The following is a 61320-nucleotide window of genomic DNA, read 5'->3' on the forward strand; positions in this document are numbered from 1 at the left end:
GTCAGCCTAGACCTCCACAGCTGACCCTCACTGCTGTATGCGTGCTCAGGGATAGCCTCTCCAGCTGTACACTTACATGCTGCTGGCCTGACGCCCATTACCAGCTTCCATTGCCATGTGCACACTTGTGGCAAGATCCTGCAGCCACATAAGTGCACACCAATAGCTAAGGCCCCCACAGCTGCTTGTGGTCCCAGATTTGGTCCTATCTCCTGTCACCAGCCTGCACCACTGGGGTGATTTACAGCTAGCCCCTCCAGCTGTGCACCTGCATGCCCCCGGCCTGACTCCTGACGCTAGCCTCCACTGCAGTGCACCCATGGCAAGACCAGCAGCCGTGGTAATACATGCCAGCAGCCCAGGCCCCTGCAGTTGCCAATGTACCTGCAGTTAGCCCCAGCCCTGGCTGCTTGTCCTCACCCCAACTAAATATGTGTGTGTTTGCAGCCAGCCCCTGCCACTGTACAGGCATCTGCAGCTGGCTCCTGCAGCCAAATGTTTGCACACTACCAGCTCTGGCCACCACAAGGGCCTGCCCTGATCCCTGACTCCCACCACTGAGGACCCCAACAGCTCTTGCAGCCTCTGTGGACCCCCCTCAGTGCTTGCCAAGGACCATGCAGTTGTTGATGCTGTGGAACCCAGTGGCCTGAGATGATGAGTCACAATGCCCCCCTGGACCCACAGCCACCAGACACCCCTACACCTTGTATCCTGCACTACTAGACCCAGGGTCACAGCATGTTCCAGTGTGCCCTCACCTATAGAGGAAGGTCTTCCTTACTAAAGTCAGTTCATAAAGTCTGACAGAGGTGACTGCTTCTTTAAATGTGCAGACACCTACGTAAGGCTACAGGGATCATGAAGAGTGAGGGAAACATGACACCACCAAAGGAATACGGTAAACTTCTAGTAACTGACTCCAAAGAAATAGAAATACAGGAATTGTCCCATAAAGAATTCAAAATAATTGTTCTAAAGGTATTCAGAGAGCTACAAGAGAACACCAATAAATAATTTAATGAAATCGGGAAAACAATACAAGAAATGAGAAGTTCAACAAAGAGATAGAAAATGTAAAAAAGAACCAGAATTTGAAATTTTAGAGCTGAAGAATACAATGACTGAACTAAAGAATTCAATAGAGAGCTTCAACAGCCGACTAAACTGAGCAGAAGAAAGAATCAATGAGCTCAAGGACAGATCACTTGAAATTATCCAGTAAGAGGAACAAAAAGAAAAAAGAATAAAAATGAATAAAGAAAGCTTATAGGACTTATGGGACACTACTAAGAAGGAAAATCTACAGCATTGGAATCCCAAAAAAGAAGAGAGAGAGAAAGGGGCAGAAAGCTTATTTAAAAAAATAATGGCTGAGAACTTCCCAAACCCGAGGAGAGATTTGGATATCCAAGTTCATTAAGCTAACAGGTCACCCCAAAATTTCATTCCAGAATGATCTTCTTTAAGACACATTATAATAAAATTGTGTAAAATCAAAGAGAGAATTTTTAAAGCAGCAAGAGAAAAATTTCTCTCATACAAGAGAACCCCCATAATACTATCAGCAGATTTCTCAGCAGAAACTTTGCAGGCCAGGAGAGAATGGGATGATATATTCAAAATGCTAAAAGAAAAATCTGCCAACCAAGAATACTTTGCCTAGCAAATTGTTCTTCAGAAATGAAGGAAAGATAAAGACTTTCCATAGAAAACAATAGCTGAGGAAGTTTATCACTGCTGGATTTGCATTACAAGAAATGCTGAAAGGTGTTCTTCAAGCTGAAATGAAAGGCCACTAATTAGTAAAATGAAAATATATAAAAATATACAAAACATTGGTAAAGGTAAGTATATAGTCAGATTCAGAATACTCTAATACTGTGATATGGTGGTGTATCAATCACTTAACTCTACTACGAAGATTAAAGGACAGAAGTATTAAAAATAGCTATAATTACAATAATTTGTTAATGAATACACAATATAAAAAGATATAAATTGTGACATCAAAAACATAAAAGGGGGAAGTTAAAGGTAGAGTTTTGTATGCAATTGAAGATAAGTTATTATTAGCTTAGAATAGACTGTTATATCCATAGCATATTTCAAGTAAGCCTCAGGGTAACCACAAAACAAAAACCTATAGTAGATACACACAACATAATGTGAAGGGACTCAAAGTATACCACCATGGAAAATCATGAGTTCACAAGGAAGGAAGAAAAAGAGGAAGAAAGGAACTACCAAACAGCCAGAAAAAAATGGGCATAGTAAATTCTTACCTGTCAATAATTACTTTAAATGTAAATGGATTAAATTCTTCAGTCAAAAGGCACAGAGTGGCTGAATGGATAAATACACAAGACCCAGTGATATGCTGGCTACAAGAGACTCACTTCAGCTTCAAGGATACACATAAGCTCAAAGTGAATTGACGGAAAAAGATATCTCATGCAAATGGAAACCAAAAGAGAGCAGAGGCAGCTATACTTATATCAGACAAAATACACTTTAAGCCAAAACCAGTAAGTAGACACAAAGAAGGTCTTTATATAGTGATGAAGGGGTCAACTCATCAAAAGGATATAACAATTGTAAATATATATGCACCCAGCATTAAAGTCCCTAAATATATTAAACAAATACTAACAGATCTGAACAGAGTAATAGACAACAATACAATAATAGTAGGGGACTTCATTACCCCACTTTCAACAACAGATTGATCATCCAGAGGAAAAACAAATGCCAATTCTTCTCAAACTCTTCCAAAAAATTGAAGAAGATGGAACACTCCTAAACTGATTTTATGAGGCCAGCATCACCCTGATATCAAAGCCAGATGAAGATACTACAAGAAAAGAAAATGACAGGCCAATATGCCTGATGAATATAGATTCAAAAATTTTCAATGATTTGAATTCTCAAACCAAATTCAACAGCATGTTAAAAGGATCATACCACATGATCAAGTGGGATTTATCCCTGGAATGCAAGAATAGATCAACATACACAAATCAATAAATGTGATACACCACATTAATAGAAAGAAAGACAAAAATCATATGATCATCTCAATAGATGCAGAAAAAGCCTTTGACAAAATTCAACATGCTTTCATGACAAAAACTCTCAACAAATTAGGTATAGAAGGAACATATCTCAACATATTTATGACCATATATAACTAACCTGCAGCCAAGATCATACTCAATGGTGAAGGGTTGAAAGTTTTCCCACTAAGATCAGGAACAAGAGGGTGCCAACTCTAACCACACCTATTCAACATAGTACTGGAAGTACTAACCAGAGCAATTAGGCAAGAAAAAGAAATAAAAGGCATCCAGATTGTAAAGGAAGAAGTAAAATCATGTCTATTTGCTGATGACATGATCTTGTATATACAAAATCCTAAAGACTTTACCAAAAGACTGTTAGACCTAATAAATGAGTTCAGTGAAGTTTCAGGATATAAAATCAATATACAAAAATCAGTTGCACTTCTATACACTAACAATGAACTATCTGAAAAAGAAATAAAGAACACAATCCCATTTATGATACCATCAAAAACAATAAAATACTTAGGAATAAATTTACGCAAAGAAGTGAAAGATCTATACACCAAAAACTATATGACATTGATGAAAGAAATTTAAGAAGACATAAATAAACGGAAAGATATCCTATGTTCATGGATCAGAGGGTTAATATTGTTAAAATTTCCATACTACTCAAAGCCATCTATAGATTAAATGCAATCCCTATCAAAGTTCTAATAGCATTTTTCACAGAAATAGGAAAAACAATCCTAAAATTTGTATGGAAACACAAAAGACTTCAAATAGCCAAAGCAATCTTGAGAAAGAACAAAACTGGAGGCATCACACTTCCTGACTTCAAACTATATTACAAATCTATAATAATCAAAACAGTATGGTATTGGCATAAAAACAGACCCATAGGCCAATGGAACAGAACTGAGAGCCCAGAAGTAAACCTACCCGTATACAGTCAACTAATATTTGGCAAGGAAGCCAAGAATACTAAATGGGAAAGGATAGTCTCTCCAATAAATGGTGTTGGGAAAACTGAATATCCACATACAAAAGAATGAAATTGGACCCCTATCTTACACCACTCACAAAAATGAACTCAAAATTGAGGACTTAAATGTAAGATCAGAAACCATAAAACTCCTAGAAGAAAACATAGGGGAAAGCTCCTTGACCTTGGTCTTGACAATGATTTTTTGAGTATGACACCAAAAGCACAAGCAACAAAAGCAAAAATCAACAAGTGGGACTGCATCAAACTAAAAAGCTTCTGCACAGCAAGAGAAACAATCAACAAAATGAAAAAGCAACCTATGGAATGGGAGAAAATATTTGCAAACCATATATCAAATAAGGGGTTAATATCTAAAACATATAAGGAACTCATACAACTCAATAGCAAAAAAACACAAATAATCCATTAAAAAGTGTATTTGATAGACTGAATAAACAGTTTTCCAAAGAAGACATACAAATAGCTAAAAGGTACTCAACATCACTAATCATCAGGGAAATGCAAATCAAAACCACAATGAGATGTCACTTTACACCTGTTAGAAAGGCTATTATCAAAAAGACAACTAAAGCTGAAAAGGATGTGGAGAAAATGGAACCCTGGTACATTGTTGGTGGGAACATAAATTGGGTCAGCCACTAAGGAAAACAGTATGGGAGTTTCTCAAACAATGAAAAATAGAACTACCATTCGATCCAGCAGTCCAACTTCTGGGTATATATCTGAAGAAGACGAAATCAGGATCTCCAAGAGATACCTGCACTCCCATGTTCATTGCAGCATTATTCACAATGGCCAAGACTTGGAAACAACCTAAGTGTCCATCAATGTATTAATAGATAAAGAAAATGTGAGATGTGTGTGTGTGTGTATGAGAGAAAGAGAGAGAGAGAGAGATTACATACATACAATTCAGCCATTAAAAAAGAAAATCCTGGGGCTGGCCCAGTGGAGTAGTGGTTAAGTTCATGCACTTCAGCAGCCTGGGGTTCACAGGTTCCAATTCTGGGCGTGGACCTATGCACCACTCGTCAAGCCATGCTGTGGTGGCATCCCATATACAGAATAGAGGAAGATGGGCACAGATGTTAGCTCAGGGCCAATCTTCCTCAACAAAAAGAGGAAGATTAGCAATGGATGTTAGCTCGGGGCCAATCTTCCTCACAAAAAAAGAAAAGAAAAGAAAAGAAAATCCTGGGTCCAGCCCTGTGGCCGAGTGGTTCAAGTTCTGAATGCTCTACTTCGGCAGCCAGGGTTTGCAGGTTCAGATCTTGGGCATGGACCTGCTCTGCTCACCAGCCATGCTGTGGCAGTGCCCCACATAGAAAATAGGGGAAGATTGATATAGATGTCAGCTCAGTGCTAATCTTCCTCAAGAAGAAAAAGAGCAGGATTGGCAACAGATGTTAGCTCAGGGTCAGGGTGAATCTTCCTCAGCAAAAAAAAAAAAAAAGGTAATTATGTGAAGTAAAGGATGTGTTAAGCAACCTTACTGTGGTAAAGATTTCACAATATAAATATATATCAAATAATCACACTGTACACCTTAAACTTACACAATGTTATATGTCAATTTTATCTCAATAAAGCTGGGGGGGAAGGTCAAATGCCTTCAGAGGCTGGGCAGACAAGAGGTAACAGGGAGTGGTGAGAAAAACAGCCACCCTCTTTAAAGGCATTCAAATTATCATTATTTTTCAAATCACCATGCCAGTCAAACAAAACCTGTCTAAAAGTTAAATTCTGCCTCCAGGGGCCGGCAGTTTAGGATGAGTATAAACTGTAAAATATTATACAAAAATTAATGCTTCAATATCAAAGCATACAAAGAGAAGGCCTTTTCATAACATCTCTGAAATGGAGGTTCAACGTTTCCAAAAGCCTTTGGCTTCCAACGGTTGCTATAATTAGGGTAACCATATAACATATCATCCAAACTGGACACTTTTCAAAATGAAAGGAGGTGCTATTAATTACAGCAGGACAAAGGGGAAACCGAGAACTGTCCCAGGCAAACCAGAATGTATGATCACTCTGATTATAATCATAAAATCACCCACAATCCCTGTTTGACCTAAGATTAAGATCAGATAAAAATCGATGGTATGCTTCTTGGTGGGAACAGATGTCAGATACTGGAGGGGAGGTAAGGGTGGAAGGTGGGACCCAAATGAAATGAGAAGGAAGAAGGGATTTTCCACCCTTAACCCAAGAGGAAAGGAGAAAAGGTTATGAGGCAGATGTGCTGAGCTACAGAAGGGCGTGTAGGCGATGCTGGTTGATATTTTCCTAGTCAGGACAGAAGCTGCAGGGAAAGGCAATTCAGGGATCAGAGAAGCACCAAGAAGCAGGAAGAAACACAGATAGACCAAATGAAGAATGAGCATCAAGACACCAGACTATTGAAGACATACAGGGGAAAAAATCCAAAAGAGGACAGACTGCTACAGGTGCTGTGGGGAAGTAAAAGATCACCAGGGTCAAGAACAATGTACAAAAACAGAGAATGACCTTCCAGAAAGGAAGCTCCTTGCTTCTCCCACTCTACTAGGAATCCCCTTGTGAGAGGAATGGTTGCTTCTCCTGATAACTGGAAATTCCCCAAGGTGAGTGATTATATCTTCCACATTTCCACAAAACTCTTCAAAGTGTGGAGCCAAAGAACCCGAGATAGAGAATTACCCGCTCCCTTCCTTTCCATATGCTCTCCCAAGGTTTGGGCACTGCATACAAGAGATGCCTAGAGCATTGCTGGTGAACTAGTTGTGATCTTTCGGGAAGCGTCTCCCAGCCCCTCCACTCCCTACCTGAACCTCTGTAAGAGGACTTTGGTACCCTGACCCTTCTGATCTGCTTAACTGCCTTATCAACATATCCTTAACTAGTCCAAGGTTCAGGATGACTTATCCCATTTTTTAAGCAGCATATGTCCATTCACAATATCCATTTGTTCTCAAGAGGTAGTGAGGTAGGATTGCCCATCTGTTTTCCTCTCTTTATAATAGTCTCTACATTCTAATTTTTACCCTTTTCTATTATTCATTTATTTTCTCTCTCTCTTATTTTCCTCCCTTCCTGCTTCTCTACTTGGTAGAATCTTTGACCTCCACCTCCTCTGTTTCCTTCTCCCTTCCTAGAACCAGTGTCCGCAGAAGACTTCTAGACTTTCTACAGACCTGAAGCAGCCCTCTGCCCCATCATGGCCAGTCAACAGATTACCGATAAACTGAAGGAGGAAGTGATCTGCCCCATCTGCATTGATGTTCTGCAGGACCCTGTCACCATTGACTGTGGGCACAATTTCTGCCTCAGATGCATCAGCCAGAGTGGGAAAGCATCAGACAACGTTCTCAAATGTCCCTTCTGCAACAAACTTGTGAGGAGGGACATGTTCAGGCCCAACTGGCTGTTGATGAATCTGGTGGAAAAAATCCAAGCTATGGATCCCTCTGAGACACAGCCAGAAAGGGAAGAGCTGAGATGTCTGAGACACGGGGAGAAGTTCCACTACTTCTGTGAGCACGATGGGAAGTTCCTCTGCATGGTGTGTCGTGAATCCAAGAACCACAAATTGCACAACATAACTTTGATAGAAGAAGCTGCCCAGAGTTATCAGGTAGGCATTGGGGGTCCCTTCCCTGTCCCTGCATCAGATCATGAGTTCAGTGAGGACTTGAAAACTGTTACCTCCTCCCTCTGGGTTGGCTCCTCATTGGCCCCCTCCTTGCACTTGAGTAGGCAGTTCAAGGTCAGGCACAGTGGGTTCAAAGGCCTGAGTTTGGAGAACTGCTGCCTGTTGAAATCAAGGCATAATGAAGAATGGAAAGAACATGGAATTTTGAGTCAGAAGGTTTGGGCTCAAATTCAGACTCCTGAGTTCACTGTATTACCCCTCAAGGAATCACTTTACCTCTCTCAGCCTCGGGTGCCTCACCTTTCAAATGGGCAAACAGAATGTACCTGTTAAGAGTTGCTGTATCACAAATGAGGGAAAGTTTGTGGGAGTTCCTTGATAATCCCAAAACACCACCCAAATATTAGTCGTGATTTATTAGTTATAATTTATGCAACATTCCTCGCTTGTAGGTCACTTAGGCTCCAGATTTCTCCCTCCTCCATCATGCCCCCACTCCCTAGATTGAAGAGCAGAGGGGGCTTTAATAATGATTACACCAGGACTCACCCTGATGAGCCTCACCCCCCATCCTGAGAGATCAGGACAGTGTTATGAGGCTGGGAGAACTCTAGGCACAGCTTGCCAAAGCAACTCTCTCTCCATAGGGGCAGCTTCAATCAAAGGTCGAGGTCCTACAGCAAAAGGAGAAGATGATAGTACAACTGAAAGAACAAGGTGAACAGAAGATCAACGTCTTCATGGTAAGAAAAACCTCAGGTGTGGGTCTCTCTGACCCATGAGCTTGGAAGCCAGAAACATCTCTGCAAAAGCTTCTAGAACCTCTTATTACACTGACCACTCAGAAAGAGACCCATAACAAAGAAACAGAGGCCCAGAGCAGGATGGAGTATAGGAGGGGCAGACCGAGAGGGATGGAAAGGATGGTGGCATCGTGGGTCAGGGGTGTGTTCATGCCTTCCCCTCCACTACAGCTCTTGGCTTGCCGTGTGGTAGGAGCACCTTCCATGTCCAGCTTTGTGTTACTGGTGTAGGTTGGTGCTTTGGTCTCCCCCACCTGGGGACAGGTAGTGTAAGGAAAACCAGCCCTGGTATTAGAATCAGAAATACCAGTTTGAAAACTTAGCTCTGCCCCTCATAGTCCCTTACTAACTAGAGATTGATTCCCCAGTCAGAAAATGAAGACATTGCAAACCCACCCAATATCTTCACCTATCTTTTTGTGGTGTCAAAGGAAAAATCTATGTGAAAGATTATAAACTGAAAATCCTTCTGGAAATGTATTAAATACTTAGGTATTAAGTATTAGATACTTAGGTCCTTGAAGGCAAAAATGATAAATCATAAATAAATAACCCAAAACTAAAACTGAGCACATAGTAAGTTCTCCTCACCTGTCCTTTCCTCTCTGTCTGCCACAGCACATTGTTCTGTATTGGTACTCGATATAAACTTAATAAAATTGGAAAATTAAATAAAATGGGCTAGAAGGATCTTTGAACCATCCTCTCATCTTCTGAGTGTCCATTTTCCTTGCCCCCAGGCCCAGGCAGAACTTGAAAAGCAAAAGATCATCACAGAATTCAAGCAGCTTCGTCAGGTCCTAAAGGAAGAGGAGAATTTCCTCCTGTCACGGCTAAACTGGCTGAGTCAGGAGGGGGAGAAGGGCAAGAAACTCTACATCACTTCTGCCGAGGCACAGCTGAACTCTCTCAGGAAGTTTATTGATTCTCTCAAGGCCAAGCAGCACTTGGCGCCCAGCCAGCTGCTTCGGGTAAGAATCCTTTGGGGGCTGAGTTGCAAAAAGGCAGCAGCCCATCTCTAGTGACAGGTCAGAGCTCCGACCACCTGACAGAATACCTGAGATTGCCCCTAGCCTCCTACCCCTAGCCCAGTGCTGTCCAACAGAAATATAACGTGAGCCACATGTGTAATTTTGAAGTATAACGCACACCATGTATATAATTTAGAAATATAGGGCCGGCCCGGTGGCGCAAGCTGTTAAGTGTGCGCACTCCGCTGCGGCCGCCTGGGTCCGCCGGTTTGGATCCCGGTGCACACCGAGGCACCGCTTGGCAAGCCATGCTGTGGCGGCGGCCCATATAAAGTGGAGGAAGATGGACATGGATGTTAGCCCACGGCCAGTCTTCCTCAGCAAAAAGAGGAGGATTGGCAGATGTTAGCTCAGGGCCAATCTTCCTCACAAAAAAAAAAAAAAGAAAAAAAGAAATATAATGTGAACCATATATGTAATTTAGAATTATATCGCAAGCCATATATGTAATTTAAAATTTTTTCTAGTAGCCACATTAAAAAGATAAGAAACAGGTAAAATTAATTTTAATAAAATATTTTAATATATCCAAAATATCGTTTCAACCTGTTGACCAATATTTTAAAAATATTAATGAAACATTTTATGATCTCGGTTTTTTTCTTCTTTTTTATACTGAGTCTTTGAAACCTGTTATATTTTACATGTCAGCAGACCTCCACTTGGATGCTAAATTTTCAATGGTTGAAGTAAAATGCAGTCCTACCAAATCAACATAGCTGTGTTTAATGGAAAAAGTACTTACACTGCTTCAGTTTTTAAATTTAAGTTTGGATTAGTGAAAATTCAATAAAATTAAAAATTCAGTTCCTTATAATACTCGCCGCATTTCAAGTGTTCAGTAGCCATGTGTGGCTGGTGGCTACCATATTGGACAGTGCGGGTCTAGCTGATGAGCAAAATAAGCTGAGATCGCCCCGAATTCATCTCCTGCTCCTGTCACCGCCAAATACGGGTCCTCTACTCACCGCAAAGACAAGCCAATAGTCCAGAGACAAGGTGGTAGGAGAAAAAGGGCCTTTTATTATTATTACAGCTTGCTAGCAAGGGGGAAGATGGCGGACTAGGGTCCATAAAGAACCATCTTAAAACTACAAACTTTTGAAACAGTTATATAGGGTAAATGGGCTGAAAGGGGGTGGTGGGGTTCGGAATGTGACCATCTGGTGTTGTAGTCCTCGACACGCCGGATCATCCCTTTTTCTTGTCACTGGCGATGGATACCAGCATAGGGGCTCCTTTCTGAAGGTCATTACATTCCTGGGAAAACTTAAAGAACAAAAAGTTACTGTCTTATCACAATAAGGAGGTTTATGTGTAAGCTAAGGCTGAGAAAGTAGCAGAGCATGCATATTGCTCACAAGCAGGTGTGGACTTATCCAGGCTACGTGTAAACTAAAGCATTGCAGACTCAACAAAGGGGTGCCTTGTGGATCAGGGTTATTTATAGTTCCAACATGATTCCATTCTACAAGATGGCTTCCCTTATGCTAACTTATGCTAACCTGTGACTGTATATCTATCATAGCTATTTAAGCAGCACTAACACTCCCACCAATTCAGGAATCCATTTCTTTCTTTCAAGAAAGATCATGTTAAGCTATTCCAGCCCTTCTCCTGCCCTCCCTCTCCTGTCTCTGGTTTAGTCCCAGAGACAAAACTCATCTCCAGAATCTCACTCCGACTTCCCCTCAGTTCCTCGTGAGGTCCAATCATTTTCCTGCCCACTGGCATATCAGACAGTTCTTGGAGGAGTCTTTATGGGGAGTGGGAAGAGAGAAGGTGGCTTGGAGGTGTCCTCACTCCACCTGCTCTGCCCACACCCAGCAGAGTCTGCACTTCCTCCTTGGCTCCTGTAAAACAGCCAGGTGCTAAGGTTGTGCTGTTTCTCTTTCTCTTCTAGGACGTCAAAACTGTCCTGTACAGGTATGATGGGCCATCCCAAATGCACTTTGCCTACTGATTCACTCATCCTACAATGTTCAACATATACTCAAACACATTCAACATTCCTCCCTCACAAATTCCCATACATTCTGTCTAACTTTGCAGTCAAATACTTAGGCTGCAGGTAGGAAAGGCCTAAGCTGAGCATATTAGCAGGTAGGTTGGTTGCTAAAGAGAAGAGCTGTTTTCTTCAGGTTCCTGTTTCTTCAGCATGGATTCTCCTCTTTCCTTGACCCTCCTGCATGCCACCTTGTTCAACTGGATGGCTCCTGGGTCACCTACTCCATCTCCCTGCCCCTTCCTCCTCTCCTCTTTCTCTTCTCTCCTTCTCTCTGGCTTCATCTTCCATCTTCATTTCCATCTCTCCCTGTGCCCCACCTCACCCTGGCCCCATATCCCTAGCCCTGACCTCCCAACTCCCAGCTCACTACCCCCTGACTTCCCCCTCACCCTCAGGACACCATCTCCTTGTCACAGCTTTCCTCCCCTGCATCCCATCCTCTGAGCTCACCATCCAGCTTAGCCATATCTTCCTAGGAGTGACGGGTTTCCCTATCTGAGCCTAACCCCTGTTCCTCTGGTCCTGGAGAAAAAACTCAGTGAAGCACAATCAAGACACGACTCCCTCACAGAGAGCCTGAAGAGATTCAAAGGTAAGGAAAAAGCTGTCTCCTTCTCCATTCACCGCCCTCTAGAAGAGTCTTCCCCCATCACCCCATGGTAACTGGACTGTAACTTCGCCTACATGCCAATCATAATCACAGGGCCTCTCAAATGCCAAGCTCTCTGCTGAGCACTTCCCATGCATCACTGTGCTTCCTTTCAGGCATTTCTTACACCCTATCTTAATCATATGTCATTTGTCTGCCTCCCTGACTCCTGTGAGAGCCACAAGGGGCCCCCTTGCCTAGGGCAGTGGCTGTCAGGAAGTTGGTGCTCAGTTGTCCGGTGGACCAGACAGAAGGCAGGGCCCTGCCTACCCAGGGCCCTCAGGCAGGGACTGTGTGATCTCCAGCAAGTGGCTGTTACTGCTCTGGTGCACACTGGAGCGCTGTCTATTCCTGAACATAGATTCAAAGTCAATGACATTCTGGGGAAGTCCCTCTTCCAGCCTTACAGGAAACAGAAATAAGTAAGAACAGAAGTGGATGACTTGGGATGTTCCATCAGATATCTTTCAAAAACTTGTCTAGGTTTGCAACTAGGAAGAAGATTCGGTATTTGTAAGGAATCCCCCTTCACTGGGAGGGCTGTGCTTGTCTAAGCCAGGAGTAAAGACAACTGGATGGAGTTTTCTTCCTAGAAATATCACAAGACACCCCCACCACACACACATACACCTGCCATGTGCCTATGGAAAAGGAGGGCCAGGGCAACGCCCCAAGGACCCTACCCATTCAGCCAGGAATCTCCACTCGCCAGGCGCAAACAGGGAACAGTGTTTGGCTTTGTTCTTAGTTCTGTTGTTTGAGCTTTTCTTTCCCCCAGTAACTGCTCTGCTTTGTCCAGCTCTCCTATCCCACTGGGTGTAATCTCACCAGATCCAGCAACTTTATAGTCACTCCAAGTTTAAAATAGTTTAGTTCCAGTTTAGAATTTCAATGAAGGGCCCCCTGCCCCGTCCACTTCAGCATGGAATTGGGAGTGGGGGAGGGGCTTCAAAGGCAAAGCTTATGGTGGAGCTGGGCATGGTCTGTTTTGTCTCCCTCACATACACACAAACATGGTCCCCCAACTCACACCCGGCCCTATTAAAGCACAAGTGGAGTAGGTGCTGGAGAATCTGCTCATCACACTGATCCCATCTCCATAGTCCCCTAGTCTGAGGATTATCACTCCCAGTTGGGGGACAAAGGGGTCTGGGAACCCAGGGGTGGAGGTGGGGGTGGCTGGAGCCTGAAGGGCCTTGTAGGCACTGTGCTCCCAGCAATGTTTCCTCTGCTCTGGCTCTAGGTATGTGGACCCCTCATAAGAGGGTCACTGAGTGTTCCCCATGGCCAGGCTGGTGGCTCTCAGGACTCCTGGAGCAGTCAGGCACTAGAAAGGGGCAGAGCCCCAGAGAAAGCCCCCACCCGGGGGCCCCACCTTATAGTTTAATAGTCTAAATTCAAGAGTGCTGTCAATGAAGAACACACATAAATTTCACAAGACTTTAGCAGGAAAACAGAATGTAAAATATAGCAATAGTTTCTTCTACTACATGTTGAAATAACAATATATCATTAAAATTAATTTTACCCGTTTCTTTTCACTTTTTGTTAATGTGATGACTAGAAAACTTAAAATGATATTTGTGGCTCAGATTATATGTCTACTGGACAGTGCCATGCTAGATAGCCACTTCAGGGAAGCAGAAAGGGAATCTCTCAGTGATTTATACCTTCTTGGTCCACTAAGAACATGAGAGACAAATCCAGCTCCCACTTCTCCAAGGCATTTCGCATCAGTGCCCTGCTTTGCGGTCCTGGGTTCCTTGCTCAGCCTCTCTGGACTCTCTCCATCTCATTCCATTCTCTCCCCACAGACAACATCCAGGCTGATAGGAAGAAAGATAAAAGCAAATTTCTCAAAGGCATGAACGAAAACAACAGAACGAGCTGTAAGTAGGGACTGATAGTTTCTCCTGCCATGTGGGAAAACTGAGAAAAGCAAAGGGGAAGAACTCTGTCTCGATGATTACATGAAAGCCAAATACAGTGAATACCCATCCCTCAGCTGATTGAGAAGAACAGGCATATGGAGATGTTTTATTATTTTAAACTCAGGTAACTCACAAAACAGTGACTAATCTCAAAATTTAGAGGTATCAAAAGTAATAGAAATTGTAAATTTATTTCTTCATTCCTCAGAGTAAGTGAGGAAAAGGTGGGACAAGGAGGAGGTGGAAGCAACTCAGTCTCTGTACTATTAGCTCCCCCCACCACATGCCGGGTTTCTAGGTAAGCCCTCCTGGGTGCGAGGTCAGGACAGCTGGGGGGATGGAGACCCACTGTAACAACAGCCTATACCAAAGTCATCAGAGATGGTTCCACCACCTGAGATGGTAACACTAGAAGTATCATTTCTTAAAGACACACTGTGTGCTAAGCACCCCACATCTGATAGTTCAAAATGCCACAACTATCCTCCAAGGTGGGTGTTATTGTCTGCAATTTACAGATAAGTGAGGTCTCCGAAACTCCAGGGAGGTGAGGTAAGTCACTCAGGTCATGTGACTATGAAGTGGAAGAAACTGAATTAGAACTCATTTTGCAGAAGCTGGAAACTATAATGCATTGCAACGCCAGAGAGCAGGATTTAGGGATTCTATTTCACCAGTGTTTCTCCACGAGAGGAGTTATTGGCATTGGCAGAGGATAAGTCTCCGTTGTGTTCCCTGCCTTGTGCCCTCTTGAATGTTTCACATTCCAGGCCCCACGAAGCACTATAGGCCAGAACCCCCCTCCTGCTGTCACCGAGACAATCCACAAGTTTCTACTCTTCTCCATGGGTGCAAAGGGTCCTCACTGAGAACCACTGACTGTTGTTCTTATTGTTTGGTGTCAGGGTGTCGGTGTTTGTTTTTAATTTGCAGCTTCTGGTGATCAAGACCAAAATTGGTTTTCTCTCCCCGATTCCTAGGGTTTTCATTATATTCTCCGTTAGAGAAAAGTACTGGTAAAACGAACAGCACCTCGGAGCCTGAGTCACCCTCACCAGGTAGGAATTCTGCCCCTGAACCTTGGAGGCTTCCTGTGGTGTAGTGAGGGGACCTCCAAGTCTACAGGGGGTCAGAATGCTCTATCCACCCAAAGCACAAACAGGAATGCACTGACCTGACCCTGCAGGGGAAGCGGGGAGACCAGACTGCAGACAGAACTTCCTAACGTACCAGATGGTCCTCCCTGACGACAGCTAGGTGGAAACGAGCGACTTCTCTCAGTTCTAGCCTGAGATGGAGGGGAATAGGGACAGAGCAGAGAGAGGGAATTAGAGAGACTATAAGAGGGACTGGGGGTTGGGAGACAGGGAGGAAGAGCTGTGGAATCTACAGTTCTTGAAGACTTCAGATGCTAAGATGGCGTGGGCAGACATGGCAGGTGGGGACAGAGGGCTTCTCATCCATCTCCTCTACTCCTTCCCAAATTACACCTCCCTCAGGCAATAATACGCCCACCTCCTGATGAACTTACTCCTACCTTGTTCAGGCGTACTTTCTTGAGTCTAACCTTTGTCACTCCTGCTGTGTCTAGAGCTCAGCAGCACTTTCTGGCAGTGGAGGATTATTGCTGCTTTGCTCCCACTGACCTCTCTTTTCTCCTTTCCTTCTCCCTCCAAGGCAACAGAATAACTAAACCAGCGCCACCAAATCCCCGCGCCGCAACTCCATTCCACCCCCTAGCGGAGGCCGCCTTGGCTGGGAAAGCCACCCCTCCAGCATTGCTCCAACGCCGAAGCAGGGCCTCATTTGCTGGGTTTCTCCTAAACCAAGCCCGCTCTGAGAACCCGAGGAGCCCTGGCGCTGAGCGGACTGAGGAGCGCAAGGTGGCGCTGAGTGAGTAGCCGAGTGCGGTCAAGAGTCCCTGACTGAGTGGAGTCGGGCTGAGGAAGCGGAACGTGGGGGAGAGGCCCAGACTACTGAGAATGGCGGTGGTGGTGGTGTTGAAGACTTGGAGAAAGGATGCGGGTGTTCAATAAAAAGAGGAAAAGACGACCGCAGACGCCCAGCGCCCCCGCCCCACGCTTGGCTGCTCCTGATTGCTTTGGCTGTGGTGCCCCCTGGTGGATAAAGGAAGTCCCCATAGCTGACTCTCTGTTCCACCTTTTTTTTCTTTTGTTTTCCTTTTTTCTTTTTTTTTTTTAACTACTTACCCAGGCAGCTGTTCAGCTAGGGGTGGGGTCTAGAGAGGAGTAAGGCCCGCTTGGGTCACAATCCGTTTAACCCATCCCCATGAACCTGACCGCTCTCTCCTCTTCCCCACGTTCCCACATCCTCCATCTCTCTCAACCTTCCACATCCAGCAAAGGAAAATTAAATAATATTGCAGTAAGAGAGTATGAGACTAGATAACAAATCAGGAGATAGAATGAGGTCCCCATTCCTAAATCGTTAGCAGAGACTGGAACCACCGCTACTCAAACCATTGTAGAGGGTGGATGGGGCCCTTCTAACCTTGATAAACAATGACTCAAAGTCCAAATCCAATTGGAAGTGTGCGTGAGTGGTGGGGTGGGAGCTGACTCTTCCTCCTTCTGTATTCCAACTCTTCATTCATCCTTATCTTTGAGGGGCTCCACTTTAGAAAATTAACTCGAGCTCAGAAAGTCTGAGCCTCGACATCTCTTATATTAGCCCCAAAGTGTGTTTTAGATATGAGAATCAGGGACCACAGGAAACGGGGAAGAGGAGATAGTCTCAGCTTTGGGTATTGAAATGACACCCCCTACCACCAGTGGAGACTTCTGCTCTGCACCCACAGAGCAGCATATGGTGAAATTTAGGGATTAACTTCAAGGAGCAGGAGGGAGGCTTGGACTTCTCTGGGGACAAGGAGGGCTGTGACGTGGAAGAGAAAGCCTCCCTTAGCTTCACCCAAGGGGAGCTCAGAGGTGGGTGGCTGGACGAGTTGACCCAGGGTGGCTCCTCTTTCTCCTCCTCATTTTCCCGCAGCCCCCCTGACCCTGGATGAGGCCTCGGCCCACCCAGACCTCGTCATTTCCCAGGATCTGAAGACAGTGACACTGGACTTCATTCCTCAGAACTCGGCTGAGCCCGCCGACCCTGCGTGCTTTTTCCCGTTCTGCTGCGTTCTGGCCTCGCCCGGCCTCTCCTCCGGGCGCCAGGCCTGGGAGGCGGAGCTCCGAGGGCCAGAGGGCGGGGCCTGCCTGGTGGGCGTGGCCTCGGAGCTAGTACCCCGGAGAGGCTTCTTGGTGGTGGGGCCCTTGACCGGCTTCTGGGCGCTGCGCATCGCGGGCTCCGAGTGCCAGGCGCTCACCGAGACCGGAGCCAGGGAGGATCTCACGGTTCGTCCAACGAAAGTAGGCGTCCGCGTGGATCACGAGTGCGGGGAGGTCGTCTTCTACGACGCCACCACGAGCAAACACATCTACACCTTCCACACCTCCTTCCCGGGGCAGATCTTCCCCTTTTTCCGGCTCCTGTTTCCCGGCACCCAGATCACCCTGAATCCCTAGAGTTGTTCCTTTGCCTTCCTCTCTATCTTCTCCCGATACCCCCTCACTTGGGGATGTGCTGCAGCTGGTAGAGTTGAAGTTAGGCTTCCAGGAGCCCTTTAGGAGGGTTCTAGTCTTCCGGCTTCTTGGTCCAGGCCTGATGTCTCTGACCCCGCTTTAAATTTTCCTTCTTTCTCTCAGTCCGCCTCCCCTCAATATGCCTAGGTCGAAAGAAAGCCTCAAATGCATGAAAAGACTCTGCACAAGGCTATTCACTGCAGCACTGTTTGTAGTAGGACTAAACTGAAAACAAGCCAAATGTAAACCAACAGGTGATGGTTGAAAACGATGCGATGAGAAAGCCGCATCCAGCTGCATCCTGGTTGAGATGCAGAGACCAGAGACTGGACAACTGACCCCGTTCTGCCCCTTTCTTCTCCTCCACTTCATTTTCCAAAGCTCTGCGATCCTGGATGTGGCCTTGGCCCATCTGGACCTCTTCCTTTCTGGGGATCTGAAAAATGTGACGCTGGATGTTCTCTCTCCTGGAGACTCAACCACGCCCACCCCCATGCCTTCATTCTATCCAGTTTGCAAATGAGGACTGTCTATGACTTATTATAGGATGACCTCCAGGATATATCGTTGAGTGAAAAAAATAAGGTGAGGAACAGTACACATAGTATGCTACATTTTGCCTAAGAAAAGGGGAATGTAAATATACATATTTGTTTGCTTGTATTTATTTTTGTAGGTGGAAGGATAAACCAAAACCTAACCAAAACGGTTACCTATGGGGGGAAAGGAAACTCAGATGTAAGGGATAGAAATTAGTCTTTGGAACCATGTAAATGTTTTACATCATTATAAAACAAAATTAAGTTAAAACAAGACAAAATGAATCTAACTGTGTATGTAGTTGGCAGCTTAAACACTCAGAGAAGAGTTATTTTACGTGACTTTAAAATATAGTTATTCGGGCCGGCCCTGTGGCTTAGCGGTTAAGTGCGCGCGCTCTGATACTGGCGGCCTGGGGCCCGGATCCCGGGCGCGCATGGGCGCAGCGCTTTTCTGGCCATGCTGAGGCCGGGTCCCACATACAGCAATTGGAAGGATGTGCAGCTACAACATACAACTGTCTACTGGGGCTTTGGGGGAAAAAATAAATAAATAAAATTTAAAAAAATAAAATGCAGTTATTTGACTGTATATACTTACTGGGATAAATACTAATGACAAAACAAATTGCAAGTAAAACAAATTTTTCAGTTATCATCTTGGTAATAATAATTTTATTGTTGTTATTCTGAATCTATTATTTATATGTGTGCATATACATATATGTAGGATAAAGCAAATACGTAATTATGTTACTGTTACTAGGAACCCAAGATTTTCAACCTAAAAGAAAAGATTAAATTTTCTCTTATGTATATGACATAAAAGAAGAGGAATAAAAGCATAATTCCAAATGTGAATTGGAAAATCAGTATAAACTCATAATGTATTTTCTCTTAAAAAAGGATAAAATGTATTTCTTAGCTCTGTTTACAAAGACCTAATAATAATGGCCTAACTGGATGCACTGAGTGGGCACTGCTTACACCCAGAGGGTGGTCTCTAAATATTATTGCCCACTGAAAAGAAAATGGCTCCTTGGAGAACTGGCTAATTCTAGGTCTGGGAGAAGAAATACACAAGATGACTCTGGAACATCTTGTCACACCAGACTGTGAGAAAGCTGCTGGAGTCACATCAAAAATGACTCAAGAGCCAACTTGAAGGGTCAAAGATGGGATACTTTTAGCATCAATAAGGATAATAACTGCAATTGATTGAAACAATCAAATATGTAAAAACCCCATCAGTTCATTATAATAATTAAACACTAAACTCATTGGTCACTTTTGGAGGATGCTTGGAACCCACTCAACTTTTTTTATTTATTTTTTTATGAGGAAGATCAGCCCTGAGCTAACATCCATGCCAATCCTCCTCTTTTTGCTGAGGAAGACCAGCCCTGCGCTAACATCTACTGCTAGTCCTCCTCCTTTTTCTCCCCAAAGCCCCAGTAGATAGGTGTATGTCATAGTTGCACATCCTTCTAGTTGCTGTATGTGGGATGCGGCCTCAGCATGGCCGGAGGAGCGGTGCATCAGTGCGTGCCCGGGATCACGGCCTGGGCCGCCAGCAGCGGAGCGTGCACACTTAACTGCTAAGCTGCGGGACCGGCCCCTCAACTTTCTGAAAACTGGCAAAATAAAGAGAAAGACTCAGTATTTATGCTACCATTCTTGTACAGACATATCTAGGATAACCAAATGGTTGAGGAACAGTTCTTTATTACAAACTCCAGCTGATAAATGAAGAAAGGATGAAAGAATATCACTTTTTTGTAATACCTAATGAAATAATGAGCTTAGGCAATAATCATCAACAGCTGCTAGAAATATTATGCAAAAAGCTGACGGGGAATCTTATAATGACAGATCAAGCTGACAACACCTCAGCCCACTGATCAATCCTAAATCCTTTTTAATCATAAAAAGAGAGACAACCCAACATTATGTGCCTCCCAGTGTAATGCAACAGAAAGTAACAACTTGATGTATACCTACCAAAAATAACAGACCTGAAACCCATCAGGTTTCCGGACTTATCAGAATCACTCTAACAACACGGCAGAGACACAGTCCGCAAATCCCAGTTTGGGAAAATTCACAGGACAAAGGACCAGTTTTCTTCATCAGATAAATTGCCAGAAAAAAAGGGAAAAATGGAGCCTATAGATTAAAAGAAAAGGACATTTCAACCAAATGCAGTGGTGGACTAGCTTGCATCCTCGTTTGAACAAATTAATTGTAATCTTATTTTTTAAAATATGAGACAAATTTGAACATTGACTTTACATTTATATTAAAGAATTGTGCATTTGTAAGATGTGGTCATTGTACTTTTTTAAAGGGAGCTTTTGGCATACTAAAGATTTTACCAATGAAATATGATGTCTGGGATTTGCTTAAAAATAACAGTGGGAAAAGGGGGAGGATGAGTAGGAGGTAATTGATGAAACAAAATTGATCATGAGTTGATCACTGTTGAAGGAGGTGATGGGTGACAAGAGTTCATTATGTATGTTTGAAATTTTCCGTAATAAAAAAGTTGACACACAAAAAAATTGTTAAAGACATCACCTAAGTGTGGCCTCCCACAGTCAATATCTGGGAGTGAATCTGACTCAGAACCCAGACATCCTTTCACAAAGATTTTGATTCTCACCAAAGATTGGTTTAGCCTGGAGTGGGAGTGGATGTAGTTTCCCTCTCAAAAACAAAACAGTCTGCCTTTCTACTTCCTCATATTCAGAAAACAAAATTAACCTCAGGACCAGATGCATCCTCCTCTCCAACCCTCCTCCCCTACCAACTGCAACAAAAATCTTCATCGTTTATAGTTTTGCCATGTAAGGGATTAAAGTTAAACTCAGAAAAGGACTTCCCCTGCTTCCAGAGTGATCCCGCAAAAGTAAAAGGGGTGAGAGGCTTTGGAACGCAGAGCCAACAGGATGACAAAATGACCTACGGAGAGCAAGACCCAGGATTTGCGCCAGAGTTCAAGATTAACATGTGTTCCTGCCTCTTCGACTCCTTTCAACCAGGCAGGGGGCGGAATAGGCGAATGGGGGCGGCCTTCCCGGGCATTTACAGCCTCCCTGGTCCAGTTGGCAAGTGGCAAGTTTACAGCAGGCGTGGGGAGTCCCCGGACGACCGCCAGGCTGCTGCGCGCGTGTCTCCGCAGCGGGAGGGCGGGTCCCGGTATCCGCCGGGGTGAGCCAACGCCCCCAGCGCAGATTCCAGAAGGGCGCAGTCAGCCCTGGCCCGGCTCCCTGGTCCGGTTCCTCCGGTCGGCCACGAGGAGCCGCCGATTACATAAGCAGCCCTCACCTGCCTGTTAGGTGACGGCTGGGGACACTCGGACCTTGACCCGCAAACAACCCCCTCCAAGTGTTCATTCGGAATCACCCGCGGCAGTCCAAATTCCCTATTTCTGGTACCCAAAGCCCTAGTCATTGACACCGCACGCTTTATCTTGTTTCCTTTAATTGTATGCAGATTTAGCTTCCTTACTGGAAAGGGAGATCTTCCCAGACTGGATTAAGTTGATTTCAAACTTTCTTTCTCCTACCCCTAACCTGACACTTGGCATGGACCCTAGAATGGAGTATGGATTAATAAATCTTTGCTAAATTGAAACCATCCCCTAATTCCTCTTTCCCACAGAAGACTGATGTCTTGATAATCCCACTCAATTTTTGTGGACCGGCTTCACCTCACCTCCTCCAGGATGCCTTCTCCAGGCAAGATTCCTGGCTCTTCTTTAGGAAATGTGCACTCTCCCAAAGCCATTGCAGCCAGCTGCATCACAGCTCTGACCACAGTAGACAGTGAACTCCTGGAAGGCAGAACCAGCTTCTTACTCATCCTGGTTTGTCTCCCACTCTGCTTGCACAGTTCTTAGTGAATGAAGGGATACTTTGTAGCAAGGTTTTAATTTGAGGAGGTCCTTCCACCTGATCCTTAACCTTGAACTATGATCATTCCCTCTTCCGTCCCTGGGGAAAGGGGAGCACTGTTTAATATTTCAGCTGATACACCTGAAGAGGGTCCTGGCCATTCATACAGTAATGTGGCTGGGAAGCCAAGTGGTTACTGAGGCCAAGGGCCTAGATTTCCATTCTCTAGTCCAGGGTGTTTTGTGCTTCTCCACACAGTTATAATACTTCTAATAACAACGTGTTTACAGAGCTTAATAGATTACTAAATAGTTTCATAGACATTATTCCATTTACATCTCACAACCTCTTGAATTAGGTATCGTTACATCCCTACATTCCAGATATGACATTGATGCTCAAAGTCAGGTCTTTTAACCCAAAGCACATATAAAAGCCATCTTGAAAATATAAAATCCCATAAAATATATGATAATATAGTTATAACAAATAAAAACCTTTCCATGGTATTGCCTCCCACCTTGACACCCTTAATTCCTGTGCTAGTTTCCCAGGGCTGCTATAACAAATTGCCACAAACTGGTGGCTTAAAACAAGAGAAACTTATTCTCTCACAGTTCTGAAAACTAGATGTCTGAAATCAAGGGCCTAGCTCTCTCAGAAGTGTCTAGGTAAGAACCTTCCTTGCCTCTTCTAGTTTCTGGTCTTGTAGATACATCAATCCAGTCTTTGCCTCCATCTTCACATGGCCGTGTCCCCTGTGTCTCTGTGTCCAAATTTCTTTTCTTATAAGGGTATCAGTCATATTGGACTAGCTATCCAGTTCACCGTAACCCAGTATGACCTTATTTAACTTGATTACATCTGAAAAGACCCTATTTCTAAAGAACGTCACATTCACAGTTACCAGGGGTTAGGACTTCAACATACCTTTTGGATAGACACAATTCAACCCATAACTCCACCAATCAGCCACTGGAAATCATGAGTATAAAAAAGAGAGAAATAATGACATTGGAAAACAGAGCCAAGGGCAAGATGTGAGGGAGGCTGAGATGTGGAGAAAGGAAGACAAGGCAGTCGGGGATAGAGGATGTACTCTCCAGGAAGAGTCAAGTTTGGTCCTCTGGGCTGGGGGACCAGAAGAACAACAGAGATGGTCTTCAAAAGGCAGAAGAGGAGGGGCCGACCCTGTGGCACAAGCGGTTAAGTGCGCGCTCCGCTGCGGCGGCCCGCGGTTCACTGGTTCAGGTTTCGCCGGTTCGGATCCTGGGCGCGCACCAACGTACCGCTTGTTAAGCCACGATGTGGCGAGGAAGATTGGCATGGATGTTAGCCCAGTGCCAGTCTTCCTCAGCAAAAAAAAAAAGAGGAGGAGGATTGGCATCAGATGTTAGCTCAGGGCTGGTCTTCATCACCAAAACAAAAACGAGGACAAAAGGCAGAAGAGGAAACAGTGTAGTGGAAGTTGAGGAGGCACTAGGAGGGCAGAAGAACTGCTCCCCAGGGAGGGAGAGTGAGCAAGTGTCACCCCACTCTTAGGGAAGTCCACTGAAAGCCGCAGTAAGTGTCAAGAGACGGAGACCCACAGCTGAAGCCCTCTTCCACCACGTGAAGCCCCCTTGAGAAGCCAGGGATCTGTGAGCTCCCAAAGCATCTTCCCACAGACACTTCAAGATCATCAAGTCATCTTGTCGCCTTCCCCACATCTGTTCCCACTGCCCTGTTTTCTACTCATTTGTTGCCACCATCCCCCACTCAGTCACCCCCCCTGGGTGTTATCCTCAACTCCCTCTTCTTCCTCATTTTGACAGTCCTTCAGGCCCTAGCCTGTTGATGTTAGCTGCTACTTCAGGACTCCACACACTTCCTTCCATCTTCTAGCTGCCTAGGTCAGGCAATCAGCCCTCCTCTGGATTATGATGATAGCTACCTCCCTCATCTTCTTGCCTCTAGACTTATCCTGCCCAATCTATCCTCCATGACCGAGGCCAAGGTAATTGTTTTCCAAAATTTTATTATGAAAATTTTCAGACAGAAGAGTTGGAAGAATTTTACAGTGACTACCCAAATACCCACCACCTAGATTCTATCATTAGCATTTTACTATAATTGCTTTATCAAATGTTTCCATCTATACTTCCCTTTATCCACCCATCAGTCCATCTTATAATTTTATGCACTTAAAGTAAGTTGCAGACATTCAAATGATTTGTTTTAAAACATAATCTGATCATGTCAGGACTTACTGAACTTTCAATGGGCTTTCAATGGTGTCCCCTTTCACTGAAGGATAAAGTCCAAACTCCATATCATGATTTGTAAGTTCCTCCAGCCTAATCCCCCCCACAATGTACTTCCTATTTTTCACTCTAATAAGATCAATTGCATGTGAAATTCCCCACTCACCGTGCTGTTTATGCTATCCCTGTCCTGCTCTTGTTGTCCCTTCTCATGAGATTATCCTCGGCCTCCAGGGCCTCAAGCATCCCCCTCCCCAGAAAGTCTTTCTTGATATCCCACTTCCCTTACCACACTAGTGTAGCTATACCTCCTCTGTGAGCATTAGCAGCCCCCAGGGCATACTTCAGTCATAGCACTTATCTCCATAAATCATAATGATCTGTTTATTTGTCTTTCCCACGTCTGCCCCCAACTGAGAGCTTCCTGAAAAATCATGGATCCTGTTTTATTTGCCTATTGTCCTTGGCACCTAGAACAGTCTGTGGCGTATGTGGGTGCCCAATAAATATTTGTCGAGTGAATGCATAACTGGTTTTGTCCCTTCTGACAGGACCTTCTGCCTTTATGTCATCTTCTCCCACACAGCCTGAGCCTAGATCCTCAATGTAGATCCCAGAGGGTGAGAATGAAGAAAAGAAACACTGGATGTTATCAACGTCCTCCAGTCTAAGACCCCCAGAAACATACCTGTAGTTAAACAAGTTGGGTTTATTACCTTCAGCAAGAGAGAATGTACACCATAGGGAAGTGTAGGACATCTCAGTAAGAGAATGCTAGGTAAAAAACCTATTCTAGGATTTGGGCTTTGGTTAGGTGATTTGGGGGAGGGTCTAAGGAAGTAGGGATTTACTCTAGATTGAATGCTGTCAGAAAGCAGGGTGAATCCTATGACTGGATACCTCAATCCATCCCATCTATAGGGCAGGGAGAATAGAATGAGGATAAAGCTGTAACTGGTAAAGAAGCAGTAATCATTCCTTTTGGTGTTTGGTATTTTGTGGCTGGGACAGTGACCTTGTTTTCATCTGTGCTCAGACAGAAGTATGAACTGGTCTCACTTTGTCTCATTTTATCATGGTCTCAGAATAAACTTGTCTAAGGTCGGTGTTCTGTAAGATAGCTTACACCTTATAGGAGGAGAACATGGTTTAACTACTGAGTGTCAGACTAGCTTCTGAATGTCAGAGGCTGCTCTTTTTTTCTTTCTCAGTGTTTAGGTGGGGAATTGCAAAAAGGATGAATTAGTGGGGTTGGGGCATGTGTGTATATCTGTGTAGAATCCAGTTCAATGCAAGAAACTTTTCAAGTAGAGCAAGGCTCAGAGTTTATCTCCAGTGTGCAACCCGCAACCCAGCCATATAATTCCAGGTCAAATGGCTGACGCTTTCAGCCCTCATAGTCACCACCCCCATGGCCATGGGAGGGGACAGTTGACCCTGGGCACTGGTGAAGCTGAGTTGTGATTAGGGAGGGGCCGTTGCCTTGGGTGGCCTTGGTTGTGACCTCTCCTAGGCTTCTCCTCCCCAGACATCCCTCACTCTCCAGGGGCAGAGACTCTGCAGCTTGTTTTCTTAGCCAGGCTGTTGTTGTTTGTCATCCTGCCTGGTATCACAGCCTCCCAGTGACTCCCATACCTACTCATTTGAGCCCTGAGGGAAACCTATTAGATATGAATTCTTTGTTGATTTTGTGACAGTGGCCTTTGACCAGACTGATTAAGCTCCCTGGACTCCAAGGGCCTCGCTGCCTCTGCTCCCTGCCTTTTGGGGTGATGATCTCACTCTTGCTGTCAGTTTTTGGGGATCTGATGACTCACTGCAAATGCCTGGCACCTGAGTCCTCTGGGACATTCTCTAAGGAGGTGGGGCCATGACCTTTCCTCCTTCAGTCCAGTGCTTCTGTCTGACTATTAGTGAGTCCCCTTCGCTGACAGAGCTCTTCACATTTTCTTCAAATCAACAGCTCTGAGGTTACTGCTTCCCGCCTTCTGCCTTCATCATCCCTTTCTGCCAAAGGTGGCATCTCTCCTGTTAAAGGTTCCTCGCTCCCCACCCCTACCCCCCAATGCCTGGCTTTCTTTTTCACTTCCTTTTGTCCTGCCCCAATGCTTGTCCTTTCTCTTCCTTTAGGTTCAAATCTAGTTTTTACCAGTTGTGCTTACTTGCTCTAAGACCTTGAACAAATTACTTAAGTCTCTGGGCTTCAGTGTTCGCATCTGTAAACTGTGGGTAATGGTAATTACCTTTTAGTATTGTTGTGTGGTTAGTTTTTTTTTTTTTTTTACTACACAAGTAATTAATATATACATTCATTTGTAAAGAATTTAAACCAGACGGGTATAATGAAAGTCTCCTTTAGCCGCTGTCCTCCTGAACCTAGTTTGATGTGGTCCTTCAGGACATTTTTCCATGCATTTTCATATATATTTATATACATATGGAGAGATATATATGAACCTGTGTGTATGTGTTTTTGAAATAGCTATAAAGTGAGGATAGTGGGGATGATAAGGATATCTGTTTGTGGACCAAGTGAAGTTAGTGTTTAAAAAAAAATTAAAACAAGCCAGCCCTCCCTCCATTCTCCGCCTGCAGCCGGAACCATCCTGGATAGTTTAAAACAGGTTTCATCAGAGTGTGTTTCTTCCCTCTTAAAAACTCTGAGACTTGCCTAGGAGAACAGGGTTGACATTAAGCCCTAAGCGTGGCAAGCTCCCGTCCATCTCAGCTCCAGCCTCAGGCACGACCCACCATCCTCACCACAGATGTAATCCTCATAGAGGTGAACTGCCTGCCATTCTCCAGACACGGCTTGTTCTCTCTGGCTTCCCTGTCTCCGTACTCCCTCTTCCATCTGACCAAACCCTACCCTGTCTGTTTCTTTAATATGGATCATAACTCACAGTACAAAACATTCTGCACTTACTTTTTCTTTTAATCATGAATCTTAGAGATCTTTTCAGGTCAATCCAAATAGGTCTTCCTCATTCTTTTTAACTGCTACATGAATTAAATTACATAATGCATGTAAAAGCACTTTGCATGCTATCTGGCATGTAGGAATGCTCAATGAATGTTTCTTTACTTCATTTAAGTTCCTATTACCCCAGCATAATGGAGAAACACCCTCATTATCCCATAACACAATAGTGGTAAGATCCCTCCTCAACCCTTACTACAGCTCTACAATGGTTTCAAATAGATCATGAACTAAACGTCACTGTTCTCCATCCAGTTCCCTTCACATCCCTCCTTTGTTCTCTTTTAACACACTCAACTCCTTGGAGCTCTCCCACACACTGTGTCTGCTTGCTTATGCCTCAAAGGCCCTCTCCGCCCCCTCCCGCCATCCTCTGGGGAAATAGTTCCCTTCTTCTAAGACCAGTGCGTCATTCACTTCCTCTGTGAAAGCTGCCCTCCCCCAGAGGAGAGCCCTTAGTCCTCTAGACGCCTCCCTGTTCTGTTTGTACTGCCCACATCACTCCCCAACTAGAAGCAAGGCCTTTTGAAGGCGCTGTCTTAGTAACTTCAGTGCTTAGCATATTGCCTGGCAAGTAAAGAATGCCCCATAAATGTTTGTTGGTTGAAAATCTTCAACTTCCTCAAAGTCTAATCTCTCTTTTTGATTTAATATGCCTCATACAGAGGCAGCTGCAGCTGTGGTATAAAGGATAAAGTACAGCATTTAGATTCTTACCAGCTGTGTGATTTGGGGCACTTCACCTCTCTGAGCCTCAGTTTCTTGATCTGTAAAATGGGAGTAAAGACATCTACTTCATAAGGATAAAATAAATTAAAATATATGAAAGTGCTCAAAACATGTAACAAGTATTATTATCACCCCTTCTCCAAATTCATTTCCAACTTTACTTAGTTCTGACAAAATCTTTTCCCAAGTCCAGACACATCTGTGAGACCATTTCTCTCCTCCCCATCTCTGTCTCCCATTCATTTCTGGTGCTGTTGTTTCACCCTCCCGTCTCCTTCCTCTAATTTGGTGGGCTCTGTTCTCCTCTAATTCCTCCTGTGACCACTTGTCTGCAGCCTTCACCTTTCTCTTAGGCGTAAATGAATCTTCACAACTTCCTCACAGCCATCCCACGAGCTTTGTGGGAATCTTTTCCTCCCTTCCTTGAAGCCCCTCCCTGTCCTTCCTGCCACACACGCCACCCCTCGGGGCGGGGGTGCCGGGCATGGCTGTGGATGCCTCTACCAAGCACTGGTTTCAAAGACGCTGGCCAAGATGCTCAGAGATGGCAGATAAAAGGGCACGAGATGCTACGCTCTGTGAAAGGAGGGGCTTGATGAGGGGAGCCGCAGAGTCCACAGCAGGTCCCAGGGCCAGTTTTCCTCCCGGAGAAGCAGGGCAGAGCAGGACAGGGCTGGAGGGGTGTGTGTGTTGGGGGAGGGGTGGTGGGAGTACATCTGAGGCTCCCTCTGAAGTCAGAGGGAGAGGATCTTGAACTAATTGGCAGGCTGGATGCCAGCAGCATGCCAGTGATGTTTTGGCGACAGGTCACCAGGGAAGAGGAAGGAAGGACAGGAGGGAGAGTCTGTCATGTGGGCCATGACCCGAGAGGCACGTGGGGCTCTCTCAGCTGCTCTCCAGCTCATTAAGCTTTTCTAGGTCACTCTCTGTGTTGCTGTCTCCCTCGCGGGTCCCTCTGCTCTGCCGCACGCTTCCTTTCATGTTTCTGACTTGGTTTCTCTGACTCATAGTCCATGTCTCTGACTCTGTGTCTGTGTCCGGGAGTCAGAGTCAGAGTTCTAACACTGTGTTGGGGGAAGAAGCCCTTGAGTCTCAGCCCTGACTCTGCCTCCTGCAGCCTTTGGTGTTGGGCAAGTAAGTACGGGCCCCAGTCTCTTCCCTGTAGCTGGATTTTATACCCTCTCCTGAAGTAGTTAGTGAAATTTACAAAATAAAAAAATAAGAAGCTTTGAAGCTAATAAATTGCTATATAAACACGAACTATTCTTTTTGGTTCTGCCACTACTCATAATGTCATATGCTTCCACGGGGCTGCACAGTTCACAAAGCTATTGGATATCTGACGGGCAGCTCAGCTTCACATGTTCACCGTTTAACTCCTGGCTTCTCACCCAGATCAGCCACTCAGTCTTCCGCACCACCGTCACTGGCAGCTCCATCCTCCCAGGTGCTTGGGCCAAGTCCCTTGGAGCTTCCTGACTCTTCTTTTGCTGTCACATCCCACATCCAATCCAGCAGCAAACCCTGTCAGCTTTCCATCAACTCACATCCAGAAGTCAGCCCACCCTTGTCACCTCCATCCCCTACCAGGCTCACCTCACTGGTTACCACAGACAGTCCTCACAATGGCTTCAAGACCCCGCACACTCAGCCCATCACCTCTCTAACTCCCTACCACTCTCCCCACTGCTCCCTCCGCTCTAGGCACATGGCCTTCATGCTAAATCTCACACATCAACAGCTTCTGCCTCAGGGCATTTGACCCTGCCTTTCCCTCAATCTGGACCTCTCTTCCTCCAGATAAAGCAATTGGCTAATTCTTTCACCTATTTCAAATCCTTGCTCAAATACTACCTATTGAAATTATAACCCTGCCCACCCTATCCAGCACCGCTATCTTCCTTCTCAGCTTTATGTTGCTTTATGGTACCTATCATACATTTCACTTATTTATTTGTTAATTATCTATTTTATCCATCAGAATAAAATTCCCATGAGGACAGATTCCTGTCTGCTTTGTTCTCTGCTAAGTCCTCAGCTCCCAACACAGTATTTGGCACATAGCAGGTGCTTAATAAACATTTGTTGAGTAAATGAATATAAATTATTTGCTTAGATCCTTAAAACAATTCTTTGATGTAAGTATAGTTGTTTTCATTTTATAGTCACAAAACTAACAAGAGTTGAGTCAAATGTTGAAAACTCACTGTTTCCAAGTGGGGTGTATGGTCCTTCATCTCTGCAGGTTCCTACCTATTTTAATCAGAATGGGCAAAGGCCTCAGTTTTCTCAGTTCTGAACTGAGGGGCTTGGACTAGTCGATTTCCCATCTGCTAAAGGATGATGCCTCCTCAGCTGCTTCAGTCCAAGTTCTTCTCCCTCCTCCTAGCCTCACCCCTTCCTGGGTCCGGGAAAGAGAGGCTAAATGGTCTACCAGGTCCACTAGGAAACTGTGGACCACAGAATCATGGGAAAGCTTTCCATTTCTAGCTTCCTACACTCTATCCATCTCACTGCCTGAGCCTCTGATTCTGTCCAGGAAATGAGATGACTACAAAGCAAAAAAAAAAAAAAAGAGAGCGAGAATAAGAAAGAGAAAATGATGGAGGAGAAGGCAGGGATGGAGGGAGAGATGGAGCAGGCAGGTAAGTGCATGTTAGGGAGGATTCTGCAGAGAGAGGCAGTGGTTGTGCACTGTTGTTGACTGAAACAAGAGATCTCATCACTCTGTCCTTCCTCCTCTCTTGTGACTCCATCTCAACATCCAAAGCTCCTTATTTTCTCTAATAGCACTTTTCCATAATAGCACTTGCATCGACCCAGTTGTCCATTCCAGGAATTAGGAATTCATCGTTATCTTCCTCTCGCTCACCCTCAATGACCATTCCAACACTTCCATCAGTTCTATCTACAAAATATATTTCAAACTGGCCTACTCATTTCCAGCTCCACTGGCTCCCACCTAACTTAAGCCATCATCATCTCTCACCTAAGTTACTCAAATAGTTTTCTCTCCTCAGAATGACCATCTCACCCACCTCTGGGGGATGCCATTAGCATGTAGTGGCCCTGGGTCTCTCCCATTCCACGCCTGTCTTATTCTACTACTCAAAACTTAAGACCCTGTATATCTGGTCTCTGTCTAAGTCTTCATTCACCTTGTACCACATTTACCCCCAGCTCACCGTGTGCCAGCTTTGTTTAAATTAGCCCAAGTTGTTCTTGCCTCGGAATCTTTGCAAAGCTGTTCCCTCTGCCTAGAATGGCCTTCCCTCCTCTCTGTGCCTGGTGAACTCTTATTTATCTCTTGGGTCTCCCCTTAAATGTCACCTCCTCAGAGAGGCCTTCCTCACCTCCCATCTACATTAGAGCCCCCTGCGATTAGTCTCTGTGCTGGATCTTTGTGGATTTGCCAGATTTGGCACATAAAAATACAAGACTCCTATTTGAATTTGAATTTCAGATAGATAATGTATCATTTTTTAGTATAAATATGCTCCATACAATATTTGGGAGATACTTCCACCAAAAAGAAATCCATTGCTTATGTAAAATTCAAATTTAAGTGGATGTCCTGTATTTTATCTGGCAACTCTAGATATGTGGATTGACTTCACTCCTCTTTTATTTGGGGAGGTTGGAAAGTAAAAAGCTATTTCTCAGAAATTTTTGCATGTAGGGTTCTGGACGTGAATTAGGTTCTGCCAATTAGATGTATTTGTATGAGATTTGAAAGGCGGAAGTGAGGCGGAGGCCGTTTTCCCACAGTAGAGAGGGTGGACAAGCCCCAGTAAACATGGGAGGTCCATGGCGTGGGACGGTGGGGGCAGTGGCTGCTATGCCAGCAGTAGCTGCAGCCTTTCTGACCTATGGTGATTGACCTTGAAGGCAAGAGTCCATTTAGGACCTCTTGACTTCTAATCCTCTAGCCCTTTCAATGATTTTCTTATTATCTAGTTCCCTGTATTAAATTTCTTGCTGCTTAAAACATCTAGAGTGATTTCTGCTTCCTGCACTGAGGCCTACCTGCCACAGTTCTCATCACCCTGTACTTTCTTTCATGTTACAGTGTGTGCACATTGTGATTTTTCAGTGTCTCTCTTGTCCACAGACTCTAAGCTGCCTGAGGGCAGTGGCTTTTATGCTCCCATAACACCCCAGTGTGGCCGTGCATGGGCCTCGTCATTTGCTCCTTCTATTGCTTTTGAAGCTGGGCCTCGATTCTGGACATATAGTAAGTGGTCAGTTAATACCTTTTTAATTGAAATAAGTGTCTAAGAAAGAGGAAGCAACCTGCTTCTGCACTCCTAAGGGATAAGGATCAGAAAGCCTCCCCTACTTACACACCAGTTATCTTGGACAAGCTAGGTCACACCTCTGGGCCTCAATTTTCTTATCTGTAATGTAAGAGGAAGACTATGTGGTTTGAATGTCCTTTTCTAATATTCTCCAAATCTATGATTCTTTGAACTCTGTCATAGAGGTGGGAACCAGAATCAAATTAGCTACGTTTGGTGCACTGCATAGTTTAATAAATTATTTGTTTGGAAGATTTATTCTCCCTGATGGGGAATGGACATGGAAATGGGATGCTCATTTCGAATGTAAATATATGAAGGAGGACAAGAGTTAGAAAAGGAAATGGACGGGGCCGGCCCAGTGGCATAGCAGTTAAGTTCACGCATTCCGCTTCAGGGGCCCGAGCTTCACCGGTTAGGATCCTGGGCGCAGACCTGCTTATGGCTCATCAAGCCATGCTGAGGCCACGTCCCACATAGAAGAACTAGAAGGACCTACAACTAGGATATACAACTACGTACTGGGGCTTTGGGGAGAAAAAACAAAAAGAGGAAGATTGGCAACAGACATTAGCTCAGGGCCAATCTTCCTCAAAAAAAAAAAAAAGAAAGAAAGAAAGGAAAGGAAATAGAGAGAAAACACTACTAGGACTCAGTGAGTGTCTATATACATAAAGTGGACCATGTAAAGTCCCCACTTAAAGCCCTTCAGTGGCATTCCACTGCTTTTATTTATTTTTTTAATTTTATTTATTTTATTCTTTTCCCCCAAAGCCCCAGTAGATAGTTGTATGTCATAGATGCACATCCTTCTAGTTGCTGTATGTGGGACGTGGCCTCAGCATGGCCGGAGGAGCGGTGCGTTGGTGCGTGCCTGGGATCCGAACCTGGGCCGCCAGCAGCGGAGCGTGCGCACTTAACCGCTAAGCCACGGGGCCGGCCCTCCACTGCTCTTAGAACAAAACCCAACTCCTTATCCTGCTTGCTAAGGCCCTGCACAGCCTGGTTGTTTGTATCTCTCCATCTCATATCAAAGCTTTCTCAGCACACCTCACAGTGTGTGATCTTCATTGAGATATTCCCCACTTCAGGGCCTTTGCACCTGCTGTTCCCACTGCCTGAAAAGCTCTCCCCCAACTCTTCTCACTGCTGGCTCCCTCTCATCAGCCAGGGCTCAGCTCAAATGTCACCTCCTCAGAGAAGCTTTATCTGATACCCTATTAAAAGTAGTACATACCTCCTCCACTTCATTCCTCATATTTACCCACTTTATATTCTTCGAAGCACTTATCACATCTATAATTATCTTGTTAATTTATCTGTTTACTTGCTAATTGTTAGTCTTTCCCAATAGAATCTAAATTGCCAGAGGATAAGGGACCATGGCTGGCTTGTTCACCACAGCACCCTAACCCCTAGAACAGTGCTTGACACATAATATGTGCTTAGTAAATAGTTGTTGAATGATTAAGTGAATGGACGAATGAATGCTCAGCTCCTAAAGGAACACTGCTAAGGGAGCGGAGAATAAGAAGGGCTAGGGAGGGCCGGCCCCGTGGCTTAGAGGTTAAGTGCGCACGCTCCGCTGCTGGCGGCCCAGGTTCAGATCCCGGGCGCGCACCAACGCACCGCTTCTCCGGCCATGCTGAGGCCACGTCCCACATACAGCAACTAGAAGGATGTGCAGCTATGACATACAACTATCTACTGGGCTTTGGGGGAAAAAATAAATAAATAAAATTATAAAAAAAAAAAGAAGGGCTAGGGAACATCGAGAAGAATGAATAATGAATGTTTAAGGGGGCATTTAAAGGACGGATAAAGGACATTGATGGGGAGGTTATCAGACGGAAAGAGAATAATTGGGCATCTGAACTTGAAGGAGGGGCAACATCTCAGAGAAACTGCTAACCCTAAGCAGGGTTTAAAGGGAGAGGGAAGAAGGAGGCTTCCAGGAGGGACAGAAAAGAGGAAGTAAAGTCTCAGAAGAAAGGAAGTAATACTTAAGGGAAAGAGCACAGTATTTGGTGGCGGTGGGTCTGAATTTCAGTCCTGGCTCTGCCTCTAACCAGCTGTTTGAGCCTAGGTAAATCCCTTACCGTGCTGGAATCTGAGGCCTTGCTGTAAAATGACTGGACTCTTGGCCCCAACGCTGTTAAAGGGTTAGATGAGAGACCGGGCCCTGAGGGTATCATCCCTATAACTTGGGTCATGTCTTTGAGCATCGGTATTGTTCGGTTAATCTGGTTGAATCTTCATCCTCTATCTCTACCTCAAGTCTACCCCTCCTGAAGCTGCCCTCCCCATCAGGGGGTGTTTTATCCAGAGTTCTTGGGGCAATTGCATAGGAAAGCTGCCCTGCTCTAATAAAACTTCCAATTATGTTAAAGCACATTGTAAACAGCAAAGTCTTTTTAAAACATGAGTCATTATAGAAGCAATCAAGATTGAAGAAAATCTTTGGGAAAGAGCCTGGTGAGTGGGAATTGGGAGGAATTGCGGTCTCCTTCAATTGTGGGCCTTCTTTTCCCACTTTCAGTTTTCTCCCCAAAGATGCTTCATATTCTTTGTTCAGGCTTTTTCATTTCTCTCTCACTCAACCCAACCTGCCCTTCATTTACAAGTCACCTCCTCCAGGAAGCCTTCTTGAAACCATTCTCACTCATTCTCATGTGTATCAACATATCCTCAACCCACTCTTCTCCCCTCCGTGCACCTTTACAATTCGGTAATGACAGGTCTCAGTTGACGATGGATACACCTTATTTGCCTTATCATACTCTCTAATTCAGAAATGGCAGATTTGGGTTCATGATGGATACACTTTGCCTGCCTTATCACACTCCCTAAGGGCGGGGACCATCACTGTCTTGTCATCAGTCTCCCAAACACCTCTTCGTACCTACCTTTCCCCCTTGAAGCCTCCTAAAAACTTGTGGACTCTTTAAAAGGATGAGCATGTTACTGATATGGAGGAGAGATAGATAGACTGAAGAATAAACAAAAAGAGAAAAGGAAGAGAAGGAACAGAATCGAGGGGATGAGATAAGGCCTGTCTCACCTCCAGCATTCCCCAGTATTATGCATGGGTGTTGAGCTGGAACATTCCACAACACCACAAGTGGACATCCTGGAAGGAGCGGGAAAGGAATGGGAACAGTTATGTGGGAGGCACCTATAGCAAGAAGATGTGATGCTAACAGAGAGGCAGGATCCAGTCATGGTCAACTGGAACAAGCCAAGCCAAGCCAACCCAACACCAAAACTCACCTCCACCCATCCAGCTCTCTGGAGATAGGATGAACCCAAGGAGGGATTGAGAGATCAAGTACAGAGTTGTTAGGGATTCTGGTGAGGGAAGGAGACAGTCTTGAGAAGAGAAACATCTCCTGGCAGGGTTTGTCTCCAAAAGCCTTTTCCCTGGAAGGTGCTTCCTAGAACCATTAGGTGTGAAGTCATGGTAGCCATGGTGGAAAGGAGAAGCTAAAGCATTGTCAGCAGGAATCCTCATCTTCTGGTTATAGAAGGCAAATGGCAACTAGGCCAGGAGCTTCCTGAGCTAGACTGAATGCTCTGGAGGAAGAGGGGCCCAACCAGAAAGAACAGCGAGTGCGACGGCCTGGCAGTGAGATCAGCCTTGGCATGGCCAAGGACAGAAAGTACAAGGCACCGTGGCTGGAGCATAGGGATGAAATGCAGAGGGGCAGGCCTACCTGCACACCTCATCATGTAAGACAATGGGTCCCTCCTGCCCCCACCAGCTAAACATTGGAGTCACCTGGAGAGCTTTTAATAGTCTTGATGCCTGGAACCCATCCCCAGAGATTCTGTTTAATTGATCTGAGGTGTCTCCTGGGCATCAGGAATTTAAAAGTTCCCCTGATGATTCTAATGTACAACCAAGGCTGTGAACCACTGACAAGATCTTGGGGGCCACAGCAAGGCACTTGGATTGGTGACAATACAAGTGTCCTGAAGAGACTCAGAGACCCAGATCCAGAAAGAACCCAATGTCTAAGAAACCTTGGGGTGGGGGTGTAGCCAAGAAAATGAAGCAATCCAAAGGAAAAGAGACAAAAGAGAACAGACAAAAAGCCCAAGAGAGGCAGAGAAATCCAGAAAATGAGACAAACTGGAAGGGGCCAAACCAGACAAGTGCAGACAGGCCCAAAGGGCCAGAGACAGAGAAAGGGAAAGCTTGTGTTTTCGTTTCCCATTTGCTGCTATAACAAATGATCATAAACTTGTTTGAAATGTGTGAAACAACACACACTTATTATCTTACAGTCTATAGTTCAAAAGTCTGAAATGGGTCTTAATGGGCTAAAATCAAGGGGTCAGCAGGGCTGGGTTCCTTCTGGATGCTCTAGTGGAGAATCCATTCCCTTGCCTTTTGCAGCTTCTAGAGGTTGCCCACTTCCTTTGCTCATGGCCTCCTTCCTCAGTCTTCAAAGCCTTCCAAGCTTCTGTCTCTCTGGTTGTCCTCTTCTGCTTCCGTCTTCTGCTTCTAAGGACCCTTGTGATTACATTGGACCCACTTGGAGACTTTGGAATAATCTCCCTATTTTTTTTTGTGAGAAAGATCAGCCCTGAGCTAACATCCATGCCAATCCTCCTCTTTTTGCTGAGGAAGACTGGCCCTGAGCTAACATCCATGCTGATCTTCCTCCACTTTATGTCACAGCATGGCTTGACAAGCGGTGCGTCGGTGCGCGCCCAGGATTTGAACCCAGGCTGCCAGCAGCGGAGCGCACGCACGTAACTGCTACGCCACGGGGCCGGCCCCAATAATCTCCCTATTTTAAACTCAACTGATTAGCAATCTTAATTCCATCTGCAAACCCAATTCCCCTTTGCCACGTAAGGTAATATATTCGCAGCTTCCAGGAATTAGGACATGGACATCTTTGGGGGACCACTGTTCTACCTAACATAACATGGAAGTCCATCTTTTATGAAATAGGTTATGGTTGTATCTGTAGTCTTTTACTTGGGTAGCTGTGCATTTTGTGAGCATTGAGCTGGGAGGTTTATTCCAAAATGAGTGTACATGTGTTTATTTGTGTAGGTTTGTTTATCAGGGTGTCATATTTGAGTGTCTCCCTGAAAAGTATGGGTGGGGGGAGAAGCATGCCTGGAGGGGGTGCCTAATAAAGTGCTGCTGCTCCATAAAGACTTACTGTTGTTGTATTGTTGTTCTTGTATTGTTGTTTATTGACAATAAAACTAACAACAGAGTGGCTCTTTGCATGTTTTCTTTGAGTATGTCTATTGGTCTCTAAATAATACTGGGTGTCCATCCCAGTGATATCTAGTGTGTATGAGACTATTCGGACATATCTGTGATGTTTGCGTTATATGAATGTATCTGTCTGTAAGTTTGGGGCACATTTGGGCATTTAGACATCAATGAATGTACACGCATGTTTGTAAACAGTGTGTGTGATCATAGTTGTAGACATCTGGAGGTTTACTTATTCACAAACCCCCAAGGGTATCCAGACAGAAAGGCCTAGCGTGAGAGAGGCTAAAGGGCTAGGAAGAGGAGGGAGCAGGGAGGAAGAGGAGAGGAGAGAAGAGGAGGGGAAAGGAGAAAAGAGACAGAGAGATGGAGATGAGGGAAGAGGGAACAAGGAAAGATCAGAAAAAAATCAGAAAGCAGAAGAAAGTTCTAGAGGTCTAAAAAAAGAGGCAGGGTGGAGTCACAGCAAGGGCACAAATCAGAAGATCTGGGTATGGCTCCACTTCTCATCATTCCCTTGCTGTGTGACCTTGGCAATGCCAGCTCTCTGGGCCTCAGTTTACCAAGAGAGTTGAAATAGATAACCCTTGGGTACATTTCAAAGAAGGAGAGAAAGAGAAAAGTGGACATAAAAACATACACAGGGAAAGATAGAGAGAAAGAACTAGAAAGAGAGACATAGGAAGAAAGCAACAGGAGAGGCCCTGGGAGCTAGCCAGAGGTAGAGCTGAGAGAGCCCAACTCTGACTCCTTGAGACAGGAGTGTGGGCGACTTCTCCCCACCTCTTACTGCAAAGCTTCAGAGTGTCCTCGAGCCCTTAATAGGTAAGGCAGGAAGATGGAAAGCAGAGAGGTGCCTGGAATGACAGCCGCGCACTTACACTCACAGGCCTGCCAAAGCCACACAAACCAGGATCCAGCTTCTGGCCCCCAGCCCCCAGATGTAGGTGTGCCAGCCACCTGGAATGACTCACACCCTGGCCATCTGGGCACACATGCCAAAAGCGAGTCTGGGCACCCTGCCCACCCGCACACCACAGGCGGAGGAGGATGTGAGATTCGGGCTCTTCAGGGGGTGACAGGGGACTACCCTTCCCACACATTGCTACCTTGCCCTCAGAGCGTTCCCTAGTGACCACATCCTCGGCTCGAGGACTTAGGTGTCCTTTCCTCCCACTCTCCTCCTCCAAACTTTACTGCGAAGGGAGAGAACCAGATGAGGTGTTACGCAAGGCCTGATGTTTACCTCCCGCAGGGGCCTCCTCCCTCGCTATAAAGCATGACGTGGTAGGGAGATTCGCAGAGACTGAGACTGAAGAGAGAGGCAAGCCCAGGATAGGGGCAGAAAAGCGTCAGAAAGTTAACGCGGGAGACGGAGAGAGGGGCACGGACTCAGCAAGCAGCAGGGGCGGCCCGCCGTCTGCGCGCTCGAAGGCGGTCGCGGTGGTCGCGGAAGGGACGGCGCCCGGACGCTGGCTCCCTATGGAGGCGCCCGAGCTGGGCCCGGGGCTAGTGGAGCGTCTGGAGCAACTGGCGACGTGCCCGCTGTGTGGGGGCCCCTTCGAGGACCCCGTGCTCCTGGCGTGTGAACACAGCTTCTGCCGCGCGTGCCTGGCCCGCTGCTGGGGGACCCCGCCGGCGACCGGCACCGAGGCGTCCCCCACCGCCTGCCCCTGCTGCGGACTGCCGTGCCCCCGCCGCAGCCTGAGGTCTAATGTGCGGCTGGCGGTGGAGGTGCGGATCAGCCGCGGACTGCGGGAGAAGCTGGCCGAGCCCGGGGCCCGCACGGGGAAACGCCGAGGAGGCCGCATCCCCACCATGGGCTGCCTGGACCCGCACGGAGAGGTGAGGCGGGCGTGCGCTTCACGGGGCCGCAGCTATTGGTGTAAGGGGCAGATTCCTGGGGCATAGGGGAATGGTACCTCCCTAGCCCGATCCCTATGGAAGTTTAGGCAAAAGATGGAGTTGAGGAGAGAAAAGCAAAGCACGAGGGGGCGGGGGCTAACCCCTCCTCACCGTGAAGCGAGAGGGGCCAAGGGAGGACGACGGGAAGGAGTTGACACTTTGCCCAGAGGAGAGGGGGCTGGACGGATGCCTGGATCTGGTGAGAGGAGCTGGAGAGAAGGGGTTGGGGCACTAGACAGAACGCTAGGAGCCCCCCGGAGCCCCCGCACAGAGCGCGGGAACTGCGGGAGGATGGGGAATGACGCCGCGAGGCGCCCAGGAGGAGGAGACCCGAAGAGCGGTGGGAGCCGGCGGGGGGGTCGGGGAACGGCGGGAGGAGCTGACTGGGGCGGGGGCGAGCAGGGGTCCTGGAGGGGCTGGGGGAGGGGCGGGGATCAGAACTGGCATAATGGAGGGGGAGCAGGAGGGAGGGCGGAGAAAAAGCTGGAGTGGAGAGGCGGGTAAGGAAGGGGCTGTCAAAAGTAGGAAGGGACGGGGGAGCAGATCCAAACGCCCCTGTAGCGTAGCGGGGTTGGTTCCCGAGCTCTGGCCTTAGCCAAGGTGTGTGTTGTTTGTTATTATTGTCCTCAGCTCCTCCCAGGGCCCCAGGCAGGGGTGGCGACGGGTGGAGGCGGGATTTGGAAGAACAGCCACTGGGCCTCTGGCTCCTCTCCATATCCCAGCCTTATTAGCTCCCTAACCCTCGCGTCCCTCCTGGGCCATCAACCAAGCCCCTTCCCTTGCCTGACCCCCAGGCGTCCGGAATTCCCGACTGGCTTCTCCCCAGCAGCCGAGCCGGTCTCAGGTCATGCTTCCGCCCTTTGAAGTCTACATAGACCTAATTAGTCTAGGTGTAATTGGCATAATTAGGCAAATTGCTTTTCCTCTCTCCCCTTCACCACCATACTGCTCTGCTCCAGTCGTGCCCAGTGGACAGTGAAGGGGTAAGGGGGAATCCTAGCGCGAATTTGGAGGAGGGGGCATCCAGCGCCCTCTCCTGGCTCCCATGGTACCCTGCAGATCTGTTCCACCTGGGACACATCCAAGTCCAGCTGCCTCCTTGGCCACGGTAGACAGACACAAAGCAAAGGGCCCCATAAACGCCATTGGGCTTTTATGGCAAGAGGGGAAGCAGCTTTATTATAGGGCTTTTATGCAGCAACTCTTAGCCCAAAGGCTCTGGGAGTGTGTTTGGTCTGTGTGATGGAGGGGGAGGGGGACGTTTATCTGGGATACACCTCAGGACACTGCATAAGAATAGGAGCCCCTGAGATTGAGAATGAGGCTGGGGGGCAGAGGGTGCAGCAGGGAAAAGTAAGGACTCTGGGGGCAAGAAAAAAGCATGGATGAGGCTGGGGAAGGGGAACTGAGAGCACTTGGGGCATAGGTGAAGGGGAGGTCAGTAGGGGATAGAGTTAGGAGGATGCAGATGAAGTGGTGATGGAGAGAGAGTAAGCAAGGGTCAGGAAAGGGGAAGGGGGAGAATGAGAGGAAAAGGGAGCACAGGGGATAAAGAGGTGAGATCACTCTGAGAGGTGGGGAGGGACCTCACCAACTCAGGTGCAGCTACCTGAGGACGGGGAAGAAGGGGGGCTCCCCACAGTATGAAGCCCAGAGCTCACATCCATGTTTTCTTCTGCCCACTCCAGGATACGAGGCAGACATGGAAAAGGTGAGTTCTACTTTTACTGTTCCTTCCTTTCCACTCCCAGCTGCCACATCCATCACCTTCTCACTGGGCCCACATCCTTGTCCCCACTCACAGAGAGGTTTTGTGGGTGTGGCGTCACCCCTTTTTGCTCCAGAGATGTGAGTGGGGTAGGGGTGGCGGCATCAGAGGGCAGAGGGTGTCTACCGATTTCCTGACCCTTCTCCCTCATCTGTCCAGATTTGATGCCCCAACACCCAAGTCATCTAACTCTGAGGATGATCTCCCTGAAGATTACCCAGTGGTCAAAAACATGCTTCACAGACTGACAGGTAAGGAGGGCAGATGGAAGGGAACAGAATGATAGTCTGTTTTAGGTTTGCACCCTTTTCTCTCAAAAACGATCACGTCCTTTTTGATGCCTGTATTAGTTTCCCAGAACTGCTGTAACAAAGCATCACACACTGAGTGGCTTAAACTTAGAAATTTACTGTCTCACAGATGTGGAGGTAGAAGTCAAGGCGTCGGCAGTGTTGGCTCCTTCTGAGGGCTGTGAGGGAGAATCTGTTCCATGACTCTCTCCTAGCTTCTGATAGCTTCTGGTGGCTTCAGGCGTTCCCTGGCCTGTAGACAGCATTCTCTCTGTGTCTTCACATTATCTTCCCTCTGTACACACTTGTCTCTGGGTCCAAATTTCCCCTTTTTATAAGGACACCAGTCATACTGGATTAGGGTCTACCCTAAGGACCTCATTGTAATTTGATTACCTCTGTAAAGATTCTATTTCCAAATATGGTCACATTCTAAAGTACTGGGGGACTTCAACATATCTTTTTGGGGGGGGACGCAATTCAACTCATAACAATGTCTATCCTCAATTCCTCATATTCCAGCCACTCTCCCCTCTTACCTTTTCATACACTCACACAACACACCCTTGGAGGTCAGCTGCCCCTCGAGAATCTCTGCTTCCACCATTTCTCATCACTCTTCTCCAGATGGGTCTCAGGACTCCTGCATCTCCCTGCTCCTGGTGGGACTCTGGGCCTTTTCTGCAGCTTCTGGGGAATTCCTTCCTCCATCACTCCCACAGCTGCCCACCACCCTTTAAACTGCCTAGAGAAGATGATCTACCCTTTGGGTCACCCACCATCCCACCCAACCCAGATTACTTCTAGCACCCCTAATCCAGAAATCTTTCCTCAAAGCACTCGGCCAATGATTATTTCTTTCCAGTCCCTTTGGCTATCACCACTTTCTCTCTCCTCCTCTGCCCCACCCTCCCTGTAGAAATAGGCCTGTCCACTCCCACCTATTCCTGTGGGTGGGTGGGCTGGTTTCTCAGGATACCTTGAATTCCTCCCTTTGCCCCTCCCTTCTGTAACTTGGGGTTCCGGTACCTAGTATCAGTCTTCCTCTTTAGATCCACCTTCCTCATCTTGCTGACCCAGCTCCCATGCCCCACTCCAGATGCTGCAGATGGAGGCATCAGTCCTCACTCCTCCCTAGAGGTCAGGTCAGCCTCACTCTTCTCCCAGCCCACAAGTCAGGAGACCTCTCCTTTGATCTCTGCGCTGTGCCCCCTGCCCTGGGCCAGCAGGGTCCTTCTCCAAGTCCAATTCTATAGAAGTGGCACATCAGTGCGCAGGTTGGGTCTTGCCTAGGCCTGCCCTTCATATGCCTTCACCCTCTTCGGTCCTACAGCTGCCTTTGAGCTGCTGTGGGGCCTCTCACAAGCCTGCTGCTGCGTATTCTCCCTTCTATCCCTCCTGACTCGGAAAACCCTCTCACGCGGTCCTCTGCCTGCCTTCCCCTCTCCAGCCGACCTGACCCTGGACCCTGGCACTGCACACTGCCGCCTGCTTATCTCCGAGGATCGCCGCAGCGTCCGGCTGGCCCCACCAGGGACACCTGCGCCCCCTGATGGCCCCGCGCGCTTCGATCAGCTCCCAGCGGTGCTGGGCGCACAGGGCTTCCGGGCTGGCCGCCACTGCTGGGAGGTGGAAACCTCGGACACTGCCTCTTGCAGAGACTCCTCCGGGGAGGAGGAGGAGGATGGGGAGAGCCTCTATGCCGTGGGAGCTGCCGGGGAGTCGGTGTGACGCAAGGGCCGAGTAGGGCTGTGCCCCGCAGGGGCTGTGTGGGCCGTGGAGGGACGCGGTGGCCGCCTGTGGGCACTCACAGCGCCTGAGCCCACCCCACTGGGCAGCACCGGGCCCCCGCCACGGCGCATTCGCGTGGACTTGGACTGGGAGCGGGGCCGCGTGGCCTTCTACGATGGCCGCTCGCTCGACCTGCTCTTCGCCTTCCAGGCGCCCGGCCCCCTGGGCGAGCGCATCTTCCCACTGCTCTGCACCCGAGACCCCCGTGCCCCGCTCCGCATAGTGCCAACGGAAGGCTGAGTCTCGCCCACAACCCCCATTCTAGTTTGGCCCATAACGAGGCTGCTTCCTTTTGGCCGTGGAAATCCCCACTCATTCCAGGGATCACGTCCACAAGCCCACTGCTGTGTATTGATAAGCACCCTCACCCACCTACATTGTCTCTTTTCTCCCAAATAGTAAGACTTCAACTGGCCTCCAGTTTCCACATCCACACCCAAAGTCAAATCCATTCCTGCCCCCCTCCTCTTGCGCCTTTTCTCCTCCACGTCTACCCCAGTACTTCCCAACTGATCCCTCCCCTTCTACCTTCTATTCCAGGCCTGAATTGGGGACCAGGCCCTGACCCATCAGTATTGGTAAATGGCCAGTGTTTACTACAGAGGCCCTGCTAGTCAAATATTTACTTCCCACCCCTGCCTCGCCTAGTCTCAAAGAAGGGCCCAGTGCCTTCTCCACAACTCTAAGGTTTGGGCTTCCCTACCCTGTTGACTCAAGAGAAACAAGAGCCTACTCCTAAAAAACAGGAGACGTGACTCTGGCTTGGGCCTTAGGGCTTTCTAGAGAGCTTAATACCACCCCCGCCCCTTCTTTTTTTGTTGAAGATGAGCCCTGAGCTAGCATCTGTGCCAATCCTCCTCTACATGTGGGTTGCTGTCACAGCATGGCTGATGAGTGGTGCAGGTCTGCGCTGGGGATCTGAACCAAGAACCCTGGCCACCAAAGCAGAGAGCACCAAACTCAACCACTATGCCACAGGCCCGGCCCCTTAATACCCCTTTTTTGGAGGGCAGGGAGAGAGGCAGGCCAGTTCTACTCCACTCTTGACGGCTTTCTGTGCTCACAGCCTTTCCCATTAAGAACCTTCTTAAATCTCCCCCCTGCACATACTCAAAGTAAGAAACCAATGGTGCTACCTCTCCTTTCCTCAACCTGGGAATGGCCCAGACACCCCAAATTTATCCTTGTGTATAGCCTCACATCTTTCCCCATATGTATAAATGGGCCCATATTTAACACGTTTTGTGATGTTGCATTATTTATTTTGTGCATCTGTGGCAATAAATGAGATCTCCACGGTGGTATGGATTTGACTGATCTCTGCAACTAGAGATGCATGGCAAGAGGCCTGGAAGACAATATCCAGATCCCAGTAAGGGGTGGGGAGGGCCGAGAGAGCTGGCCATCTGGACTGGCAGAGACATCAAAGCCTAGGAAGGAAGGGGTAAGAGTGTGGTGTAGGGGACATACCCCCAGCTCTTTGCTCCCTCCCTTTTCCTTCCTCTCCCAGGGACCCAGGCCCCTGGCGCTGTTTTAACTGTCTCTGAAGCTGGAAGACCAAAAGCTGAGGAGACAGTTGGCTCTAAGTGAGCCAGCTGTGTCAGAAATCCTAGATCACATGAGAAGGGTGACGAGAGAGGACATGACTATTTCTTTTTCCCTTAAAGGTGAGGATGACAAAGACCTTTCTCCTAACTCCTCTTGAGGGCATGAGAGGAGTGAGGAGGAGGGGAAGGGCTGGGAGCCCTGAGGTCTCCCATCAGACCTCATATCCCACAGGCAAGGACTAAGAGTTAGGACTATATAAATACATAGTTGAAGAGCTCTAAGCCAGGATTAACAAGCATAGCTGGGGCAAGATTGCCTGGAATCTGACTGGGACTCTGGCAGTGAAAGCTGGGGCTGATGGAAACCCACTTTAAGTGTTTGGGACTCAGGGAGAGAGTGCAGGGGGCCAAGATAACTGGATCCCAGGACAGGCAGTTTGGCAGTGAGAACAAAGGGAAGAAACTGGGACCAAGATGCCTGGATCCCTGGAGAGAGGAGGATGGGTAATGGAAGGAGAAATGAGGGCTAAGGGAACCCAGAAGCCTGGGTTCTGGAATAGCAGCAAGTCAGAATTCCAGGTTCTCTGTCCACTCACCGCTCCCTCTTCCCTCTATCAGGCAGAGGAGAGGGGAGGAGGGGGCTGGAGAAGGGATCAAACCATGAGTTTAGACCCCAGGTAGCCACATGAATACATTCAGGGCCAAACAGACACAGGAATGGTGGGGGAGAGAGGAATTTAGTGCTGCATTGGCCCTGGAGGGGGCTGGGAGGGGTCAGGAGGTTGGGGAGGGGTGGTGGGGCTCGGTCCCGGGGTTGCATGACGCCGTCCTTTGCGGTGGCCCCGTACACAGTGTGTATGACCACAGCCCTCCTCTTCCTCCTCATCACTCTCCGTGGAGCTCTCGCCAAAGGCCCGAGGTTTCTCATAAATACAGCAGCCTGGATTTGGAGGGAGGAGCCCAGTTAAAAAGGAGGAAGAGTAAGATGTAGAGTCTGTTCCATTCCCACTGGATCTCAGTAAAGATTCCTACTTCCACCATTGTCTCCTCCTACCTTCCAGGATACAGCTTCCCCAGGCCTACCCCCTGGGACTCAGGCACCCAACTCCCTTGTCCTTTTCGAGACCCAGGAATCCAAAGCTCTACTTCTCCCACCTCTGATACCTCTTGCCTTCAGGCCTTGGCACATCACAATTCAAGCCCCTCCCTATCTCTTTCCCTCTAACATTAACCTCCTTTCCCTGATGCCAGGGAACAACCAAGGCAGCGACAGGATTGCGAGCATCTGGGGGCTTCAGGAAGGCCAGTGAATGTGAGAAGGTAGAAGGTAGGCAGAGGGGAGCCAGAATTCCAGGGTTACTGTGGGACAACAATTACTCACATTTTGATGAGCGGCGCCCCATGTGTTCGTTGTCCACAGTGTCACTTGTCCATTCCACCTTTTTCTCTGGCTTCCGTTTCCGAAGTTTGATGGTTAGGCTCCGGTTCTCCTGGAAGGTTACGAGGGAAGGGCATAACTATCTAGTCTGCTCCTTACTGATCTTTCCCACTCCCTCCCAGGGGCATTCTCTCTTCCCCTTCCCAGCTCAATCAGTATCACAGACATAGCCCCAGGGGAGCTGAGTGCTAAGAGAAGATAAAATAGTTAACAGGCCTTTGACCTCAGGCAGCCCCTTGAGGAATAGAGAAGTATTATTTCCTGTTCTTGATAACTGCCAGTATACAGAGAAGACACAGTTCCTAACCTAGGGAAGGTCCCAGCAAATCTTCAAAGGAAAATATAATCCTCGCTGTTTCTCCGTCTTCCTCCCCAAATCATCCTCGGTGGTATTAATACATGAAAATTATTTTCTCAGTCCCCAATGCCTAATCTTTGATCTTTTTCCAGACCCCCTATTCTTCTTACCAGTAAAGAAAGAACCCCATTCTCACCTTTCTCATCTTCAAGCCCAGGCCTCCCCACCTCTTATCCACCTACTCCCTAGCATCCTGGTATCTCTGGTAACTATTACTCAAAAATCCTTTAATCCAGGGGTTATTAAGCCCAATACGACGTTCTCCCTTTGAAAGCAACTTAATCTGTTTTTGAAAAAATGCTAGGTTTTCCTCTATTTACATCTCTGATTTCACAAAATATTATCTTCATCTCCTTTTTCTTGTTCCATTATTCCATCCACTCTCTTTTACACTCATCCCTTCAACAAATATTTAAGGATAAGTACGCTTCCAGTCAAACTCTCCTACAGCTTGCCTCCAACCATGCTTTCTTACACAGCCCTTCATTTCCCCCCAGCACCTCCCTTACCCCTTAATCCCCGAGCTCCCATTCTTTCATTATTTACACACACCACCACCCCACGCAGCAGCATCCTAACTCTAACTATTACACATCGCTTGATCAGCCTCCTGCACCATCTCTGCCACTCCAAATATCCCCAGTATCTTGTGATTCTCCCAACCCCAGATAGTCAACCCCACTCTTCCCATATGCCCAGGCCAGGCCCGTCGAGCTACTCTCAAAAGCCCTATCCCCTCCCTCTCGGTATCTCCCAGACCCCTACAAAGCACCGCCCCCCGCCTTTCTCACGGGCTCGGTTGTCACGGTAACCGTTGTCTCAGTGATGGTCTCACTCAGCCCTGCCCCTGCCTCGGCCATGGCTAAGGCTGAGGAGAGGAAGGGACACCCTTTCCTTTTTCTGTGTTTCTGGGGTCTAAAAGAATCGGTATCGGATTCAGAGTAGTAGCCAGGATCCTCCACCTTCTTTTTCTCCCTTCCTCTTGGGCCTCTGCTTCCCCACCCCTGGGGATAACCTGTCCAACCCCACTTCCGGCTCTCCTCTTCCGGGTGTGACGCATTCCGTAGTCCCCCTTTTGCACTAAGCGCGTTAAAGCGCAGGCGTCGCCGGATTAGTTCCGCCGTAATGTGACAGTGCGCAGGCGCCACAAGAAAGCGACACAGACTTGGCGGAAGAGGCGTCACTGCGGCTGTGGGAGGAGGGGGGTCGTCAAGGGCAGCGCGCGCACGTACAGCACAGAGCAGGCAGGAGGGGGCGGTCCGGAAGGGGAGAGCTGGGTTGGCCGCTGCGGATCGGGTGTGGCGCGGTGCCCGCCGCCGGGGAAGGGCGAGTGCCGCACCTGGTTCAGACGTCCGGTAGCTGAGCCCATCCTCTTCCCCATCTTTAACCCTGGGTGGGTGGGAGAGCGGGGGAAACTTAGGGGCAATAGTAATAACTCTACAATGGCCTATTTTCGTTTCGTCTATTATTGTTATTTCCCCTATTATTGTTTCGACTGGGAATCAGAGAACCAGGACCTAGGAGCAGTTGGAAACGCACTTGCTTAAGAATCTGGGTTCTAGTCCTCGCCCTGGGCCTGCAGGTGTTTGAGCGGGGCACTTAATGCACCTTCAACTTGTATTTTTTCCTGTCACTGTGCTAGATCTTGAAGATAAAAGCGATAAAACACGCAGACCCTGCCTTTTAGCTCCCAGTCTAGTGGGAAAGACTGGCATGCTTAGGACCAACAAAACTATAAGACACTGGGATATTAACATAGATGTAAATCTCATCTGTGAAACTGATTTCAGTTACATACTGCCAACATTCTCTCTGGGATGGAGGTAAGATTAAGCACAGAAATGGTCATAAATTACAATATAGGCCAGTTTATGCTATGGTAAAAAATATGTGCATGTTTCTCAGGGAGCAAAAGAGTGGTAAAAAGGGAAGTGGAAGGCAAATGTTATTTTGTTTTTTTTGGTAAAGAGAGAAGCTTACAAAGTGTAGCTGTGTGCACTGATGGAAATGCAGTTTTGACCTGCTGAGATGTAAGGGGAGTGCCTGACAAAGCTTGACAGGTAGGGGTGGTTATATGGGAGGCCCTGTCTGCTTTACTAAGAAACTTGGCCTTTATCCAGTCAGTGTTAGGGGCCAGGAAAGGGGAGGGTAGAAACATGCACAGATTTGTTTCAGATTTCAGGAGTAGGGCGGGAAAGTCAACTACAAGAACAGTTCAAAAGTACAGTGGAGAAGACTGCCCTGCCCATCCCTCCAAGTTGCTGAAGAGGTCAAACAAGATAGGGTATGCTTGAGAGCTCTGAATATATAAAGGGCCATACAATGACAAGATAATCAGTATTACTGTCACCCATTGATTGCCATTTAAGCCAAGGAATGCAGGAAGACTGATGCTCAGACTAAAATTTGAATATGTTTATTGTGCCTGGACTATATATTTGTTTCCCTTTTAAGTTTTTGGTTCAAAGTGAAAAAAGCAAGATACTGAGCATGGGGCCCGCCCCATGGCTTAGCGGTTAAGTGTGCGCACTCCGCTGCTGGTGGCCCAGGTTGGGATCCCGGGTGCGCACCAACGCACTGCTTCTCCAGCTATGCTGAGGCCATGTCCCACATACAGCAACTAGAAGGATGTGCAGCTATGACATACAACTATCTACTGGGGCTTTGGGGAAAAAATAAATAAATAAATAAAATTAAAAAAAAAAAAGATACTGAGCATGTATAGTAGAGCCTATTTAAAAAAAAGAAAACCAAATATCTCTGTGGATTCCTTGTGATTTTTTTTTCTTTCTACCTTTCTATATAAGAATCTATCACAATGAATATATATTATATTTACCTCAAGAGCAATAAAAAAAACAATTTCCAAAATGTCCACCTGTCGCAAGTACATACTAGTATCCCTTAGTATCAGATTTTTTGTTGTCCTAACTTACACATCAAATATATCTCATCAAATTTTCTGTTGAATCTCTCACTATCCAAACTCCCACTTTTTGTTTCCCTAAACTCAGGAACTAAATAGATTTAGATAGTAAGTTAACATTGCTGTTTTTTTTTTTTTTATCGTGAGGAAGACTAGCCCTGAGCTAACAACTGTTGCCAATCCTCCTCTTTCTCGCTAAGGAAGACTGGCCCTGGGCCAACATCCATGCGCATCTTCCTCCATTTTATGTGGGAGGCCTGCCACAGCATGGCTTGATGAGTGGTGCATAAGTCCGTGCCAGGATCTGAACCTGCAAACCCTGGGCTGACAGAAGTGGAGCCCACAGGGCCGGCCCCGTGGCTTAGCGGTTAAGTCCGCAAGCTCCGCTGCTGGCGGCCCGGGTTCGGATCCCGGGCGCGCACCGACCCACTGCTTCTCCGGCCATGCTGAGGCCGTGTCCCACATACAGCAACTAGAAGGATGTGTGCAGCTATGACATACAACTATCTACTGGGGCTTTGGGGGGAAAATAAATAAATAAATAATAAATAAAAAAAAAAAAGAAGTGGAGCCCACAAACTTAACCACTATGCCACCAGGCTGGCCCCAACATTGCTTTTTTATATTAGCCTCATTCCTGGCTCCATTCTTTTCTCTTTGTTTTTTTTCCTTTTTCTTTGTCATGTACTAATTTATATTATCTTTTTGTAGCTGATATATTTGTTGAAAGAACAAATATATCTCTGTGAGCTCATTTAAATTCCTTTTGGAACAAGACACACAGTAAATAACATACATATATCTGGCTCTTATATAAAAATATAACTTTAATAAGGAAACTCAACTAAAGGTAGGAGTACTCTGGAGACAATGGTAATCCCCATATGATGATCTTCTCCTCTGGGAGCAAAACACTGCAAACAGGGGATGGACAAAGGATCTGAGAACCCAATATCCTTCACCTTCCAAGGAAGAAGAGAGGAAGGGATTGTTGAGTCGTCCAGAAAAAAAAAATCAAGAGTCTTCCTTCTCCTGAAACCTATGAAGAAAAAAGAACTTGTTATATTTGAACAAAGGAAGAGGTTCCAGCAATTTAAGATGAGACACACAAATAATCAAGGAAGGACTTTCACTTATGACACTGTGGAGGACTAGCTCCCTTAAACAATCCTCCAAATTTAAGACCACTAAAAATGCTGGAATTCGGGGCCAGCCCGGTAGCCTAGCTAAGTTCCTACACTCCGCTTTGGCAGCCCGGAGTTTGCAGGTTCGGATTCCTGGGCACAGACCTTTGCACCACTCATCAAGCCATGCTGTGGCGGCATCCCATATACAAAATAGAGGAAGATGGGCACAGATGTTAGCTTAGGGGTAATCTTCCTCAGGCAAAAGAGGAAGATTGGCAATGGATGTTAGCTCAGGGCTGATCTTCCTCATCAAAAAAAAATCGAATGAATTATGAAATATGCAAAGATTTCTTAGGACACAAAAAGTACTAGCCATAAAAGAAAAAAAAAAGGATAAACTGGACCTCACAAAACTTAAGAACTTCTCATTAATAAAAAAAAAAAATAGTTAAAAAAATACAAAGGACAGATTGGGAAAAAAGTCCTCTCAAAAGATATATCTAACTATAAATATTTTTAATCCATTGAAGAGATGGCAAGAAAGTAAAGGCAACCTTCACACTGGGTAAAATGATGTAAAACCAGGAATCTAGACAGGTAAGTTAAACTCAAGTCCTTGCTACCATAGTGCCCTTGCTGTTTTGACAGCCACAGGGAGGAACTAGAAACCTAGAATGGAGATACTCTGCATAAATTTGGGCCACCCAAAGGGCTACTCCTTTGTGTAAAAGTGAACAAGGAAAAAAAAAATCCACCTCTGCAGAAGGGGAATCTGACTACCTCACAAGGTAGAGGGAGAAAAAATCTTCTCTGAGAATTTCTAACCATAAGCTGGCCCTTATATGGATTTGCAGCCCGAATTTATACTACCTATGTGCTCCAAAAAACCTGAAGCCAAGAATTTATTTAAAGTAATTCCGGCTCGGTAGTGCCTCAAGGCACCTGAACAGGAAACATAGATGCTGAGGATACAGCATTCACCCCAGGCCTCAAAGAATTCCCATACTTCAGACTCTAAAAAATCCAAGCTTATAGTCAAAAATCACAAAACAAAGAAAAAAAGCACCATGAGAGAGTCAGCAAAAATAACAGACAGCAGTATCAGACTCACAAAAATGATGGGTATCAGAATTATCAGACACAGTATAAATCATCATGTTTAATATATTTAAAAGTAACATTTTAAGACTAAAAGGAGCAATTTAAAATATGATTAAGGAATTGGGAATTATAATGACTGAGGAAATTTGAAAAAATAATCAAGTAGAACTCAAAAGAAAACTTTTTCTAAAGTAACAATAATTGAAATAAACTGAAGACAGAGTTAGTGACCTGGAAGAGAGACCTGAAGAATTTACCCAGAGGCAGCATAAAGAGAAAAAGAGATGAAAAATATGAAAGACAGGGTGAGAGAAATGGAGGGTGAAAGAGAAGGTTTATTAAACAACTAATTAATTAGAGCTCCAGAAAAAGCAATATTCAATGAGATAATGGCTGATAATTTTCCAAGGTTGATGAAAAAAAAGTCAATCCTGAGTTTTAGAAAGTCCAACAAATCCCAAACAGGATAAATAAAAGAAAGCCACATCTTGATATATTGTAGTGAAACTGCAGAACACCAAAGACCAAGAGGAGTTCTCAAAACCATTAAGAGAGCCCATGTTTTTTAAATTAGGCACGATTAATTCTCACCAAAATAAAACTACCTTGAGTGCAGCAGAAGATTCCAGCATAACATCCTGACCACTAAGCAATACTTGCCTTCTGTATTTTTCCATTTCCTTTAAAATATCTTAAAAGGTTTAGTTCACTGGCTATAAAAAGGATAAGAAAAGTGTAATTTTTAAAAATAAAAAACGACCACAAATCTCCCTACTATCTGAACTGTACAGAAATGAGGGATGGGACCAAAGGAAACAATTGCTTCTTTGGTACAAAAAGTAAATCACTGGATTTGTTTAGTTAGCAAACAGACTGAGACAGGGCAGAGGGAAGGGAAAGGATACGCACTTGCAGTTGGTACAGGTGTAGAAGACAGTCTGCCCTTCATCAGCTGAGCGCATCTGTCTGGTGTGGTATGCCATTCCCTCGTGACCACATCGAGAGCAGCGCCTGTCAACCTGGGAAGCAACTAGTGGATTAGGGAGGCCTAGTCGTATCCCCCCTACTTCTCATAGGAATCAGGCTATCACACTCCTCAGACACTGCTGCTCTAAAGCTCCCTCTTCCCTCTTAGAATTGGCTACAAAACTCCACAGGTCTCAGCAATCATCCTCCATTTCTTTCCCAACGCTCCTTGGGGGGCCATGCTTGATGTAACTAACTTACCACGGGTCCCTGGAACTCAGGTCCTTCCTCCATCGACATAGGCATGGCTGTCCCCAGTTTGTGGAACACAAATGAGGTCTTCACAACTTTCCCTTCGAAGTCTGCACAGGCAGTAAGAATCGGTTGCGGAAACAAGCGGAGGGAGCTGACACCCGCAACTCCCTCTTGATTAGGCCAGGAGGTCCTACATCCTTCCCTTCAGGTTTAGTCCCAAGACCAAAAGTGTGAGCGCCTGATCTCCTGCTTTAGGGTTCCCCTCTCCGATCCCACCGATCCTGAGGTCCCCAAGCCTCCGACCCTTCCATGCCGGGCCCTCCGCCGGGGCAGCTGCGTACAAGCCCCTCACCTCGCACGTTGATGGAGAAGCCACAGCGAGTACAAGTGACCGTATCCTGAGCCCCGGGCAGAGGCAGGACCGAGCCGCAATCCGGACAGAAATCCAGGTCCGACTGAAAGCTGGAGGAGGTGCCGGCGAGGTCCATGACGGACAGGCTGTCGAGGGCTGAGAAGGGAATAAGAAGTTGATTAACAAGCGAGTAGCTCCCTCCCCACTCAGGGGTCATTTCTATTCTGTCCCTGGAGCTAAGCATACATAACCGGAGCCCTCCTCCCACGCATGCCTCGTATGCCCAAGGGTCCCGTATTCCCAGCCTGCGTCGAGTACCCCCTGACTCAGTGGCTTTCCTCGGGCAGGCGAGAGGAGCTAGCCAACTCCGCGGGCTAGAGCGCCGGCCCTGCGCGGGCAATGGGGAAGCGAGCGCGCGGCGGGCTAGAGCGTCCACGCGTTGCGGCTCACGATTGGCTGTGACGTCATAATTAATCGCAAACGTGACCCTGACAGTCCTCGAGAGGCAGAGGAACGTCTCTGAAGGTGCAGGCCGGGCCTCTCTTCAGCCTGGTTCTGTATGGTCGGATAAGAAAACGGGTAATCGATGCTGGGCCTCCGGCTACTTTTCCCCTCAAGACCCAATCCTGGGATATTTATTTTTCTTGGTCTTGCACCTCACAGGGACCTAGGCGCGGAGGGCCGTCCCCCTGAAAATCGTACTAACCTTACCGAATACTAATTTCTTTTGACTAGAGAACTGCAGCTCCTGCGGTTCCTGAGCCGATAGTTCCCCTTTTGCGGATGCGCAGTGGTTAAAAACAAAGCTAAACTTTCTGAGTTACACTTGTAGCGCTCTGCAGAGCCCAGCCTGGCTCACGTGCCTTGGAGGTTGTTTCCTGCTCTTGGAAGGAGTGAGTCGGCTTAACGGGCAAAAAGTGGTGAAGGAGGAGGAGGCATGCTTACTCCCTGGGAAGAAGGGAAACAGGGATGAAGTGGGACACTGGGGGCTCAGGACTTTGGAGGTGGAAGAACAGAAGAGGTTGGGACTCCCTCCTCCTTAGACGGATGCCAGATGAGGGAGGCTAGTCAAGGGGAGCAGCCTTGGGTAGGATTTCACTAAAACTTAGGTCGAGGTTGGCTTTCATTTGCGCACCCACCTCCACCTCGTTCCCCGCCTCCCGTCCAACCAACTCTTAAATCATCATCGTCATCCGTTAGGTGGACAGTTGACATTTCCTTAATCTTTTATAAAACATGCGAACAAGTATCTTTAGAAAATCTTGCTATTTTAATTCATGTGTACCCTACAATCTAAAGTAAAAACTTGTTATCCTCCAGGGACAGCTTTTAGATGAGTTTCCTAGTTGCTTCCTAACATTTGCACCCCTACCCAGTTAGATAGCTGTACTAAGTTCCTTACATATAAAAGTTCTGGAGCCATACTATTTTCTCCTCTGAAAGAGACAAGCTGTGGTCTCTCCTTGAGAGAGACTCCGGTCTGCCTGTCTCAACAATAATGGAAAGACACACAATAGTGAAGGGGTTAAAACTGAGCAAGTTACAGGAGAGTGACAAGCCCCATAATTTCACTTAGCTGGTTTTTATTTTGTCTGTCTTACCAAAGGAGGTCTGTTGCTGAGCCCATGATTCCTTTATCAGGGAATATATAATATATTCCATTAGGGTTTTATACCCATAAGTCTGTTCTGTAGAGTCTGGCATATATTAGACTTAATAAATATTTGTTGAAAGAAAGGAGGACATTTGTTAACTGCTGGAAACAGAGCTGTGTCCCAGACAGCTAGGCCCAAAATACAAAAACAGCTGATAATATACCACTATACCTTCTTACATTCGGTCTGTGCACAATCTTAGTCAACCTTTCTTTGTTCTTATATTTCAGTTGAGGTACTAAAATATCTTTATTTACTTAATTTGTTTTTTAATACCCTTCCAATAAAATTCAGGATTTTATTTATCCCCTTTTCCAGAACTTTTTCTCCACTGCCTTCTAGACAAGGTCACCCACATGCCCTCTTAAGGCACCTGGCAGCATCATAAAATAAAGTTTCATTAAAGTCTGAACAAAAGGTTCCCAGAAAAGGAGGGCAGGGTGCTAAAGACCCTGGAGAGTCAAGGACGACCGTTCCCTGTTGTCTGCTGGACAAGGGTCCAAGTTTCCTAGCCCTCAAGCACTCTGGCCCCGCCTCAATAGAGTACTCAGTTTGGACTTGCGAGATTAGTTTTGGGTTTCAACTCTGCCACATATTGGCTGGCTGATGTGAAGAAGCCCTTATCTTTAGGATCCACAGTAGGGAAAATAAAACCTTCCTCACACAGTTGTTCCAATGAGATAAGCAATAAAGTGCTTTATAAGCATAAAGTGCCACATAACATCATGATTTACTGTCCTATCAGTTTTCTTCCCTTACTTTCATACTGTACTATAAGTTCCTACCCAAACAAGCATGGAAACCCGGTCGTTCAGATTTAAAATGCAAAAGAAATATATGAATGAAAAGGGGCGAGTTAGTAGACAAGGAAAAGCAGCAAAAAGTGGAAAATTTAGGCTGGTGATAGAGCCAGTTTTTCCAAGTGCTTTTCTAGTAAATCAGCTTGTTTGAAATATCTGGGCAGAGGATACTGTGGTAGGCAGAATCTGGGGTGAGCTAGCATAATAGAGACCATGGCAAGTCATTACCCAGGAGGTGAAGACATGATTTATTTAAACATAAAGCCCATTTATTCATTCATTCCCTACGTGCTGAATCCTGTTAGTCAGGTACTGTGCTGATTGCCAGGGATATAAGGATGGGTAGGGCAGGGTCCTCTGCACTGTAAGAGCTTGCAATCTAGTGGCAGAGTCAGAGATAGATAATTATATTACAGGAAGAACAAAGCTGATAGAAACATTCTAAGCACTACCAAAACAATGGAGAAAGAGTGGCCAGCCCTTTGGAATAGAACTAAAGAGCCCCTTGCAAAAGCTTTGGAGAAGAGGTGGACACTTTTTGAACTGAAGGCTGGAAGATTTGGTAAGTAGTTGAGAAAGAAAGGAAATCTGGGCCCATGGAACAGCAGATGAAAAGGACCTGCTAGTGACTAGATTAGAGGACAGGATGAGGAGAGTGGCAGTGGTTGACTCCATGAAGAACTGTCAGTGTCAGAACAAGGGGGATCTTGTATGGCAGCAGGTCACTTCAGACAATGGGGAGTGATAGAAGAATAAAACTCGGGGGGGGGGGTGAAAGGAAAATCACTGAATTAATAAAACAGCATTAAGAAGCTCCCATTTGGGTCAAAATTCAGTGTTGGTAGTCATACCATTGGCATCAACCCTTTATTAAAATAGGATTGGGAACTGAGTTCTAAAAAGTTGGGTTTTTAAAAGATGAAAATGGATCAGGAAATGCCATGAGGAATATAGCCAGTGGTACAGAAAGGCATGAGAGTGCAGCTCTCATCGAGCCAAAACTGTTCAACGGAGAAGCCACCAGAAAACAGGTTGGAGCCAAAAATTGCAAAAAAAAAATCTATAGAAATATACACTGAAATATCTCTGACAATTACCAGCCCCACCGGGGGGGGGGGTGCAGCTAATTGAGAAGCCTACTCAGTCCCTTCCACACATGCCCCACCTCCTGTCATTGTGAGGTTTTCCCTTAGAGATAAATTTGACGTTCCTTTGAACTTGATTTCAATTAAATGAAATATTTTGTTAGGGGAACAAGGAAGACTGGTGGACTTAAATATTGAGGCAGCCTTTGATAGATGTGCTTAATGGCTTCTGATTTTATAAGCAAATATAAGCAGAGAGAGCTGCTAAATAATTTGTGAGAATTGGCATTTTCAAATATTTTGGTAACGTTAGCCCAAGCAGCAAACTTGGTTGTGTGCAAAAACAATGTAGTTGCAAACCGTTAGGATTTTCCATTTGAATATGTTTCTGCAATGGGAAGTTCTATCCAAAATGAAAGATACCTGACAGACTATCAAATGGATTGTTAAATTATATCTTAAGAAGATTAAGAAAACCAGAAAACTTGTTATTGGAGGAGCACACCCAGCTGATATTGTTTCTCTCAGAAGGTTTTTCCATGTGAATGTAGCAGAAATTCCCAAGAGATAAGGTACAAGGAAAAAAACATATATTTTGGGGGAAGGAGGTTCCTTCATGTGGCTTCTTATTTTCTCTGTGAAGCAGGAGGCGAAATCATCTGTTTAGAGATAGAGGAAAAACAAGTCTTGAGTAGTGGATTCCAAATGTACTAGGGATTCTGGAATTTCTTACAATAGACTTAAGTCAAGAGCCTGCCCTTTAAAAATAGCGTTGAAAAGTTTGATGAGTTGAAATACAGTAATGTCATGGTCAAAAAGTTTCTTGTTTGCAAGCCTTAGAAACTTGCTGGGGCTAATATAAAGAAAAAGGGAAAGTCAATTGAAAATGTCTTAAAATATTTTGCATAATTGGGCTTCACAGGAGATTGGAACCAAGGCAGTAGGTACTCCTTCCAACTCTTGTTTCTACATATTTCTTTACATCTCCTCATTTTCTTTTTCTGCTCACTTCACTTTTCTGTCTCTGTTCTCATAGTGGAAAATGGCTGCCTCTCTGCTTTCTCATAACTTTATGCTATCTTCTTCTTTTTCTCACCTCTATATCCACCTACTCCCTCTCAACTGGATCATTTTGTTTGACCTATAAATATGCTCAAGTCTCTCGCATCTAAATAAGCTACGATACTATTTCTTTGCACTTCTTCAAAGCCAGGTCTCTTAGAAAGTCTATACCAGCCGCCTGCATTCTGGCTTCAGTGCCCATCAATCTACCAAATCCCCTTTTACTGACTCATCAAAGAGCTCCATGTGGCTAAGTCCAATGGACAGTTAAGGGTGGAATGGAAAAAGAAGGTGCCAACAACAGGCAGAAGACCTGACAGGCGTTTGGCAGCAAAGGCAGCATGGAAGAGGGATCAACAATTCAAGGGTAGGAATGCAGTCCACAGAAAACAAGACGGCAAGGAAGATCAATCGTCCTCAGGAATTGGAGATCAAGCAGGGAACCAATGGAACACTTTTAAGGAGCTGGAGCAGAGTACCAAAGGAACAAGATAAGTGAACAGTTATAGGACTCAGGATAAAAGACCAGACTAGGAATAGAAACAAAAATCTCGGCCATAAAACTATTGAATTGGGTTCCACTAGGAATGGGACAAATCTCAGTCTTAGGCTGAGCTGAACCAACAGTTGAGGGTTAAGAAAGTCCAAAGTAGAAACAGAGGTTATCAGGTTGCAGGGGCAGGAGACAAAGCAGATAATTACTGTAACCCTAATACTGAGGTATATGAGATAAGACTTTGAACTCATTAAAGCATGCCTGACATTATCTTTAACCATGAAAGTCAAAGTGCTTGAAAATTGAGCCTCAGGATGTAAGGTGTATAAGATTGGTGTGTTGTTTTAAATAGATCAAATTATAAAGTCTTTTGTTGGATTAGTACCACAAATTAGAATTAGGCTGAACAAAAGTACATTTTATCCCTCAAGGGGGATGGTAAGCAGGTGAGTAATGCCATGATAGCATAGGCTGTCTAAAATTTACCTCTTACCTACTGTCAATTCAATAGTAAATAAACTGTACCTCATTTATCATGACTTGTATTTTTGTTGATAACCCCATAGCAGGAAGGAGAAAGATAGTGATATAGAGGGAGAAAATAAAATTTATTGTCTGCAAAGTGTTAAACACCATTTATTTTCTCATTTAATTATCGATACATCTTTTTGTTTTTTAAAGATTTTTTTATTTATTTTCCCCCCAAAGCCCCAGTAGATAGTTGTATGTCATAGTTGCACATCCTTCTAGTTGCTGTATGTGGGACACGGTCTCAGCATGGTCGGAGAAGCTGTGCCTCGGTGCGTGCCCGGGATCTGAACCCAGGCCGCCAGCAGCGGAGCACACGCACTTAACCGCTAAGCCACAGGGCCGGCCCTACCTGCCAGAATCTTAAAAGAAGTTCACTGTTAACTGGATTTAGTCACGTATTTAGTCCAGACGATCTCAACAACACCTTACTTTCTCAAGGCTATGTCCTTGAAACAGCTTCTAGTGTGGGAATGGTGGATGGAATGTACATTACAAGCACAGAGGAGGGGGTGAAGAGCTTCTGATTGCCCTGGTCCTGCTTGTGGGTCAACCAGTGGTCATATCCTCTCCATGACCTCCTGTAACAGTAGCTCAAAGCTTTTGTGGAGCTCCAATGATAGAAAGCTTTCCACAGCTTGCTAGATTGTTACAATACGGCAGAGTCTTCCATTTTATTGCATGTTAATGAGAAAGAATTGGGGCAATGGTTACAGACTGAGAACTGGGAAGTTGATTCAAAGACAGCTGCCTAAATGGTCCCCTAGTTGTTGCTAAACTTCAGACTAGGGTCTTCATCACCAATCTGATGGTTAGCTCAAGGTTTTGTGTCAGTAAGTATTTGGAACTGTATAGATCAGAACAGGGAGGGCTTCTCCCATTTTTCCTTCTTATCCCTCAGTTCTATCAAACCCAGGTCCCTCGAGTCTTTACACCCCAGGCTCCTTATATAGAGGTTCCCGCAATACCCAACTCTCCTCCAGCTCCTTCCTTCACACTCAAACCTCAATATCTGTCTCGTATCTTGTTCCACTTCAGTGTAGTCCCCTTGCCCCGACACCACATTTCAGTATACTCCTCAGTCTCTGTTATCAGAGTTGAATCCATTTCCCTTACCGGGTTGCTTCTCTATTTTAGGACTTTGCACTGCATCATGATGCATATGGTGCTGCTCTCCTGTCTAGATTGTCAATGAATAAGAGGCATAAACTGCAAGAGAAGCAAAAAGTGGGCCGGCCCCGTGGCTTAGCGGTTAAGTGCGCACGCTCTGCTGCTGGTGGCCCGGGTTCGGATCCCAGGCACGCACCAACGCACCGCTCCTCCGGCCATGCTGAGGCCACGTCCCACATACAGCAACTAGAAGGATGTGCAGCTATGACATACAACTATCTACTGGGGCTTTGGGGGGAAAATAAATAAATTATGAAAAGAAAAGAAGCAAAAAGTTTATTTGGGGTCTCGAGAATTGCAATTCAGGAGACACAGATTCGAGTAGAAACTCAAATGTGCTCTGATTACAGGAGAGGGGCTCAGGGTTTTTATGGGGAAAAAGGGCAGAAGATGAGGTACGTGGTATTAAGGAAGAGTTCACTGGTGCTAGATGAGATAACGCTAGGTGTGTACTTCATAGATTGGCTTGAGATTTGGTCATCGGCCAAGTCTAGTTTTATCAGTCCTTACAAACAGGATCTTCTTGTCCTTACTGACCTTTTTGAAGGTTGGTGGTTTGGTCCAATTTGGAAGATAAAGAAAACAAGACATGCAAGGCAATTCCTCTGAAATGGCTGCTCCAGCTCTATTTTAATATCGCTCCACTCAAGCCATATTTCACAAGATTATAAACTCCTGTAGCTCGGTTAAACTGAGTGTCTACTGCAAACCAAGCATTGCACTGAGTGTTGCTGAGACAGATGCAGAGATAAATAAAACTTGGTCTGTCCCAACCCCTCTCCCCAGACCTATGATCTAATGCTTATTGAATGAATGAATAAATGCCCTATTCATCCCATATCTCTTTGCTGATCCCCAAGATTTGAGGATCAAATCAAACTAGCAAACTATGGTCTGGGGGCCAGCTGCCTAGTTTTGTAAATAAAGTGATTTAGAACCCGGGCCAGGATTAGGGCAAGGCAAGTGAAGCAGGTTCGTGCTAGTGCAGAGTCAAATCCCGTCTTTATTCAATTAATTTCTTCATGGTTAATGGAAGGCATAGTTGACATCCCA

General features: G+C 46.1%; 4 protein-coding genes across 6 annotated transcripts; 2 read left to right on the forward strand and 2 right to left on the reverse strand.

Annotated features, from left to right (window-relative positions):
• Positions 1-7273: 7273 nt before the first annotated feature.
• Positions 7274-18211, forward strand: TRIM31 (tripartite motif containing 31). Its single transcript, XM_058553877.1, has 8 exons — positions 7274-7690; positions 8356-8451; positions 9252-9482; positions 11446-11468; positions 12027-12142; positions 14014-14088; positions 15871-16023; positions 17140-18211. Exons 1-8 carry the CDS (start codon positions 7274-7276, stop codon positions 17661-17663), a joined length of 1635 nt encoding a protein of 544 aa, XP_058409860.1. The 3' UTR covers positions 17664-18211.
• Positions 18212-39001: 20790 nt separating this feature from the next.
• On the forward strand, positions 39002-44555 carry RNF39 (ring finger protein 39). The gene is given in 4 exon segments (XM_058554922.1): positions 39002-39492; positions 41241-41263; positions 41480-41571; positions 43061-44555. Coding segments are annotated over 4 exon segments (1059 nt in total). The 5' UTR covers positions 39002-39129; the 3' UTR covers positions 43642-44555.
• An 86-nt stretch (positions 44556-44641) lies between these two features.
• On the reverse strand, positions 44642-47700 carry PPP1R11 (protein phosphatase 1 regulatory inhibitor subunit 11). The gene is made up of 3 exons (XM_058554923.1): positions 47536-47700; positions 46330-46438; positions 44642-45888 (listed from the first exon to the last, which is right to left on the reverse strand). Exons 1-3 carry the CDS (start codon positions 47602-47604, stop codon positions 45686-45688), a joined length of 381 nt encoding a protein of 126 aa, XP_058410906.1. The 5' UTR covers positions 47605-47700; the 3' UTR covers positions 44642-45685.
• Positions 47701-50477: 2777 nt separating this feature from the next.
• POLR1H (RNA polymerase I subunit H) lies at positions 50478-53872 on the reverse strand. 3 transcript variants are annotated; one of them, XM_058554926.1, is made up of 5 exons: positions 53790-53872; positions 53472-53627; positions 53126-53226; positions 52808-52917; positions 50478-50709 (listed from the first exon to the last, which is right to left on the reverse strand). In XM_058554926.1, the coding sequence occupies exons 2-5, from the start codon at positions 53605-53607 to the stop codon at positions 50685-50687; spliced, it is 372 nt and encodes a 123-aa protein (XP_058410909.1). In that variant the 5' UTR covers positions 53608-53627; positions 53790-53872; the 3' UTR covers positions 50478-50684. The 3 variants fall into 3 exon arrangements, with proteins under 3 accessions (XP_058410909.1, XP_058410907.1, XP_058410908.1); XM_058554924.1 differs by lacking the exon at positions 53790-53872 and having other exon boundaries at positions 53472-53745; XM_058554925.1 differs by lacking the exons at positions 52808-52917; positions 53790-53872 and having other exon boundaries at positions 53472-53745.
• Between the last annotated feature and the right edge of the window lie 7448 nt (positions 53873-61320).

The sequence above is a fragment of the Diceros bicornis genome, chromosome 14 (assembly GCF_020826845.1).
Source record: "Diceros bicornis minor isolate mBicDic1 chromosome 14, mDicBic1.mat.cur, whole genome shotgun sequence".
NCBI classification, from domain to species: Eukaryota; Metazoa; Chordata; class Mammalia; order Perissodactyla; family Rhinocerotidae; genus Diceros; species Diceros bicornis.

What these genes read in the sequence shown, in the direction of transcription:
- TRIM31 (XM_058553877.1), top strand. Translation starts at nt 7,274, where the DNA reads ATGGCCAGTCAACAGATTACCGATAAACTGAAGGAGGAAGTGATCTGC. An exon ending in AAGCTGCCCAGAGTTATCAG is followed by an intron (nt 7,691 to 8,355) that starts GTAGGCATTGGG and finishes CTCTCTCCATAG; the next exon opens with GGGCAGCTTCAATCAAAGGT. An exon ending in CGCCCAGCCAGCTGCTTCGG is followed by an intron (nt 9,483 to 11,445) that starts GTAAGAATCCTT and finishes TTTCTCTTCTAG; the next exon opens with GACGTCAAAACTGTCCTGTA.
- POLR1H (XM_058554924.1), bottom strand. Translation starts at nt 53,715, where the DNA reads ATGCTTAGCTCCAGGGACAGAATAGAAATGACCCCTGAGTGGGGAGGG. An exon ending in CTTCTCCATCAACGTGCGAG is followed by an intron (nt 53,227 to 53,471) that starts GTGAGGGGCTTG and finishes CTGCCTGTGCAG; the next exon opens with ACTTCGAAGGGAAAGTTGTG. An exon ending in CTGAGTTCCAGGGACCCGTG is followed by an intron (nt 52,918 to 53,125) that starts GTAAGTTAGTTA and finishes GTTGCTTCCCAG; the next exon opens with GTTGACAGGCGCTGCTCTCG.
- PPP1R11 (XM_058554923.1), bottom strand. Translation starts at nt 47,604, where the DNA reads ATGGCCGAGGCAGGGGCAGGGCTGAGTGAGACCATCACTGAGACAACG. An exon ending in TTACCGTGACAACCGAGCCC is followed by an intron (nt 46,439 to 47,535) that starts GTGAGAAAGGCG and finishes GTAACCTTCCAG; the next exon opens with GAGAACCGGAGCCTAACCAT. An exon ending in GGGGCGCCGCTCATCAAAAT is followed by an intron (nt 45,889 to 46,329) that starts GTGAGTAATTGT and finishes CTCCAAATCCAG; the next exon opens with GCTGCTGTATTTATGAGAAA.